The 72,089-nt window shown below is 41.5% G+C and overlaps 1 protein-coding gene across 1 annotated transcript; it reads left to right on the forward strand.

Moving 5' to 3' along the window:
• The first annotated feature begins 7,900 nt into the window (after positions 1-7,900).
• TBX20 (T-box transcription factor 20) lies at positions 7,901-52,625 on the forward strand. The gene is made up of 8 exons (XM_065399363.1): positions 7,901-8,027; positions 11,513-11,747; positions 14,450-14,614; positions 21,432-21,540; positions 28,235-28,393; positions 32,814-32,890; positions 47,280-47,392; positions 52,285-52,625. The coding sequence occupies exons 1-8, from the start codon at positions 7,901-7,903 to the stop codon at positions 52,623-52,625; spliced, it is 1,326 nt and encodes a 441-aa protein (XP_065255435.1).
• The last annotated feature ends 19,464 nt before the right edge of the window (positions 52,626-72,089 follow it).

Genomic DNA, 72,089 nt, shown 5'->3' on the forward strand with positions numbered 1-72,089 from the left:
ATATTTGCTTTATTGCTTTTTGCATATGTGTTTAATGAATTGTGTGTGTGTGTGTGAGAGAGAGAGAGAGAGAGAGAGAGAGAGAGAGAGAGACTATGATGGTTGACTGTCCACTGTCTCTATAGACAAAGACGTCTCCTGTGTAGAAGTGCAGTAGCCTGCAAAGTGTGAATAATTTTCAGTAAGGAGTTACACTAAGTGGGAAAGCTTTTAGCACATTATCCACTGGCAATTGGACTATAATCTAATTGTCAACCCTCGGGTCTTAATAGAGCCTTTCTCTTTCCACCATTGGATTTGCATCTGGGAGATACCTAATGGGTTTAAAACGCCTAGCATTTTGCTCCAATAAGCCACCTTCTCGGTGTAGGTGACATTGAGGTGTTTTTGTTGTGAAATTGGATATAGGTTAGCTGGGTTTTTGACGAGCTTGCGCAGCCCGATGTGTGATCGGTGGACTGGAAATGCTGTATCAATTTCAGAAATAGATTTCAGCCTGGTTTTGTTTCGAAACCAAACAATCTAGTGGGATAATAAATCCGGAAGACAGAGCTGTATATAGAATTATGTACATCGAGGGAAAAAAGATGAGGCTTGAATCGAGAGCTAGCTGACGAGATTAGATTACTCCAGATACAGAAGAATAGAGTTGTAGCGATTTATGATGTTTTCTGGTGACATTTTTATTCTGAAGTGGCAATGCATGTAGAAGACATGAACGTGCTCTATTGTGTCCGTGTCAGTACACATCAAAAGCAAGGTTTCGGTTATAACCCATTAAAGGATACATTATTTTGATCTTGACAAATATGCTTGTCTCCCCTCTCTGCATATAAACACCTCACAAACAAGCAGCAGGCACTGGATACCTTGCAGCTGATAATATAGACTGGATCTGAAAACCGGAAAAGTGTAATTCCAGCTCATGGGAAGATTTTGGGACATGCGATTATGATCGGAAAGTTTAACAGACATTCACAAGACAATGGCACACGAATTTTGCAGCAGTAGTTTTGGCAGGCAGGATATAGTGTATCACATTAATGGGTGATTATTCTGTCTGTAGGCACATGCTAATCGCTTAAAGGCGACTAGAAAACACAAGCAAAGCAGGGCGGGGGCGCGGGGATGGAATCAGACGCAAATCCCAAATTATCTCGGGGGTAGGTTGAGGGAGAATATCATGTTAGCACAACTGTATGATTTCAAGGGAAATAACAGATGTTGCTTGTTTCGATGTATGTCGTGTTGGAAACTCCTTCTGAAACTCATTGCCCGAGTAAGGACAGGTTTGCCGCTGTGTGACTGACAATGAACTGTGAGTGGCAGCATTACTTTTAAAAGTAAGAAGAAGAAAAATATTTTGACTCTGTCTTACAGTTTAAAATAATAAAACAATTGCTTAAATAGCAAGTGTCGCTAGCGTGCAGCTGAGAAGTCATCTACTAAGGGCCCGATCCTGCAAACCCAGACGACTAGTGGTAAGCACTACTCACATCAGCGTTTGTAGGATCGGGCCCTAAATCTAAGAAAAGCAAAACTAACCCTTTTAATAAACATTCTTGTTGTATTGTAGGATTCCAGTTTTCTTCCTAGATTTTATCGTACTGCAGAGCCCATTTAAATGTTCTAACATTCGCAGGTTAGGAGATCATTAATATTTTCCCCACTGGGATTATAACTAGTGTAGCAAATTACTGCGATAAACTAAATAAAGTAAGTATATAAATTATTCAAAGTCAGAGGGTGGAATCCTGGCTTCATTGAAGTCAATGGGAGTTTTGCCACTAACAGCAATGAGACCAGGGTTTCACCCACAGTTTTCCCTGATGAGAGAATTTACCATTGGGAGCAAAGGCTTCTGATTTTAAATCGCACAGGGAAAACTGGTCCCTGAATTAATGCAGGCTAAGCGAACAGGTACATGGAGTATGCACCACATTGCCACTTCGCTTTTGGAATCGCAAAAGACACCTTGGTCTTGTAACTGCAGAGGAGAAATGAAGCTATATTGCAAAGTCAGAGAAAGCGCCGGGACAGCGGCACTGTGCACCGATCTGGCTAAAATGTCAGTCCTAAAACTATCGTTAGTAACAAACGCCTGCATGTGCTTGGATAACCAGGAAAGCTTCGGGAGGCAAATTGTGATCGGGGCTGGGGGAACTTTCCACTCCCAATCCCTCCCCGTCACCCCTCCGCAGATTGCTGGGAAATGCACATTCTGTGTGCCGGGCTCAGGGCAGCAGATGAAGGATTTGATTAAGCGGGGTAATAAAAGGACAAGCTCCTGCGCTCGGCCAGCACGATTCTAACGTGTCCATTAGAGAGAGGGACGTAGGGTTTTCATTCTGCACTAGTCCTAGATTGGCAGCGGGTGGGGGATATTTTATATACGAAATAGCAGAGAAAGCACGAAGGAGCAATGCAGTGCCCAGGGTTTCCAACGAGGTGTCTGCAAAGTGACCAGCTCTGTAGTGATGGCTTGAGGGAGGGGGAGGGGGATTCTTTCTTCTCATGATCCACCCTGGGAGAAGCTTCCACCAAAGAGGTGGCAGAGCCTCTCTGGTTCACACTAGCAATTCAATGAAGCGCACGCACTGAGGTCACGGATAAACTTCCTTGCAAATTCCACTCCGGGGGTACAAACCCATAATGTATGAATACTACGGCCGGGTCAAGTCCTGGAGTCCTTACTCGGGCAAAAGCCCGGCACTGGCTTCAGTGGGCCTTGTGCCTGAGTGAGGACTGCAGGAATTGGCCTGGCGGTAGTTTCCTGGCTCTGGCTCTTTCTTTCGGGGGAGACCGATGTTCGAGGAAATCGGGGTTGGCTTTGAGAGATGAATTCCCCCAAGGGATAGGAGATAAACGATCGGATCGAGACAAGGATAGGGCAACAGTTTAAACACTTTTCTTCAGTACACTGTAGAGTTTACCCCGCCAGTTCAGACGGACAACGGGCCATCCCTGTGAGTTCTGCTGAAGGCTCGGCTGAGAAGGGACCGAAGCCTGATCAAATTCAACTCCGCTCTCTTCCTTTGCTGCCCCCCTTGGCAGTCGGGTTCCCCGAATTCGTGTGTCTCCTGGACCCTGCCTTTGTCTGGGAGCTCGCCGAAGGAAGTCAAAGTGAGAAATTGGCCGCTCAAGCCGAAACTCATTAATTACACAAGGCACAAGACTGGGGGTGGAGTGGGGGGGCAGGAATGCTTGAGGTGTCTAGACAAGACTCATTTCCTTATCGGAGGCGAAGCGAGCTGAAAAACTAAGAAAAATAAAAATTCTGGTGGGATATAACGAAAGCGCAGCTGATTTAATAGAGCAAACAAGCCTCGGTTTATCTCGCATGTGTGCAGCTCTTTCTTTAACTGGGCCCTTGGTTTTCCCCTGCTTCATTTCCAGCCTGATTTAGATGTTGGGTCCCATTTTTATGTCCAGCTCTTTACAAGGCTGGTTGGTGGCTTGCCCATAGTTTCAATAACCTCCAAAGTATCTGTACAACAATTTATGGTGTGAGGGGGCTACTCTAGCCTGCTTTGAAACACAGGCACTAATAGGCACACGAGCTACGTGCCCGGTGGAATAAAGTCACTTTTCTTTTTAAAGTTTAGAAGCTAACACCTAGCGCTGTTGAAGAAGGGAAATGTAATTAACATCTCTTCGTCACCTCCGAAAATGTGCTGCTAGGTTGTATCCGCCAGTAATCCGAACGCTCTGTCTCCATTCAAATCAGAGGGCGCATACAGAACAACCCCGCCAGCCTCCCCCAGTCTAGAGAGAGCTCACAACAGTCCCAGTAATTCCTGATTGGTTTTTTCCCCTGTAAGGAAGAGGACTGAAGTAAAAATTCCCACCTCTATAGAGTTTCATGTTGGGAACCCCTGTTTTACCGGAGTAGCACTAAATCGAAGCAAAACTTTACAATAAAGTAGAAAGCGAGGCAAGGTTTGAGAGATGCAGCAGCGTGCGTTGAAATCTGCTGTTTAAGTGGACTGAGGGAAAGCCGCCGCACGATCCGTATTCTTCGAAAGGACACATTGCCCAAAATAATACCCGCTGTCAGTCGTCCCCGTCCACCCATCCGAGCCGCCTGCAATGAACGTCCCCAAAATCTAGTGCAAGAGTGCTACTCAGATTAAAGGTATATGTCCCGGACTGCCTGGATACCCCGAACGAACACCCATTACAAACTGTAATAGCCACCAAGTCCTGTCCAACGCAGGGAGTATCTGACCCCACCCCAAAGTCCGACCACTTCCTCCCAGTTCCCGAGACTGGCTGGACTCAGAGCGAATCCAGCAACCCCATGCTGAGTGAGGCCGGCCTGTCACCCCACCACAGCCCGCGTGAATTTCAGGCTACCTGGGCAGGTATGTTACCGACCTGCTGGCTGCATGCTAGTTGATGGGAACATGTTAATTTTTAAAAGCGCTTCGACGTTACTTCTACCAGTGGTTTCTGTTCAGAAATAAAAAAAACAAAGAGCAAGACATTTAGGGTGTGAGGCTAATTATTGTTCAGGTTGTCTGTATCCGCCTGTGTCTTTTAAATAGGCCAGATTTTAAATGTCAGAAGATATATGTTTATATGCAAAATTTTACAAGGACTGCAACTCATGTAGTGGTCCACCCTGAAAATGTCTTCGCTGCTCAACAAAGGCCAGGTTCTGTTTCCATTGAAGTCAGGGTGAGTTCAGGCACTGATTTCAGTGGGAAAAAGCTCGTCCCCCTTTAATACTTTAGTTACAGTGTGGTCTAGTAAAGGTAAGAGGCATTTAAACACATATTTATTGCTTTCCTTCTGTCACCGAAGGAAGACATGTAAAGACAAAATGTAGCAAAGAGGGATATGCTAAAGGAAAACCAAAGAGTTGCAAAGCAGGGAGCTCGGACAGGAGTTTTATACAATTTATGCTGTAAGATTTGCTTAGCTCATTTTGTACCTACTGAAAGAAAAATACTAATTAATGGATGGATCCTGCACGCCTGGCTCTGGCTAAACTCCCATTGGACAAGACTGGGTCCCAAATTGTTGATTAACCACACTAAAATCCACAGTAAAGATTACTAAACTTTAGGAGGGGCCTATTCAAATTAATTAATTAAAAGGGCATTTAATCTTAGACAATTGTTATAGGTGCATGTAACTGAAATGATGACAGGAAGAAATAAATGATGACACGAATAGCTCTCGCTCATTGCAAAGCAATAAGGCACTCGTTTTTGATCGTTTTATCGCATTGTAAATGATACTACGATTGTTTCAACAGTGACGAGATGGTGCATAATTGTGGTGGGACCTAAGAAATATTAATGGATAATCCCACCAGCAACATCTCTCTAATTACACTATTGCATAGCCCCTGTGATTCTGTTCACTTTTTATAGAAACTAGCTACATTTACCCATTTAGCTATAACTTCTCTGTGTACGGATACGTATGGGACTAGATCATAGTTAAAAGACTAATTTTTAACAGCTTTAGTTACCTATATTTAAACAATGTCTCCTACAAAAGTCTGTGATTAGGTCATCAAGACGATAATAAAACGCAGCAGATGTTCTCTGCTTGCTTCACCTGATGAACATCAACTTGTTTTAGTGGAGTTAATTATCCCAGGTTAGTTGAAATGAATGTAGGCATGATTCTGCCATTCTCACTGGGGCGATGACTTCAATCGGAGTTTGTCTGAGTCAGAAATACAGCAGGCTGGAACTATGGTCCCTGCTCACTGGGGCTCCTGGAAGTGAGCACCTGATTCTGATATCCTCCAATCAAATAATATTATGGGACTAGTGTAGAAAGACCGGGACCAATAGCACGTCTAAACTGAACTAACCAATCCCATCCGTACATATAAACAATCAACAAAGAGGACAAAATGACAAAGCAGCTGCTCCATGCAGTTAAAATGAGAGTGGACCAACATCCTGCTCGCTTTACTCCCACAAATATTCTGTTCACTGGGGTTTATTGGGGCGTGGGTAATAAAAAGAATAAAGAAATAAGAACATATTCTATATAATGCAACGTACACGAGGGTTTATGGGTGATAACTCGCAGCTGCACCACTCATGAAATACATATCTAAATGGCATATCAAACTCAAGCCATGTGTGTTTTCATATAGCTATAGATATAAAATCAAAGAGCTAAAGGGTGGTGTCAGTTCAGGAAATCCATTGTAAAGATTGCCACTGATTCCATCCCTAGCTGGAGAAAAGACACCACAGAGCTCAGGATGGGTGTCAGGCGTAACACTGATTTTCTCTGCTTTTGTAAATGTATTTAATACATGTAACATTATCTGATCAATGCTTAGAGTATTTAATTTCTTACAAGGACTTCCAGTTTTTAGGAAAAAATAAAGCAAAAGAATGTACTAATTTGTGAAACATGTAGTATTTATGGAAACCACTATTCCAGTCTTTAAATACCCATTTAAAACGCATTACAAGCCAAGACATCCAGGGAACCATTTTTCATGGTATTTAGGAAATGTTTAAAAGTATTATACATGCACACTAAATCAAAAAGGCTCTTTTGAAACTTTTCAATAGGGTAAATAGGTGCGCACACACTACAGTGTATTTGCAGTAGCCCAGCACTCGTTTTTGTTCTCTTATGATCTGCCATGTAAAACATATATTTAATCTTTGTATCACAACACTATATAGAAAATATCTTATAAATAAGAATATTATGAAAAGTAAATGTTGAGTGAGAAGAGCAACCTTTATTTTTATCACCTTTATTTCCAAAATGAAAAAAAAAAAAAGGTATGGATTAGATCCTCTCCAAATGAATGAATTAATTTTCAGGTAGGTGGATTTGTCAGCTGTTGGAAATGGTTGTGTATTGTATCTATCATTTTGAAACAACCAAGCTCCTTGTCTATTTGTATCTGGTACAGAAAAGTGTGTATTGCATTGAAATTGGGCATGACAAGTTTCAGGTTGGAATCAGTAATTAATAAATCCCATCCGGGTATAAGAACGCCTCTTACGTTTTCGGCTGGAGAGTGCAATGTAGCGAAAGTAAAACTAGGCCAGTAAGGCCACTACAACATATGCAGGGGCAGATTCGTGCTTCTGTAACATACAGTCTTCCACACACTAGTGAGCGACCATCCCAGCTGTGGAAAATGCATGTCTGCCCATGGGCAAAGGCTGGGTTGGAACGCGCAGCGGTCCCCTAAAATCCAACCTCTCTGACAGACAGTCCTTCCAAGCAGCGATTGCTCTGAATAGCTCGTGTGTGACCCGCTGCAGTCTATCGGCTCTTCCTGCTCCGCTCCTTCCTTTCCTCTTGGCTAGAGACATAGGAAGGCAGGGAGGGGAGTTTAAAGAGCTCAGGGCTCCCTCCTCCCACGTCCTATCAAGAGGATCAGAAAGCCCTTGACGTGGCCCGGAGCCGATTGGCCAGCAGCCGATAGGATCTCTGCAGCCAGCAAATTAAGGCGGAGGAAAGTGTGCGACTGATCGCAGTGTCCACCCTTCTGCCCTCTGAGCCACTGCGGGCTCCGGCTCCCACCCGCAGAGAGCAGCCGCCACAGCCTGAGCCAACTCGCTTCTCTCACACGCAGGGAGCCATCTAACGCAGCGCCCGGGAGATGATGGTGACAGTTTAACCTAATCCTGTCCGGGGCCTTAGATCCGACCCCGCGGGCATTGTGAAATCCTAGGTATTCTCCATACACACAAAGTGTTGGGCCCCCGCAGTGTCTCCTTGCCTCCCCCGGTTCCCCAAGCTATCCTAAGTTTGGTTCCCGGGCCGAGTAGCTGGCCCTGTGTTCTCTTGGTTGGCTCCGCTGCTTAGTTTTGTAGGATTTTTTTTTTTTTGGCTGGAAGCTGGGGATCAATTTAGGACCTTCTTGCTTGGTTTGTGTAGGATTTACTCTGTGATCATGGAGTACACAGCATCCCCCAAACCTCAGCTCTCCTCTAGAGCCAACGCGTTCTCCATTGCTGCGCTCATGTCAAGTGGAAGCTCGAAAGAAAAGGAAAGTGCAGAGAGCACCATCAAACCTCTGGGTAAGTTGTATTCTTGGGCTGTTCCTTTCTCAGCCGCAGGACTGGATCCTGGGTCGTTCCTGCCCAAATGGATCTCTGATCCATTGCAGGAAGCAGGTAGCTAGAGGGGAATGAAGTCAAATGTCTATTGGGAGGGAGGGGCGTTGCGTGTCACTTAATTCTTTGAAAGTCAGAATACAGTGTCGCGAAGCAAACAGATACGGAGCAAAGAAAGTAAAGGAAATTTTTTTAAATTGTACGCTGCAGATGTGTGAAGAATCCAGGCTGAGTTTGGTCCATGTTCTGGTTTTCCTTGTGTGTTCTTTTTAGTCTGGTTAAAGAAATACTAACGCATTTCAATATTGTCTGTCCATTTTCCTATATTTTAAGTTAGTTCCTTGTGGCATTGATTACTTTTTTAAGGTGAGGCTTTCTCTCAGAAGAACACCAAAACCCAGTGCAGCCAATACGGATATCACTGAAAACTGAGGTTTGGAGGGAGTAATAATAATTGCAAAGCTTGTACATAAAAGGGCAAGTTAACCAATCTGGGATCCAATTTTAGCAAATTATAAAGCTAGATTGCATGATATACACATTCATATTTTCATTTGCATACTTGCATTTAATGTGAGACCATGAGTAATTTTAATAAATAACTAGCACCAGTAAGAGAAATGTATATTTCTGTTTAATTGCGAAATTCTTTAGACTGCTGCACAAATCAAAGAATAACCTTTGTTTCTTCTGTTTTAAGTTCTAATATTTATTTTCCTTACAGAAGCTAAAACCTTATCACAAAGCCATCTTTTTTTTTATTACTGCCGTCATTTTCAGTCGAGGTAGTTTAGAACATTAACCAGTAACCATTTTCTAAATTCCTCCACTTTTAGTTACACTGTTTATTTAACAACCGTTACCATTTATAGAAAACATCAGACTAGAAGGCAGAAGGCAGTTACGTTTCTCTCCACTCACGTGAATGATGCAAGAGACATTACTTTAAATTGTTATGTAAATTACCTGTACTTTAAAAAGTACAACAAATAAAACCCGAAAACAATTATTACACTATAATAATAAAAATTATGTACACAGTTCTGAAAGTTTTTGTTTGTTATCCTTCGATTACTTAGCCTATGCACCTCGTGAGAAACAAAAATCAGATTATATATTTTTAGTACATAATCATTTTGAATAGTAAGTCATTGTGAGTTTCAGTAAATGAGTTCACTTAAAATTATATAAACCCTTTAGTGAATCTGATTCAAGACGACTGAGTTGAACGTCCAGACTTTTTATGGCTATACCCAGAAACTCGCAGGAAAATTTACAAAAAAAAAAAAAAAAGACTTTCTCCAGAATTGTAGGGTCTACATGAATAGTATTAAACCAAAAATTGGACGGATTCAGCATTGCCAGATCGCTTGATATCTGCTACATCTAATAAAATTATACGCTGGCTGATCTACAAATCTTTCGTGTGTTTTAAGTATTCTTTTTGTTTTCTAATTTTTGGTTTATGATGTGATGTAGGCCGGATACGTTATAAAATGTGTGCTTGACACAGAATCCCATATTTAACTTCGTCTTGGATTATTCACTGCTTTTGTCTATGTCTACTGGAAATACTTCTTCAAGTCATATTCGATTTCTATTCGTGTTCCAAAAGAGATTTAAAAAAATCACCTAGTACACCAAATATCCTCATTCAATATTTTTATTTTGAGGATTTGGGGGAGAAATCGCTGCTTTGTGATTTTAATGGCGTATTTGTTCAAGTAAAGTTCGTTTGAGTCTGGAGATTCAAATAGTATGACAAGCACATTGCTGTATTTTTGATCCAAGATCATATAAAATGAAACCAGGACAGTGAAGTTCGTTAAAGTCCTAACATAACATGGAAGAGATTATTATTAGAATTGGTTTCGTTCCAGATGACAATTAAGTTAAACTATTAAATGTACTTTACAAAACGTGTACGTTTTTAGTAAGAAAATAATAGTTTGAATTGTTTGTACATACCTTTATCCTAGACAAAACATTATCCATAATTTACTGATGGGCAAAATATCCCAACGCCAGATATAGATTATTTTTAAAACCTCTTTTGAGGACGCCTGTTTCCAAACAACACATGTGCATCGTTTGTTTAATAATCATGTATTCTGGCAAATTTACTGACTGGTTTCAGAATGTGTTAGCTGTATTTTTCTTCTCTTTCCTTTACTGTAAGCGCAGTCGTTTAAATTATTTAAGGCGAAGTGTTTGGTCAACCTTGTTAGGATACCCGCAAAGCTGTAATTATAACAAAGGGGAAGGGGGGAAAGAACACGAATGAATCTCTGTAAGGACTTCAAAATCCCCTCTTACTATGTTGGCTTCTGTTTTATATTTATATCCATGCCGCCCACAAAACATTTTCTACCCACAAAATATCTCCCGCATCACACTCAAGTAGTTTCTTTTTTAAGGGTTATGATAATGGGAACAATTAGAAAACTCTCCTGCATTCAATCACATTGACTTGCGCAGTCTGCCCTTATCAAAACTGGAGCCGAATGCTCCTGTTTTAATGAGAATTAGTCATCTTGTGGTCAGTGGCAAAGTGACCTTTCCACTGAAATCCCCTATTAGCAGGAGATATTGGACAATCAGCTTTCCTGTGTGTTTGAGGTGCCCTCCGCGCAAAGATCTCTGGTCACACGAGGGTAGAAAGCCAGTGCAAATATACAGTCCAGTCGCTTCGCCTGTTGATTATTTTCTTTTGAAACTTTTAACTTAATCCGGTTCTGCTGATTCCCTCGGAAGCACCAGGCACCAAGACAGGATACTGGGCTAAATGGACCATTGGTCTGAGCCTGTGTGGCCGCTCTTATGTTCTTCTCTGAACACTCAGTTCTGGAAATGCTTTCTGGGCTCGGGAAGGTTCTGGGCTCACTGTATATAAATGATCGACATTCTTGAGATTCAGATGTAGGGAAAGCCGGGGTTTCTCTCCTCCGTTTCTTTGTCCGTTTGAGGGAGAAATTTCTCCCCCTCTTGGGAGCTGTGACTTACTCAGCTTCCTATTTTTGCGAACTCTGTCATTTGGGATGCGGGAATGTCCATGATACTGAACGGGCTGCATTTGTTTCGTCCATTGGAAATACTACACCAGAAACAAGTTCATGTTCAGTGTCTCCAGTAGGTAATATTCCCAGGGACCAAGTTCCCCTCCCCCCCAGCTAGTTTAAGGGATTCAGCGTCCGGGTGACACCTGAAGAGCAGTCCCTTTAAGAGGGACTCTGAGAATCAGGCCCATTTTAAGGCGTCTCAAGTTACACACCCCAAAATCTTTAGTGACTTTGAAAAGACCTGGCCCCATTCCGTCGTTTAGATTTAGACAGGAGCCCATTGCATTACTGGCTCCTGATGAAGTCCTTGTCTACACGGCTCAGAACCTAAATGCCTTATATTTCAAAGCACTGATCGTTTCTCCTCGTTATCATCTCTCTCTCTCTCAGAACAATTTGTTGAAAAATCCTCCTGCGCTCAGCCCCTGAGTGACTTGTCCAGCCTGGATCCCCACGGGGAGTTCAGCGCCAGCCCTTCCGCCCTCTGCACCGAGCCCCTCATCCCCACCACCCCCATCATCCCCAGCGAGGAAATGGCCAAGATCTCCTGCAGCCTGGAGACCAAAGAACTGTGGGACAAGTTCCACGAGCTGGGCACCGAGATGATCATCACCAAGTCTGGCAGGTAAGGCTGGAGAACAGCATGCGGGGAGAGTGGGGGGCTGGTTTACTCGCCCCTGCTGCCGGCCTGTTACACGGGATTTGTAAAGAAACCCCCAGGGAATTATGCGGACAGCTGCTGTAGGGCTGGGAGGGACTCGCCCTACACCCGGAAAGGTGGAGCGGAGGCAGAGTACCCGCGAGCGCTGGCTCATCAGTGAGCGGCAGGTTGGCCGGGCTACCCGGGCGAGGCGGATGAGAGCAGCCCGCAGGCGCTGAAGGGCCCTGGGACTCGCTGGGGCTACCAGGCAGCGTCCGGTGTTAAGCGGAGGGGACTGTGTTTGCAAAGCACAAGCTTATTCTTGTCCCGGTGTGCGTCTGAGCTGGGAAGAGAGGCCCCCAGTCCGCGGGATGGGGCGCTCCCCCGGGCCTCTGAGCAATGCCCACATCCGGGGTCATCCTCCCAATTTGCACTGTCTGCACCCAGTGCTAAACTATTGCATGCATTTCCCCCTCCCAACCCGCTACATTGTCTAAAATACTATTTTACATTTGTTTTTAGAATGACAAGTTTGACCCCGAACTCCCAAACGAAACAAGTATTTTTTTTAAAATCCCAGTTATTTTAAAATTGTTTGCCCTGGGTTTACTATAGAGTCCCTTAGCGCCCCCTGCAGGTTCTATGCCAACACTATCCCTCTCATACTCAGAGAGAGAGAGGGGGCCAGCTGGTTCTTTGTCACGCAGACACCATGGAGCTTCCTGGAGGGGAAAGCGCCTGGTGCAATCCGCTGACCGATCAACAGCCCATTAGGTGCTGGGTCACCAGTTTGTGCTGGGGAATGGGTGCTGCAAGTATCCTACCCAGAGCTCCTGGGAAGCGGGTTAGCTGTTGGGAAGGGTGCATCATTCAGTTTCCTCCCACCCACGGATCCCCTTAGTACTTGTGCAGGAGATTCCCGCCTTTCACTTTGGAGAGGCGTGCTCCCCAAGCCATTAGCATTGAACACTTGTTGGTTCTGATCCTTTGAGTAGAGGTTGCTCCCAAACATTGGCCCAGATAGACAGGCTCAAAAGCACTGAGAGAGGTACAATGAATTAGACCTTAATAGGCTATTTGTAAATGCAGGAAGGAATTTAAGATGTATTTGGATTATTGTGGAGACCTTAAAAACCTGAGCTTCCAATGTCCCGTTTGCAGATTTAAGGAAGATGCTTTCCACTTTGCTTTGTCTCCTTTCCTTTATAGTTTAAGAAGCAACTCCCTCCAGCCCCATCAAAGGCTTCTAGTGATTTCAGTGGGTTTTGGATTTGGGGCCCTACTGATTTAGGGGACATGTCCCTGCTTGGGAAAGTGCCTGTAGACTATGCACATGATAGAGTCTGTTCTGTGGTCGTGCTGATCCTGATCCCATTGAAATTAATTGCATGACTTCCCACTGATTCAGTGGGTAAGTTCAAGCCCTTTGTTGACAGTTGGGCAGGATCTGGTGCAAAAGATGCAGAAATAACAAGAGATAAGCCATAATGGCCATAGACTTCAGTCGAAGCAGAATTGGGCCCTTAATTAGTTGTAATCCAGAGCAACATTAGACAGGTAATCTTTGCGAATGTAGTGTTGTGATGTTATATAGTTTTTAAAAATTGTTACTTAGTGTTATTATTTTGTAGATGCATATTTGTGCACACATAGAGAGAGTCCCGGAGAAATAAATCATAATATAAATTTGACAAAGGTGTCCTTTTTAGGTTCACAAATCATGTGCAACTCCCCCATATTTATTTTAAGTTACTCATAAATTTCTCCAGATAAGATAGGTTGGTTTTTAGGTCAGTCAAAAACAGTTTTGAAAATTCACAATTTGTGTAATGTTTGGTAACTATGTAAGTCACTTGGTAGTGGTTTAATTATCTGATTATATGATTTTTGTAAGTATCAAATAGCAATGCATGTTTTGTGTTGCATCGTCAGGTGTAACATTTGCAATTTGAAGTGTGCGTTTTTATTACTTAAGCAATTTACTATGCCATTTTTGGTAAATATTGGAGCATTTAGTCTTAAAATTCATTTTTCACCAGAGTTCTTGTAAATAAAGATCATTTGCTAGAATACTTCTGGAAAACATTAACAGAGTAAAAGAAAATAAGTTCAACGTTTGCAGAAATACTAATGAAAATAGTTTTTGCAGTATTTTCCCAGCTCCAATATATATATGTATATTTATGAAAAAAATCACTGTGTCTATAGGAATGATACTCTGAAATTAGAATAATTATACTTTAACTCCCAGGCAGAAAATATATATCATATAGAAATTTATATTTCCTCCTATTTCAAAAAATTACTCTAATTTCAGGGTATCAGTTCTATGTGTATTTTATAGGGGTACAGATGATTTAAATGCCCGTCAAACTGAAATATAAATACACCTATACCCTGATATAACGTGACCTGATATAACACGAATTTGGATATAACGCGGTAAAGCAGCGCTCCGGGGGGGTGGGGCTGCGCACTCCAGCGGATCAAAGCAAGTTCGATATAACGCGGTAAGATTTTTTGGCTCCCGAGGACAGCGTTATATCGGAGTAGAGATGTATTTTGAAATTTTTCTTTCTTCCTGGTGATTTGAATGTAATTTTTTTTTTAAATTTGGAGCAACATTTCAAAAGCTCCTTTTTTCTGCTGCCTGTTCACATTTATTTTCTAATTTCCCTCTATTTCAGGAGAATGTTTCCTACTATTAGGGTTTCCTTTTCGGGAGTGGATCCTGAGGCCAGGTACATCGTGCTAATGGATATAGTCCCAGTGGACAATAAGAGATATAGATACGCTTACCACAGATCTTCCTGGTTGGTAGCTGGAAAAGCTGACCCTCCGCTTCCTGCAAGGTTTGTTCATTTCATAGCTGATCTCTTTACAAAAAAATGCTGAAAAAGTACCTTTGAATGATCTTGCAAAGCTGTTTGCAAACAGTGCTCTAAGAGTCTGAGTCTGTGCCCACTGGAGCAGATGGCAGCACTCCATTAATTTCAGTGGTGCACTGTCCGGTCCTGTATCCATACATGAGCCAAATATTTGACTTATGCTAGAGGTTCCAAAGGCAAGCAGGATTTGGCCTGAGGATCAGTTACAGAAAATGGTTCTGACGATCGAAAGAGAAGGAAACTTTTAAAAAGACATTTATTTTCCTCTTGTTATGACTTTTTTCCTTTGGGCCTCCTTTTTAAAGCAATCCAGGTGCCTTTAGCTCTATGCCAGTAGAAATATTAAATTACAGCTTTGATACCACTTAAAGTAGACATGCCAGATTATTTTCTAATCACTGACCAATGTTTTCTAATTAATGAGTTTACTACCATACTATACTCATCTCTGATGTCGCCTAGTGTGCATGTATCCAATATAAACGCGCACACACACACACGGGTCATTTTTTCAGGAAATTTAGGTTTTCTGAAACTTTGGAATAATAAATAAAGTTAAACAAGTTAACCCCTTTTCCACAATGAACAAAACAGACAATTCACTTCTAAAACGATTGCCTCACCGCAAGTGATACAACATGGTTATGAACTCATTGTGGAACATGTATGCAGGCAGGTTGCCACAGCTTCGGTACAGAACTAGCTAGGCTTCAACACTTAGGTCTCAATTTATCAAAACATTTAAGCATGTCCTTAAGTCTGTGCTGAATACGGTTGGAATTAAGGACATACTTAAGCCCCATCGACTTAAATAAGACTTAAGCAGATGCCTTGGTGATTTTCTGAATTGGAGCGTTTTGGGCTGCAACTCAGGCCAGTGAGAGGTTGTGTTATTGCTTGTCCTGTAACCCTGAGTGTCTTAAAATGAGCTGCTGCTGTAGCTTCCTGTCTGGATGTTCTCCCCCAGCATACAAGCATGCACTGAGTATCTGTGTGATAAGCCCTAGTTCAACAACTCTGACTCCAGCAGCCTGCTTGTTACACCACAGCAACACTCTGGTCTCCACCAGTTTTGGTTACCTCTAAGCCAAGTGATCCCAACATATCCCCAGTCCCGAATTTCCCCCAAACCATCTGCCCTGAAATGCCCTGCCCTCTCCTGGACCACTCAGAGACATAATAAGGTTTGTTTGCGCCCTTAAAGAGTCAATACCCAGCAGCTTGCCACATTAACTGGATTAAGCAACTACTTCACTTCAAACACAGTACTTGGTTAGTTTAGATTAAAATAAAACAAGTTTATTAACAACTTGACATAGGTTAAGTGATCCCAAGTAAAAGAAATAAAGGTAGAGATGGCACAAGCAAATAAAAGTGAAAATGCATCTAAACATCTAAAAGTTAATGTAGCAAGGTACAGTCTTTGTTTAAGATGGTTTCTCTCACCAATTATTTGTTGTCATGCATGGTTGACTGTCTCTCTCTGTCAGGACCTTTCTCAGAAATATGAGGTGCTGATTTCTCTTGTCTTTTTAGGTGAAAGATAAAGATGGAGTCTCTCTCTTTCCCTTACATTCCCAAAGAATTGTCTTTGTTCTCAAAGTCAGGAAGGCCTTCTGGGGATTCAGTCTCCTGTGTCTGCCTTGGGGGTAGGAGTCATGTCAGTTCTCTGTCTCTTGAGTTCAGGCTCAAGACAACTCCACTGGTTTAGCTTGATAGCTTTGTTTATGGTTAATATGTAAATTGAGGTAAACCAATGTTCCTTCTTGGACAAACCTGTTTATCACCTTTACTTAGGCTAGATTGTCTTTGTCTTAAACATTCTCTAGTAACATTATACAGAGGGAATACATAACTTCACATGTAAGGTTAACACATGCATTTTACAATGATATTAATGACCAGTGTGTTATTAGTTTTGAAATGATACCTTACAAGGTATATTTTGTACAAACATCATTGCAGCCATGTGTAGAGTCTGAATACAGGGGTGCTTAGGGTCACAGTCCCAAGCCTGCATTGAGAACCATGCGATCAGACTCCTGTGTCCACAAGGAACCTCTTTGAAGTCAACGGGGCTCTGCCTGGGGACTGGGGCCCACCTGCAGAGTTCTAAATGCAGAGCCAGAGCCTTGGACGCTATAAAGACAGGCACATTAGAAATACCTAAGATAAGTAGGAAAAAATGGAAGCATTTTCTTGTGTGCAAATATGGGGCCAAATGCAAGCAGTCCTACAGAACGCATGACGTCTCACAGACTGCTGATCTCTGGTAGGTAGTTCAGGTTTTGTACCAGTGAAAAAACGTCTATGCTCGGATGACAAAGGTACATCAGATTCAGCAAGTTAGCAGTTGTGTTTGCTTTCAGGGAAAACAATAATTTACTTCTTCTTTTTCTTTTTCTTCTTTATTAATTAATTTGTATGTGGTAGCATGTAAGGGCTCCAATTTTGCTAGGTGCAGTACAAACACAGACCAAAAAAGATGGTTCCTGCCCCAAAGAGTTTACCGTCAAAATAACATCAATAATAATAATCCAGGAAAGTACACAAATGGCCGTAGGGTGGGGTTCTTAGTTTCTTATTTGTCTGTAAAGCATCCAGTGCATTTTGGATCTCTTTGGATATGCTAATAATCCATATGTAGGTTTTGTAGCTAGGTAATATAGATCATCTCATTAAAAAAATTCAGATTAATATATTATGTGGACATGAAGAGGCTAATCTCACGCCCATTGAACTTGTACTGACTTTGATGGGACCATGGTCAAGCCCTTTATGATTTTATTATCAATATTGTTTAAAGTTTGTATTGTGGTAGTACTTAGAGGTCCCAATCAGGTACAGGATCTGTATAAGCATATAGTAAATGACAGTCCCTGCTTCATTTTCACCATGTTTAACCAAAACAATATTGATCATAAACCATGGCTATAGATTGTTCTTTTATCTCTTCTGTTAACACTATAATTTGCTGCTTATTCACAGTTTTATTTCATATTGAAAAATATCATCTTTCCTTGTGGGAGAAGGAACATAATATCTGTAAAGGATGGCATGATTTGGGAAGCTCTGGTGTTTTTGTGTTACACTGATCTGTTGCTGGTTTTGGAGTGTCAATGCTAACATTTTATCAAATAAGGTCTGTTTAAATTTATTGCTGCAAGTAAGTAATTGACAATTGTTGTTTTTTAAAGTGGTGTTTACCCATCTATATCTTTTTTTTGATTTCTTGCAGCCTTCTCTTTGCTCTCTTAAATCTCAATAATCTGACTGCAGTGTTGTGAGCTAAAAACTGCTGAATCCCTCGGGTACTTTCTGAGATGCTATGGGGTCTTGTGGGATTTTATGGGGTTTCTAGATTACTCTATACAAACTTTACACAATATTTTGTAGATATGTAGTGGGAATTCCCACAACTTATGTAGGTTTGTCATAAATCTCGGCTGCTGACCACAGAGGTAAACAAATGACCCTTTCTTTTTTATATTTTTGTGCCGGGTGCACATGATATAAAATTATTTTTAAAATCAAGATTTTAATACTGTATTTACACCTAATAAAGTTTTAGGGCCTGATCCTGCTCAAATTGAAATTAAAGGTTAAATTCCTATTGACTTAAATTGGAGTTCAGTTCTGCTCCCAATATCAGGAGTCAGTGGTTATATTTTCACCTAAATGATTTCTAAGATCCTAAGCCAGCAAACACACCTGGGCTTTAACTTTAGTAACATGAGACATATAATTGGGGCTACTCTATGTGCTTAAGTGTTTGCAGGATCAGACAGAACCTATGGCATTAAGATGCTGATCCCTCAAAGATATACATACACACATAACTCTACCAACATGAATAGTCTCAGTGACGTCAATGAGATTATTCACGGGAGTACAGTTATGCACATGTGTAAGTTGCTTCAGGATTAGGGCCTTAAGGCTTTTCTTTATTTTACTATAAAAATAACTTTCAACACTAGAACAACAACTGTACTTGAAATTAATAAGTACTATATGATGCCACTGGGAAGATTATCCCTTCATGGATCTTCACTACAAATAACAATTATATCCTTTTCTTCCTGCTGTCAACATTTAAATCAAGTTATGTGACTTGAATAAAAACACTTTTCAGAAAATCCTTGTAAAGCTTTTAAAGTGCTTCCAGGGATAGAATTTTTTTTCTTTCTGTCTTACAAGCTACAGAGAACGTTTGAAAGAAATACCAGTCCTAAAAATTCCTGCATGTACCTTTACACTGTACCCTCCCTCTTTCCTCTCCCTTTTTTGCATTGAGAAATGTTTTTGCTTCGGTGATGTGGCTAGCCTAACAAACCCATAATGGTCTGGGGATTGAATGTGTAATATTTATGCATTTGTAGCAAACAGTAGCAAAGAAACTTTTTTTATTACATTTTCAAACTAGCAATTTGAGTCCGATTCTGCCAACTTTCTGTCTGTACAAAGTACAAATTAAGTCAGTTAAAAGTCACATGCCTGGAGGGCTTCCAGGATTAGGCCCAATATTAACAAACTGAACAAAAGGAAAATGTAATGAAAGCTAAATACACTATAAGGAACCTAAAGTAGTCAGCTTAAACCTTGACTACTGTTGCAGGCAATATAAAATAACTTCCAATAAATCATAAATTTATATCAAAATGTGGCTCCTAAAATCTTTGTAAATGGAACTGAACAACTTCTCATAACAAAGTGCTCACTAACTTCCGAGGGAGTACTGTGTATTCCAATGGAATGTCTGTGTTTATTTCTCTAATCTATTTGTTCATGTGTATGCATGTTATCATCAGTTCTCTGTGCACCAGCAGGCCACTATATCTAATTTTGAATCATCCTGTGTCTGGTGTACCAGATCTGGTTATGGGAGAAGTCTATAGATCGGTACAGTTCAAACATGTAGGGCCATAAATTTCTGTACAATGCAAGGCACATGCAAATGTGTAAAGAGAAAATTACCAGTGAGTTAAAATACAAAAAAGTGGCTGAGATCTATGGTGCCACAGGCAAAATCAGTGCACATTGATATGTGCAAGCAACCATGGGTAGGATGTGGGGAATGATTTCACTCCGTGACTTTCCCATCAGGGTGACTGTTAGTATTCAACCAATGTATAGCCCCTATAGCTGTGGCAAGAGTTAACTGCGTGCATTTGGTTTAAGGTAACTGTGCCCAGCAGATAAACACAGAATGGTCTCTACTCACTCTCCAAACATACGTCTGAAACAGTTTGGCTCTTTGGTCCTAGTTAGTCATATCTTGGTAAGACTGATTCTCTGTGATAATGGTGTGCAGTATTGCCAAACCCAACCATTCAGAATCATGAGTCAGGCTCCCAAAAATCACGAGACCGGCTTACAAATCATGAGATTAAAAACAATACATTTTGGGTTCTTTTTTATTTACCTTCTGGCTTTTGAGCCAGTAGGGTTCACATTTTTTTAATCTCTTCTCTACAGCTATGAGGACTAAAGACCTTTTTTTAAAATGAAAGCTGAGATTCTCATGAAATAACGTGACTCCAAGAGCTGGGGCTTTAAGATAAACACCATTTATCACAAGTCTCATAATAAAACCATGAGAGTCAACAACACTGAGTATGGTGCACAGTTTTTGCCATCCCACAACCTCTTTCAGATACCAGGGACCTACCACTCAATGGTGTACAGCCAGCACTCTTTTTGGGGCAAAGAAGCATCTAGAGAAGCAATCGTGCATTGAAAGAGATTAGCTGTAATTTCTATCATGGGTCTCAGACCTGGCCCACAGATGTAATGGGAGCATTCTAAGATTGGGCCAAATAAGTCAACTGAAGAGAATGGGCCAGATCCTCAGAAGGTGTTAATCGACATTGACTTAAATGGAATCACTCCAATTTACACCAGCTGAGGATCTGGGACAACTTCCTTTAATTAAAAGTCACAAACAAATAATAGCATTACATCATTTTCAGTTATATATGCTAGCTGCGTTTAAAGAGCCCAGCGCTTGTAATTGTTCTGGTCACAACATAAGCCTCTCACACATCCTCTGTGCTTCCTTTCATCCTGCCAGCTTTCCCAAGTAGCAGCTTGTTAACTACATAGAGGCAATGATTTCTTTTTCCATGTCAAACCACTGTATCTGACTGCAGCCTTTATCTTCTTATTAATTTCATCACAACTAATGTGATCCAGTGCAGGTGAAAATAATTACCAAGCTTAATGTTAATGCTAAGAAAAAATACAACTTATCTGGGTTCCCTGACTAGTTCTCTAATTGCAGTATGTCTTTTTCTTTGAGCTGGAGTCATCATTATTTTAAGCGCTTACTAGTACAGCTGCTGGAAGACATGATCAATTTTTCATTTGGAAAAAAGACATAACAGTGAAATAATGTCTCCATTTTAGATTATTTTTATCCGCTGCTTAGATACAATTAGTTATGCTTATAAAAGAATAATATGCTTAGCGAATGATAAAGTCTTTAAAAAGATGGATTCTTCATTATATTCCAGTGGGTGAAGAACTCAGTTATGTCTTCTATAATTTTTCATTAGTAGTTATGATATTTCATGGATGCAGCTTAAGGGAATCCTATAACTCTTGCTTTGCTGGTAGATCGGTATGGTCCTAAGATTTGAGAAAATACCTCTTGGTGAGGCCATTGGATATTGTGAAGGCATAAGACTTATTTTAATTTTGTGTGGATACATGTTTATAAAGTCAGTACCATTTACACAAATCTGACTGTAATACTTCTGTGTTTATTTGTTTGTTTGTTTAGGTTGTATGTGCACCCTGATTCTCCATTTACAGGGGAACAATTATTAAAGCAGATGGTGTCCTTTGAAAAAGTGAAACTGACGAATAATGAACTGGATCAACATGGGCATGTGAGTAGCCTGCTCTGTGGTAAGGAGTAAAAAAGACAACACAAATTAGCTATGAGTCTGTTACGGTATGACATTAATTGGCACACTTCTTCTGATCCCAATGGCAAAAGTGCAAATGGGCTTTGAGACTGACCCACCCTTCCACCTTTACAGGCGGTCCCTTCATGTCAGTGGCAGAGGCTTGTGGGAAAGTTTGTACTCATTGGTTTGTCCTCTTCTGTAGATAATCAGATGACTTCAGACTCCCTGGCTTGTGAATTCAACACCTTTCATCAGTGTCACATTTACCTTGTGTGGGAAATGTGTGGCATTACCCATTGCAGTCTAAGGCCATAGACAGCTTGTAAAAAAAGAACTATCTTTAGCTTCCATGATTTATCATTTGTATATTAATTTATCAATGTGATGGATGGGGTAATTCCCAGATCATCATAGTGTTCTGATCCCGCTTCCACTGCTATCAACAAAGGGGCAGAATCCAGACTTAAATGAGGGGCAAATGTCCAGTGTCAAAGAGAAGAGAAAAGGGACACACATGGTTTTGCCTAATATGCTTCCATCTGTCTTTTGCTTTGACTTGCCCCACTGGATAGTGCTCTGATCTCTTAGACACTACCCAGTGCCTTGTCATGTATACTTGCAAATCCCGCTCTGCTGAATTTGGTGTCAGTGCCCTAAGCAATCTACATGGGAGGGGTTCAACAGGGGCATGTCTTTTACTTGCTGACCCAAAGTGGACTGGTCTTGGTGTCAGTACTGTAGTCCTGACACATCAGGAAGGGTTAATCCAACACTAAAACAAAGGATGTAACGTTAAAAAGACAAAATTGCTCCAAAGTCAATTGTGTTGGATATAGAAACACTCAACCTTTACATAAATTAAACACAGAGCGTCACAGGATGAATTTGGGACTTTAAGGGGATTAAGTCCCAACTCTGACCTGTGCCAGGTTTTCTTCCTAAGTTAAGAGGCTTGGAAAAGTGAAAGCATGTGGCTGAGAGCAGGTGGTTGGGAGCCTGACCTGGTTGGGGGAGGATCAGCAGTGACTCTCTGCTGGGGAGCCTTTTCATGGGAAGGCTTAAGACCTTGTGAGTTGTCTAACTTGGTGGGAAGAAGTCCTGAGGGAACCCAAGCCTGAAGAGTAGGCTCAGGATGGGAGGGTTTCCTGTACAAGAATTAGACTATGTAAATTAGTGTTAATAAGTGAGACCCCAGGAAGGGAGAGCTGGTTTTGAACATTAAAACATGGAGGGAGGGGACATGTGAGATACGGACTAAGGAAACTGAGGCATGGGGATACCAGACATTGGAGACCCCCTCCTCCTACAGTGGGTTATTTACTGCTTTTGTAGAGTGTTTGATAAAGCAGGTCGTTGTCTGAATTGTCCAGTAGGAATATTTCCAATATGAATGAGAGTTTTAGGGACAGCAGGGTTGAGCCAAAGCATTTTCATGGGCAATACCTCCTGAAAGCAAAAAAAAAAAAGAAAAAAGAAAAGAACGGATGCCAACACACAATTCTTTTCTAAAGAGCTGTAGGTATATTTTTCTTTAAACCGCCCCCCCCCTTTTTTTCTGGCTAACATGTTTTTGTTTTTTGCTCATGTTCCATAAGAGATCTCTAGAAGCAAAGCCGATTTTTTGTTTTTGTTTTGCCATTGACTTCAATGAGCATAGGATCATGCCCTAAGGTCTTGATCCTGCAATGAGATCTGTGTGGCTGAATGTTGTGCATTCATAGAGCACTGACATCAGTGAGGCTCCAGGAGGGTAAAGGGATGCCCTTGTGTGGAATTCACCGTAAGAGTGAGGCATTTATTTTCTTAAATGATCTAAGACATTTATTTATATATATATATATATATATATATATATATATATATATATATATATATATATATATAATCTGACAATCTACGTGCTGTAACAAATATATTTTTTGTAAATGCAAGGCAGTTCATTTAAAAAAAAATCACTTTCCTGAGCTAATGCTGCAAATGATCACGTTATAGTGAAACCCACTTCTGTGAATACCAGACAAGGGGACAATCCTGCACAAAGAGTACACACTGATGTAGCAAATAGTCCGATAGAATAGCTATGAGAGCTGTTAATGTCATCACCTTGTGAAATTATTAAGGGCCAGATTGTGACTTTCAAAGGAACAGCAACATGTTTGGGAGGGGTGTGGATGTGTCCTCAATTTGGCTTTGTCTCCACTAGCACTTTTGTTGTTAAAACTTTTGTCGGTCAGGTGTGTGAGAAAAACCCCACACAACTGACTGACATAAGTTTCACTACTGCTGCTTGTTGAGGGTGGTTTAATTATGCCACCAGGAGAGCTCTCTCCCATTGGCATAGAGCAGCTACACGGGAGACTTTACAGCAGTACAGCTGTGCTGCTGTAAGGTCTGTAGTGTAGACACAGCCTTAGTGGAAGTGGCTGCAGCCACTCTACCTGACGAGAGTGAGGCAATGAGAATGCCTCTGGTGGTGCTGGAGACAGCACCTCTGCCTCCTTTTTGGAGGTACAGTCTGTGCTCTCCCCTTCATTTGGTTAACTAGAGCATGTAACAGGATGGTCCTGTCCACACCCTCACCCATGCATACCCTTTTTGCAGTGTGTAGTAACATGGCCAGTACTATGACTCCCTCAAATCTTGCATCAAGGAATACAACCACTGGGATCATGACTACCCCCTGCACAGGTGGGTAATCAGAGAAACAAGGCAGAGAACTTTCCTCTTTTCTTGCTCATCTGTGCAGGGAACCACTAGAGTCTGATCCTAAATCTGCTAGGCACCAATATACCACAAGATGATGGCATTCTCATAAAGGAAGATCTGACCAAAGACAAAGGACCTGACAATACATCCCTGTTGCATGCAGTACTCCTGTTTACATCCAGTGCCAAACAAGGACTGTAGTACCAGCTCCAAATGTTGTGGGAAGAACATATTGGTCTATGTATTTATTTTAGAACACTCTCCATTTATTTTTTGTGTCCTTTCATATTAGAGTAATTGTCAATATGTAAATACCATCACCAGATACTGTATAGACCAGGGGCGGGCAGCAAACTTTTTGGTCTCAGGGCTGCATCAGGTTTCGTAAATTGTATGGAGGGCTGGTCAGGGGAGGGGGTCGTGGCCTGGCCCCCACCTCCTATCTGCCCCCCCCAGGACCCCTCCCCCATCCGCACACCCCGCTCCCTGTCCGCTGACTGCCCCCAAATCTCCGCCATCCCATCCAACCCCTCCTCTCATTCCTGACGGCCCCCCCGGGACCCCTGCCCCATCTAACCTCCCCTTCTCCCTGTCCCCTGACTGCCCCCGGAACCTCTGCCCCTGACTGCCCCCTGCTGCCCCATCCAACCCCCCCTCCTTCCTGACTGCCCCCGGGACCCCTGCCCCCATTCAACCCCCTGTTTCCTCCCTGCCCTCTGACCACCACCCCGAACTCCCCTGCCCTGTATCCAACCCCCCCTGCTCCCTGCCCCCTTACCGTGGTGCCTGGAGCACCGGTGGCTGGCGGTGCTACAGCCACGCCGCTCGGCTGGAGCTGGGCCACGCTGCCGCCACCGCCACCACCGCGCAGCACAGAGACCGGGTCAGGCTGGGCTCTGCAGCTGCGCTGCCCCAGGAGCTCACAGCCCCGCCGCCCAGAGCATTGCGCTGGTGGCGGAGTGAGCGAGCTGAGGCTGTGGGGGAGGAGAGGCAGCAGGGGAGGGGCTGGGGGCTAGCCTCCCGGGGCAGGAGCTTGGGGGCCGGGCAGGACAGTCCCGCGGGCCGTAGTTTGCCCATCCCTGGTATAGACCTATGAAACAAATTAATTCTATGAAGCCTTTGAAACAGATGGTTCTTTGAATTATGGCAATGATATTTTGGAGTTGAGCAGGTTTGATTTTTAGGCCTTCTGAAATGGTACCTTTGAATTTAAAAAGCTCCTTTTCTCTGACTGGTTCTCTTATTTGGCCTATTAAAATGTTCATTGCATTTGACAAGCCATGTTGGCTCATGAGGGAGTCTTAATGGCCTTAAAATGCCTTAATATTTTAGGTTTTTAGATACAAAAGTTGGAATTACGCTAACTCCCATTTGTTATGGTCACTTGTTCTCTCCATCCTCTGAAAGACACTTTTTGTTGTTAAAGGATGGAGAGTGGTGGGGTGTTCTATTTCTAGAAGGGTTCTTTTTCTGAAACAGAATCCACCTGAAGTGAAGAAATGGACTTTTTTTATTTTAAGCTTAGCATTTGTTTTTCTTCTCTTATTCTGAGACTTCTGGACTTGTATTCTTAGTATGCATAACACAACAGTGATGGCACTATTTATATTCAGTCTATGCCCTGGGCAGTAGTCTTATCATTGCATGCATGACATAAAGTTTGTTGCAAGGAAACACACAGTGAAACTCTGCATTTGTATGTATGTCTCTGGATTACGTCTTAGAGCTAAGTGAGTAATTTACAGAAATAATATGTTGAACACTCTTGCCTTTCTTTCTATTTTTGGAACGTTAGTGAACAATTTTTCTCAAAGTTATTTAAAAAAGTTAGTAAAATGTTGTGTACTTATGCTTCACTGTGATTGGTTACATATTTCACATGGTATTGTTTCTGTTCCCTGATTAGACCAGCTCTGAGTATAACTCTTGCATGGCATTTGTGCTAGAGAAACTTGATTGCATGCGTGTTCACAGAAAATGCACACACAGGGTGTCAACGTGGCTTAACAGTGAAAATCCCAGCTGTAATGATTAAAGCAGCCTATGGGAGTTAGACACTAACTCTCTTCAATGGATAATGGGTGCCTAACTCACTGAAGCTATTTTGAAAATCTCAACCTATAATTGTGAATAAATAGTAGTGGACACTTATTTGCAGTATTCACCCAGATCTAATATCTATGAGCCTTGCCACATTCACTGTTCAACTAGTACATACATGCGTTGACTTGTCTCTGTCTGGCATACACAGAGTAGTATACATGTGCACCTAAGGTATATGCACTTGTGTGGCGGCAGTGGGGAGGAGGGGCATATACAACTACAGACCCAAAGAAGGGGGGGTTCAATTAAATACATTTGAGAAATACTGACTTACACTATCATTTACATCACTTTTGAACTGGGCGCAGAGTACAGTGTTTCTTTATGGCTGATACACTTCATGAACCAGGTTGATTATGAAAGTTTTGTATGCAAGAAGAGAGAGGGGCACTGAAGTGCACTAACTGGAGGGCTAAGAGTGACACACAGTTGGGAGTGGACAAAGAAGACAAAAGAGCAGTGAGGTGAGAAACTTTGGAGCAGCATAGGGGATGGAAAGGGAAGTGGGAGAAGGGCAGAGAAGTAGATGAGGTGATGTATTGTGCAGTGTCTTGAAGGTGAGAGCAAGGAGCTTAAAATCAATGCAGAAATAGAGTGCAAGCCAATGAGGTGAGTCAGGAAGAATACTGAAATGGTAAACGTTTGCATACTACACCGAGCACTAAAACGATGTCTCATTCTCATGATGATTGTAATGCACTAAATTCTGCTCTCCGTTGTACATGTGCAACCCCACTGAAATCAGAGTACAAGTCAGAGCAGTACATGGCCGAATGGGAGAAGAAAAAGGTACAATAGGAATCTACTAATGTAACAAAGCTGATGCAAGAGCACAGCTGTAATACAATATGCAACCTGCATTATTTACTGAGTTATCAAGAAAGACTGCATTTCTCCTGTTGACTTTCAGTTTAATACTTGTCTTTGAATGTAGATTAGCTATTCCAGATGATGTACAGAATATCCTGTGACCTCCTTGCAGCCCTGTGAAACGGAACTACCCAATCCCACTGCCAGTTTAGTCTCAAAACTGTGATTTTTATTTAAAACGAAAAATGGTGCAAATCTAACTCTACATTTCATTTTTATATTCTAGTATTGTGATTAGAGCTGGGCAAATAGAACTTAGTCCGATGCCAACTGAAGTGAATGGGTGTCTTTCCTATGGTTTCAGTGGGCACTGAAGTCAGTTAGTTGGAGGATTAGACAAGAATGGCTTTTTTTCCCACAAGCAAATATTAATGAAGAAAAATGGCAAAATTTGCAACAAATATTGCTTTCGATGTATTACTCCTGGTCCTCCTCTGCTTTTTCATTTCTGTTAGTTTAGCAGTCAGATTTGAGTATATAGGATAAGCTGCTGTAAAAGCCAGGTTTGCACCATAAGGACCTGATTTATTTTTCCAAAGGGGCCACAGGCTGGCATCATTTTGTGCACGCACAACTTTGCAGTTGCCCGCTCCTGTGCGCACACTTTTGAAGCACTCAAACCTGCATAGGCAGTTAATAACTTCAAACACCCTTGCACATAAGTGATAGAATGTGCACGTGTCAGACCTAGCTCCTGAATGAATGAGAGTTAATTCTTGGAGAGAGTGTGCTCAGGAGTTTTGCGCACGCATAAAAGGAGGCCATTTTCTGAAATTTACGCTCTAATGGCCTGGTTATCAGAAGTGAGCACCCATTGAAGTCAAAAGAAGCGGGAGTGCTCAGCACCTCTGCCAATCAGCCCCTACATATCTACATTTCCGCTGCCATGGTGTAGCCCTGTAACTTTAATGTGCACTGGCTTTTTACAGTCATGTTCTGTTCAATTTGTCTTAATCTTAAACTCAGGACAACCTTTTGTAACTCTTTGCTTCAGATCATTTTGAACTCCATGCACAAGTACCAGCCCAGGGTGCACATCATTAAGAAGAAAGACCACACCGCCTCCTTGCTAAATCTGAAATCTGAAGAGTTCAGGACGTTTATCTTTCCAGAGACAGTTTTTACAGCAGTCACTGCCTACCAGAATCAGTTGGTGAGTGTGATGCTAGATCATTTTTAGAACTCTCATTAACTTGTCTAAAGTTCTCTGTGCTAATAAATTCCTCCTTTTAATTTAGCATAGACGACTCTCTGACGTAAGAGAGCTCTCAAGGACTTTTTTCCTCTCTTTGGTCCTGATCCTGCTCGCTTTCCATTCAAGAGTAAGCCGTATATACATGTGTAGTTCTAATAACCATAGGTACTGGAACTCGGGGTGTGGGAGGTGCTGCCGCATCCCCTGGCTTGAAGTGGTTTCCATTATATCCAGGGTTTACAGTTTGGTTCAATGGCTCTCAGCACCTCCACTGTACAAACTGTTCCAGCGCCCCTGCTAATAACATCAATGGATTCATAGAACAACAGCTACTCATAGAACAATAAGGATTATTCATGAGTAAAGGTTATAGAAACAAACCTTTTAGTTATCTTTATTTCTATGTGTATAAAGCTGTGGCCCATTATTCTTTAGCACTTTTCAAATTAACCATTTCAGTTCACCTTGGGGCTGTTCCAACTTCCAATGATCCAATGAACTCAGGTTTATAACTGAATGCAAAAGAAAATTAGTCATGCAGAATCTTGATAATACACCAGTAAGAAATTTATTTAGAAAAGGGCGTTCAGTTGACTTTCTGTAGAAATCAGCCAAATTTTAAAAATCCAATTTAAAACTGGAATTTACTTCTGTACAATAGATTGGTGCTTATCATTGACATTTAGATTATGGCCATTTCTAAACAAAACTTCCCTAAGTACATACAATGAATACTGCAAAATTTCTCAATGGAACATCTCTGGAACCCCTAGAGATTGATACTGTCATTCTATTTATGACTAATGAAAATGGAACATTTTTTCATTTCTGCCATTTCTTTCCTTGCTGTTTTAGGGGGGGTTGATTACATTTCTGCAGGTTATTAGATAAAAGCTAAATACATTACACTTTCAACAAACTATCTCATATTTTAAGATTTAAAGGGCATACATTTGTTTAACAGTCAAACCACTACTACAGAGTTGAATTGTAGGTCAAATTTCATTTTTAAATGCTTTCTAGCAGATGTTCTTCTGATTGTTTGTGAGACAGTCTCTGAGGATAAATGTTATTTTTATATGAGACCAGAAATGGTTGTGAGTCTCATGCGGAATGGGTAGATAGGACAAGTTTCACTCGGGGGATGTCATACCAAGTCATTAGTACTAGAGAAATGACAATTTGATTGCCACAAAAATAGGTTTAAGTAGGTTTCCCTCAAGATTCCTGGAGTCATAGATTCCAAAGCCAGAAGGGACCACTGTGATTATCAATCTGCCCTTCTGTAGAACACAGGCCATAGAACTTCCCCCATATACTTCCTTGAGCAGATCTTTTAGAAAAACATCCAATCTTGATTTACAAATTGTCAGTGATGGAGAATCCACCGTGATCCTGAGGAAGATGTTCCTCTGGTTGACTTGATTTGCCCAAACCTACACCATGTGTCAGTGTCAGAAGTAGTGTTTGGGGAAGGGTCCTGTCTCAAATCGGGATAAAAAAATCTAAATCTAAAAATTTTTCATGAGCCTGGTTTGGGTTAATTAAAACATTTTGTTTTGATTTTGACCTTTAAAAAAAATATAACCTCCAAAAAGTCAAAATGGGGAATTTTGACAAATTTGAACTTTATTGCAAACCTGTTTTGAATTGGGAGATTTGTTGAGATCAACCCTTTTCTATGCACTGTTTTGGTTTTGAAAAATCAGCATTTTCCAAAGGAAAAAAAAAAGTTTAATCGGAACATTCCTAATCAACGCTAGTTATTATCATTTATTTGCATTATGGGAATGCCTAATGGCCCCAACTGAGATTGGGGCCCCATTGTGCTTGAATAACCCATACTAACACACTGTAACTCTTTGTCCTCATAAACACGCATAGTCAGTCCCTGCCCCCAAAAGCTTGAACTCTAAATAGACCAGACAAGGAGTAAGAGAGGAAACAACAGCACAGAGAGGTGAAGTGACTTGCTTAAGGTCACACAGCAGGTCAGTGACAGAAGGTGAAATCCAGACCACACTGATGTCAATGGGAGTTTTGCCATTGCCATCAATGGAGCCAGGATTTCACCCCAGGTCTCCTGACTGCAGTCCGGTGCACTATCTACTAGACTAGGCTGCCTATATATTTGTAGTTCCTAGTTCCCAGACGTGTTGTAGTCAGACCACTAGACCACACCTTGAATTTGTATAATGTAGACAGCAACTTGAAAAAAAAAATCAGTCCTCCTTTGCTTCCCCTAGTTTTCATAAGCCTTCCTTCCCACTCTTCTGACTTCCTGCCCAGAAGAGCGGTCTCTCAGAATGGAGAGTCAGATTTGACTGTAATCTTGTCTGGTTTCAGATGAGTCGCCCAGCACTAAAATATCCTTGCTCTGTGAAAGCATGTGACCATTCAGGGAGTTGGAATTGCTTGTTTTAATTTCTGAACTTTCAAGGCCCATTTTTATAAGCAAAGCGGTGACCAATATACCACAGGCCTTTTATGATGGAGGCCAGGATGAAATTGGTGATGATTCTTCAGTGGTGCTAATCTCTGTTTACATAGGAAATTCTGTGTGCCCTGGACTCTCATTGGCTTCAACTCGAGCTGATGGCACTCACAGCTTTGTGAGAGATGCTCAACATTTCCCAGGATCAGGCTTCAAATCCTTACTTCCAGTAGCTTTTAATTCCACCAGGGCAAAGTATATTTGGCAAATCTGAATTTTGTTGCATCCTTCCAAATTTTAAGCACTGAATCTGCCTATTGAAAGCAAAAATACAGATTTGATCAGTTTTATCACAAAACCAATTGAAACCGTTGATGACAATTTTGGGTAGATGGATACACAAAGAATTCTTTACAATGACTCAGCAGGCAGTACGACAGCGGGGGACAAAATTTACTGGACAGTATAACTCAAATAGTTATACTGGAAGGCAAATACATCCCTGGTGTAAGCCAAAGCAACTTTATTGGTTTCTCAGGATGACTGCAGTTTTTCCTTTTAAGTCTTGAAGAGCTGGGGATACCTTGGCCAAAAGAGCATCTCTCCTTATTCTGTTCCTACCCCTTATGACACTCTTACACCCATATTTTACATGACTATATAAATATACATGGATTTTCATATAGCATTGTTGGCAGAAAATGGCATCTGCATCTGCCTGCATAACATCATTTTGCTATAAGAGCAATACATATTTAAAGAGCTCCTAGACAAGTTTTAATCACATTAAATGGCAACAAACACAAATTCTACCTTTTTTCCCCACAGTTGCTTCTGGAACAAAGCCCCTGCCTATTATGTTCTGTTCTTTGCATTTTCTGGTTTCTCTGTCTTCTCTAATAATGCCTATAAGGCCCATAGGGGGTGTTTATGTTCTATATATATATACAGGGTCTGATCCTGAGAGGTGTGGAAGACATTCAGCAGCTCTGAGGATTAAGCCAGGAAGGTTGGGGTTCTCAAAGGAAGCTTTCTTGCACATTCCTTTTGAAAATGAGAGGCTGTCACTGTTTAAGCCAGTAGCTGAATTTGAAGAAGGGGAGAAAGTTTTGGTTGTAAGACGTCTGATCTCTTAAGACAGTAATTGTTTTAGTAGGGTCACTCTTTTAACTCAACCTTTCCAAATCTGATTTTAACTGTGATGTTTTCCCCCTTCTCTGTACAAAACAGTGCCAGTGTCTCTGTGTGTGGTTTATTAGGGTTGACTTGGACCAGTTGTATTAAAGTCAAAATTGTCGGGGCTGCTTGAGACAATGCTTTAAAAGGTTGTGGGCCCCGCCCCACCAAAGTAGGTTCCAATGCCAATATGGTGTTTACTGCTCATGTATGACCTGCTTTGTCCTGATGGAGATTGTTTTGGAGACAATAGCTTGAGACTCCTTTAGAATCAAAATATTTCCCTCTTTACCATAGCCACATATGGGACACCTCACAGGCTCCCCCTGCTCCTGTTTAAATCTACTATTCCCCTAACTCCCTCCATTAATACACACAACCCTTTTGGACCCATGACTTGGCCCTGCCTTGTCAGCTATCATGACACAGGACTTTCGGACAGATGAAGGAAGCCTGATTTATCCTCTCACTTCCATCAGTTTTACACAAGTTTAATTCCATTGACTTCAGTGGAGCGACTCCTTTTTTATCCTGGTATGAGAGGAGAATCAAACTGTGAATCTTGAGCTTTGACGCTGGTGGTGCCAATTCAGTGGCTTCACAGAAGCCCCCATATTTGCTCGATCCAGCCCAGAGAGTAGTCATAAAAGAAATGGGAATGTGGATACACATAGCTGTGAGGTCATGAGGATGGGTTGGTTAACACTTTGTACACTGCAATACCTTCGTGTCACAGTCATGTTGTGTTGCTCTTTTCTGTGTTTCCAGATAACCAAGCTGAAAATTGACAGCAACCCTTTTGCTAAAGGATTTCGGGACTCTTCCAGACTCACTGATATCGAGAGGTAATGGGGACTTTCTGTTTACTTTCCATGCAGATAAGATAAAGGGAAGAGAGAGTTTGTAGGAAAAAGCATCCTTTCAACTCCTGAGAAGCTGTGCATTTTAATGTTATCTTGTTGCATATAGTAAGTCTCCTCCACCTCCTTTAAAAATACTTATAAACCTTATGATGACTGAGCTGTTTTGAGCCTTGACAGCTGCTCCAGTTGAGCCTGATCTATTCCTCTCTCTGATGCTGCTTCTTGAAGGGGTCACTTTTATGGCTTCCATTTTTCTTAAGCTGCAGAATGCAAAGTGTCCTTCTTATCATGCCATTCAGTCCTATTGAAGGTGATGAGCTGGGCCTCCGGGAACTGTGATCTATGGTACTGTTAAAAAAAGAAAAAAAAAGAAAAGCCCTTGTATTATCCATTGTTCCCCATAAGGAAAAAGAAAATGAGTGCTTCCCAAAATATACTGTTAAAACTGCATTAACATTTCTGCCCCTTTGGCTCCTAGCACTTTGTGTACCTTTCATGTGGCCTGTTTTAGAAGTCCCAGATACGGAAGTCAGCAAGTGCTGCTGTCAATACAAATCCATAACCCCCCTTTGATGGCAGAGATACCACTTTTGTTTAATTGAGATTGTACTGCAAGCTTCATTCGGGGGGAGAATGCGTCTGGAGACTGCTATGACATTTGTGTCTATGAGTTGCCTCTGTAGTCAGTGGATACTTAGCCCTGTCATGTGACGAGGGCATTAACCCAGACCCATGTTGGGTGCGAAGGACTAGGAAATAAAGTTCAGTTTCTTATCAGTGCTCCTTTAGGTCATGCCTTTGTTAGATAGAGCCATATGTAAACTAAAATTTTGGCAGAAATGGATCAAATTAAGCCACCAGACTCCTTCAGTCTGGAAGAGGATCTTACCGAGAACGGAAGGAGGTGGTTACAGCACTTTCAAAATTTCCTAGAAGCAAGTGATACTGGAAAAAGACTGAGAGAATAAAATCCTCTAGTGTCTACACTCCTATGTGTGGCTGTCTCAGAAGCACTGATGATCTACAGCAGTGTTTCTCAATGACCGGTCCATGGACTGGCGTCGGTCCCTAAGATCTCCCTGACACAGTTTAGGAAGGCAGCAAGCTGGTCCCTGGTATCAAAAAGGTAGAGAAACATTGATCTATAGTTCATCCCTGTGTGATCATGAAGGGGATTGCAAACTGCTATATGAAATCATTACAAAATGTCAGGAGTGCTTTGATCCCAGCAAGAATATTACTTGGGGAAAGGCACATTTTTTGTGTAAGAAACTGGCTGTCAGGCAAGACCATTGACTATTAGTTTTATTACATAGGTATGTAATGTAAGTCATGTGACTTTAAACAGTTAGACGGATGAATTAGAGGCTGAATTACGAGTGGTATAATGGATAATTAAAGCAAAGAACAGTTACTGTGATAAATGGTGTTTGCATAACACAGGAAATATTTGCAGGGCTAGTGAAAACTGCTTCCCAAATGAAAGTCTTAGGGCTGGTCCACACTAAGCCCCCAGTTCGAACTAAGATACGCAACTTCAGCTACGTGAATAACGTAGCTGAAGTCGAAGTATCTTAGCTCGAACTTAAAGGTACTTACCGCGGGTCCACACGTGGCAGGCAGGCTCCCCCGTCGACTCCGCCTACTCCTCTCGCGGAGCAGGATTACTGGCGTTGACGGCGAGCACTTCCGGGATCGATTTATCGCGTCTAGACAAGACGCGATAAATCGATCCCAGAAGATCGATTGCTTGCCGCCGAACCAGCGGGTAAGTATAGACGTACCCTTAGTGAGCAGTGAAAAAACTGAAGTGCATCTAATTAAAAAAGCATACCATGTCATAAAAACAGCACACTAGGGTAAACAAATTGCAGTGACTGGATTTGTTTGAAAAATGAAAGTAGGAAGAGAAGAGGACTACCACATGATCCCTTTCCAACACTAAATGCAATCATCTCAAATAAGGAACACAAAAGGACCCAACAAGAGCACGAGAGAGTAATTCTGAATAGGCTGCCAATAGAAAATGCTTGGGCACCTCCAAGCATATAAAGTGATTGGGACTATAGAGATGAAACTGCTGGCTATGAAGGGAGTTTTTACAAAGGACATCCTAAAATAACAGCACATGGCATGAAGTCAGAGAAGTGAAGCATAATCCACAGTGCCATTTTGATTATTGAGAAGTGTGAGAACAGAGCCTGAGACAGCCTATCCTGGTCAGGCATGAATGCTGCCATCAAAGATAAGGTATCCAAGTGTAATACCTTGAATACAAGAAATGGAATGTGAAAACCATGAAGCCACAGCAGATTCCTGATTTTCCTTTAGTCCATGGCTGGCTCACATCTATTTTCAATTAAATGGGAAAGATTCCCTCTTATTAGTGGCCTACTGCATTTTAAAAATTACACTGTTGCACAACACATCAAGTAGCAAGGCAGTAAAAGTGTGACACACAAGAGTGTTGATAAGAGGCTGGTTGAGGATTTTTATTTATTCCCTATCCTTATTCTAATGGATCAGAACTGTAAAAGGTTTTTTCTGTTCATAGACATTAAAATACACAAGCATGTTAAAATAGGAAATGTAATGTCTATAAGTGTTACTTCTGTAAGCTGCACATCTGCAATCATAGTATAGTATGTTTTTATAATAGCCAATGATAGCACCACCCAAGGCATGGGTAGTCTATTTTTTGTCAAGGTCCAACTTTCTTGGTCAAGGTATAGTCAATGTCCAGACTCCAGGGAAAATAATAATAAAAAAAATACTAAGTAAATAAAAAGATTTTGGGGTCTGTTCAAAAGCGCCTGGCGGTCCGGATTTGGCCTGCCTATTGTCTACCCCAGTCCTAAGGTGACAGCTAAATAAGACAGACAGAAAGAAAAAGAATTAGGAAAAATAAGATCTAGTGATCCCATGCAATGGATAATAAGGCAGTATAAATTTTTTCATATTTGACACCCATTAAAAGTCATGCATTACAATATTTTAGGTAATAGATTGAATGATGCAATTTGAGTTTTGTCTGGCTATAATAATAAATAGCTTCAACACGACCACCACTTGAAATAAACAATATTGTTATTCTATATCTATGTCCTGGAGAAGAATATGCAAGGCAAATACACATTCACACATCTCTTTCCAGTTGAAAATTTGACTAGATGTTGCAAGTAGATTTTCTATTCAATGCATGGGCTTCCCAAAGCAGATATGCATGCATGAATAATTTGAAATGTTGCACAGTGATCTTAATGATCTCCAATCTGTGAAGCATCCCATGATGTAAGGGCCAAGAGAGCACTCATTCATCATCAGCTGCAAGTTTTCAGGATGACCTAAGTAGTGTGAAAGTGGACAAAGCTTTGGATTTCATTTCCAGGTATTTAAGTCTGCTTTTTCCTAAACAGCCTGTGGGGAGGGAAACAAATCAGATCAATTGATCTTTAGAGACCTAAAGAAATTAAATTAGTCTGGAGTCAGTTACTGCACTAAACCATCTTGTAATTGGATTGCTCCTTGTTACTGATTGAAAACAGCCCCTATCTGTAACAATATAGAGGGCTTTTCTTTATAGTAGATCTGAGAGAAAAACACATCTTTTTATGACATGATGACAGAAATTGCACTTTTCTAACCTAATTGAATATGATTTTATAAATATGTGACTTTAACGATTTGAAGTTTCCTGTTCCAGATTTACGATCACTATGTAGGAAATCCAAACTGAAAATGCCTTCAGGATTGAATCTGTTTGCATTGTACATATTGAAGTTACAACAATATAAATAAGGACAATGGAGTGTGCAAAATGAAATAGACTTTGGGCACCTCTAACTATTGGAGTCAGTATACTTGCTCTCATTTCTATTCAAATACCTGAGCATAGTCTTCTTCTCCAGATAGCTTTCCATTCATAACTTTTATCTATTAAAAATGTTAGGTGGCTGGGGTATATTTCAAATTTACATTAGGATGTGAGATTCCTTTGTAATCATTAGAAGTGAAAAAAGAGACTCTATTCTCTTTCTACAAATTACTTTTTGTGGTAATCTATCTATGCTTACTCTGGGCAGAATTTATCCAGAGGCACTGTGTCTTAGAAAAGTCACTGACTCACCCACTGATACTGGCCCTTTTTATTTATTTATTTGTCTTCTATACATTTGCTCTGTTGTAGGTTGATTCCTACAGCAGGTGCCTTTAAAAAGTTAAATTTAACAACAATTATCACACTGTGGCATATGACGTACATGGTGTCACACATAATATATCAGACACTGTGGTGTGGTCACTGTTGCTGCATGCCAGGGGTGAAAGTAACTTAACGGACTTACCGGTACGCAGGGTGGCAAGGGTCCTGAGCAAGGTGTGTGGGGGGAGGCTCTGGGTGCCCAGAAGGGGCAGGGCCTCGGGGGGAAGAGGCAGGGCTGGGGCCAGACTCCCCCAGACAGCCCTTCAGCACTGCCTAGCTCACGGTTTCTCAACCAGGGGTTGCCGCTTGTGTAGGGAAAGCCCCTGGGGGGCCGGGCCAGTTTGTTTACCTGCCCCGTCCGCAGGTCCGGCCGATCGCTGCTCCCACTGGCCGCGGATTGTTGTTCCAGGCCAATGGGAGCTGCTGGAAGCGGCGCGGGCCGAGGGACTTACTGGCCGCCACTTCCAGCAGCTCCCATTAGCACGGAGCAGCGATCCGTGGCCAGTGGGAGCCACGATCGGCCGGACCTGCGGACGGGGCAGGTAAACAAACCGGCCCGGCCCGCCAGGGGGTTTCCCTACACAAGCGGCGACCCCTGGTTGAGAAACCCTGGCCTAGCTCGTGCTGCCTGGGGCTCTGGCGGCAATTTAAAGGGCCCTGGGCTCTGTCCGCTGGCGCGGTAGCGGTAGCAGTGGCTGGGAACCTCAGGCCCTTTAAATCACTGTCGGAGCCCCGTGCCCTTTAAATCGCCACTGGAGCCCCGGGGTAGCAGTGGCAGCCAGGAGCCCCGGGGCTCTGGCGGCGATTTAAAGGTCCCAGGGCTCTGGCCTCTGGCGCAGTAGCGGTAGCGGCGTCGGCGTGCGGGAGCCCCGGGGCTCTGGCGGCGATTTAAAGGGCCGGGGGCTTTGGCTGCTGCTGGGAGCTCCAGGCCCATTTAAATCGCCGGGCCCTAGGGCATCTGCCCCTTTTGCTCCCCCCCATCAGTGGCCCTCCCGGTACGGTTGGCTGTGTACTGGCTTTCTTACTGGTATGCCGGACCGGACCAGCTTACTTTCACCTCTGGTGAATGCTGATTTTTTTTTTTAAATAACTATTGTTAAGGAGGCTATAAAATAGCTTGAGAATAAGCAAACATCACTGGCAACATGTATGAAGTGAACCTCTTTATACTTCTGCTGAACAAGAGCCCAAAGTCTATAAGAACTGTCAAATCGCAAGGTCAGTAGGTTCACTTTTTGCTATGCGTCTGAAGGCTTCCTTTGGGCTTGTGGTGAAGAATTAGCCTTGGGAATAATATCATGCACACCAGCCAGCAAGAAATTCAATCAGTTTAAAGTATGGGAGTCAACAGAACCACTGAACCATAAACTAATGTTCAGAGTGCGATCGATGGATCATACTCTTATTCTGAACATTTTTTTGTTTTAGTGCATGTGAGGAAAGCTCAGGAATGGACTGTTGACTGTATTAAAGATAATTGAGGGGGCCTCTTCACTTGCATACCTCCAATAAACACTCTTAATGCAGAAGTGTGGCCTGAACACCAAAAGAATACTTAGCATCAGAGAGAGAGAGAGGAAAGTAGATGTGTGGGGAAGCCCCAACTCAGAATTTCATATTGGTTTTCTTGGTAATCAGGGTCAACATTTTCCTACATCAGGCGGTTCATGCCTAAAATACAGAAATATATTGTATAAAGGCATAAACCGAATGTGAAATGTGCTTGAACACTCAAATATGGGCATAGCCCCATCTACATTGCAGTCAAACCTTGTGCTTAGTTAGGTGATATCAGTGGTAAACTTGACTGGGGTCGGGACCTCTCTTGCGCTTCAACCCAATGCAGGACCCCTTCCTCTTACCTAACATCTATCAAAAGAGACCACTTTCTGTCCCCTTTTAGCCCCCTCCAGAGGCCAGAAAGCATGCATGCCCTCTAAACTGGCAGAGGCATATGCTGCTTGATAGTGCCACTGGCCCCCATAGGTACCAACTCTGTGGGTGCTCTGGGGCTGGAGGACCCATGGGGGAAAAATGGTGGGTGTTGAGCACCCACTGGCAGCCCCCTTATCAGCTCCCCCCCAGTGCCTCCCACTAACCCGCAGGCCCCGCAGATCAGCACCTCCCCCTCCCTCCCCACGCCTCGCGTCCGCTGCGATCAGCTGTTTTGCGGCATGCAGGAGGCTCAGGGGGAAGGTGGGAGGAGCGAGGATGTGGCGCGCTCGGAGGAGGGGGCGGAATTGGGCAGGAAGAGGCGGGGTGGGGGTGGAGCAGGGGCGGGAAGAGGCGGGTGGGGGTGGGGCCTTGGGGGAGGGGTGAAGTGGGAGTAGGGCCTGGGGCAGAGCAGCACCCCCGGCACTTTGGAAAATCGGCACCTGTGCTGGCCCCACCCTCATTTCCAAAGCAATTTACAACTCTGTGCTAATTCTTCTCCAATATGGATCAAAGACCCACCTCCCCTGCTTGTTCCTCCTCTGGAGGAGTTGTCAGGAACCAGCATTGGGAAGAGACAGGTCCTATCAGAAGCACAGGTTGGGGGCTGAACAAGGGTGCTGGGCATAGGGGAGCCCCCAGTCTAGTTTCTTCCAAGCTTTCCTACCCAACCCTGCCTCCTGGTGGCCAGGAGCCAAGCTTTCCTTCTTTCCAGCCCAGCATGGTCAATAGCCCAGCTGAAACCTTGGAATCTGTCCACTTCTCAATATTGTAAATACCTGGAACCCAGATTAGTCTCCTGTTGGGCCTGATTTGCTGTTGCCTGCCCCATGTGTAGTCATTTACACCAGTGCAAAGTGGGTGCAAAACACTAACATTCTGATTTGGTAGCATCTTGCTCACTTTTCCACTCACTGTGCACTGGTGCGAATGACTACACAAGGGGCAGAGTAATATAGAATCAAGCACGTCATTTCCACTGCCAAGGAGAGTCTCCATGTGGATTTCTCTTATCCTGCATGAGAGGGAGCATCAGTCACCTCCAGGACTGACACTGCTCTCATCCCACTTCCCTGTCCTTCAAAAAAAGAGCTCTCTGCATCCCTGGGGTTAAATCTGACCCAGTGGAGTAATACCATGGATGAGCGTGACCTCATATGTCATTAGTTTAAGAAACAAATCATGTAAATACCTCTAGTGAACTTTCATATGAGTTTGCAGTTTGGCAAATCAGGGAAGAGGAATATAAAGGAAACATTTTACTTTTCTGATTTGCTGCATATCGCTCTTTTCCCTTTTTTGGGGGGGGGGGGCGGTGTATACGAGGTGGAAGGGGGAAGGGATATTTAATATCCTCATGCTTTAATTCCATACTTTCTACTATTTTTTCCATATAGTGGTCTAAATCTTGCTACTTTACCTTATGCAAAGTACAAGGCTTTTCACAGCTCTTCCAGAGTTAAAATTAATGGCTGGTATGTGCGTTGTGATGATGCCATCATCTCAGGAAGTGTCATTTCTGAGATAAACCTGCCTGTACCCCACTGTTTTCCAAACCCAGGTTTTTCCAAATACCAGCATATATTTTATTTTGATTTGTCTTCTTTTAAAAGCTGTGACTCTTTGCTTTTTGTGTGTTGTATTTATCCAGTCCTAGCATGTTAGTTTTGATTTTCTGTGCCTAATTTTGGCTCCCTAGCACACCTTGGGCCAGATTCTATTTTCACTTTAACCCATTCAACACCGTTTAATTTGATGGGCCAAAACCTCAGCTGGTGTCGACTGGCCTAGCTCTGCCGAACTATGTCAATTTACACCAGATGAGGATTTGGCTTCATGGGTGTAACTAAGAGCTGGATTATGTTCATAAAGCTAGCATGCAATATCAGGATATCAGCGTAATTTGTCTGAAGTGCTATATATGTTGTTGGTCCTGTGTTGTGTGTATACAGTAAGCATCGTGGCTGGACGATTCCTGAACAGGGTTTCAGATAAGTATTTGTTATTCACTTCACTCTGTTCCCCCTTCAGTAAAAGGGCACTTGTTCCTCCCCCCCCCCACACACTTTTTTTTAAAGGACTCCTTTTCACCACTTGAGTCTTGGACGAATTAGTCATCTTTTCCTTTAAAAAAAAAAAGTTCTACTACAGTGAGACTTCCAGCAAGTTTATTTTTTTTGCCTTCTGAGCTCATTTATTCTGTCTGTCTTCACATCATCTCACTTCTGATGTCTTCTGTTATCTGGGCTCTCTTCCAAATGTACTAACCAGCAGCTACAAAAAAGGGAAACCTTTGAAATCCAGAGCTAAAGAAGTTATTCAAGCTGTAAACTGATAATTCATACACTCTGTATCCTGTTCGGTATTTTTCTTTGTGTTGCACCGAATGGCCAAGCAAAACACAGTTGTCAGCTTTATTATTTTCCTCCTATTAATCTATTGTACATTGTATTTTCTTAAAAAAGGAAAGCATCAAAAGACAGTGGGGCATGGGGAGTGGATTAGGATGGGATCCTTATTGTTTTACTTATCGCCCAGATTGACAGTGAGGGAGCGCCTGTAAAATGGAGAAAACATGGACAGGTTGGTCAGCGTGGCTCATAATGTCTATAGCTATTTTAGGTATTCCTGACTGACAGCATCTCCTCAAGGAACTACAGGTGCAGAGGGCTCTTCTCTGCCACCACCTGGAGCAAAAGGTGGTGACATAGTGGAATTTCTCTCTGCACTTTGACTTCGATAAACATCGGACCAGGCCCATAGTGGAATGGCTGGATGAGTAGTATGTAGGAATCCCTGATTTTTGTATGTGTCTAAGATGGGTGTTAACCTGCATCTAGCACTGCCAGGGTGGTCCAGTAATGTATTAGCTTTGTCTGTTGCCTTGGGCTAAGACAAAAAATGTTGTCTAAAGCCTGCTCCATCCAAAGGGAGAAGGTAGAAATCTTGTCTCCATCCCATGTACACTCGCTCTCTACCACTGATACCAACTGCAGAAAAAGACACAACTTCAAGTATATGCAAGAATAGGGTGGACTTAATGTCCATGGTCCTGATCATATACTGTATTGTGCACAGATAGGCCCCATTGACTTGATGGTGACTCCATGGGAATGGGGTGTGCCCATGCATAATGCATTGCAGCATCAAAGCCCAGGTGATCAGAACACACTATACTGTAAGCTGTAGTGAGAGCACCACAAACAGCAAATGAGAGATTTGATGAAAAGTCATCAAAGGAATGCCTTCTTTTGCCTACAAGGAAGCATAGCCCCTTTCATCTTGATTGAGGATCTGGCCATAGTGATCCTTGCCTTTATCATCTCCAGAGTGAATTTCTATAATTCACTTGGGTTTGATGATGGAAGGAAACAGATGTTCCAGCTTATGCAAGATATTGCCCCGCTCCTCAGTTGCAAAGAACACTTAAGAGTGCTCTGTATTTTTTACTGGCTCCCAGGTCACTGGCAGTGGCAATTTAAGGCCTTGGTCTGAATCTGCTAGTGGATCAGGTCCCAGCTACATCAGAGGCTGTCTGTCAATTCATGGTCCTGTGAGACAGCTCTGCTGTTCCAGGACAGTGCCGCTAACAAGGCCTAAGATTGTGCTTGTGAAAACTGGAGGTAAAGCATTGTCAGTCAAGAGACCTCAGCTTTGGAATGAGTTACCATAGGAGGTAAGACTGAGCCATCCAACCCACAGGTTAATACAACACAAGAATTGGTGGCTTAATGTTGCAACCAAGGTGTGGAAGCTCTGATGATCCTCTGAGAGAAAAAATATTCTCCATGAGCCATAGTGTTACTATCCTTGATATGCAGCATGCAATGGGTGCTGCAGTCACCCATGCATCATTGAAATGCTACGACCTGTCCACATTATTGGATTCATGGTTCAAAACCACTATGGCTTCTTTCTGATGTGGAGAAGAGAGGGACTTTTTATTCAATATAAATGAAGATTTATTGACCAGTCTTGTCTCACCACGTGCTTCTGTCACTCTACAGTTCTTTGAGATCCTCGTAATTTCCTTCTCACATTACCATTTATCCTGTTCATCCTACCTCCTCCACCACTGTCATCAGCATGTCCTCCTGTTCCATGCTGGCCAGCAGCAACTCAGTTTCCTTCTTGCCATCAGTTTCCTTCTGCTACACAGTTACTCCCCTGTTCAGACAGCTTCAGCTCCTATCTTCTATGACCTCTTCCTAGTCTCCAACCCATTCCATACTATTATTGTACGGTTGTATACTTAGCACAATTTGATCATAATATTTTATAGTACTAATGTGTGTACTTCATTCATATTTACAATAGAACTAAGTTTAAAAGGGGAGCTTGAAGGGTGAAAAAATGTTGGGAGAGCATGCAAAAGAAATTGGCAGTAAGATAGCATCTTCACCTCCACTTCTCTTACAGCTCTAAACCTCCCAATATTCAGTTACCTAAATTTACTGGTAAATAGAAGGCGTTGTAGAAATCTAAGTAATTGCATAAAGTAAAAATCAGTTGAGTTCAGCATTAGGCAATAACTATCTGCAAACTGAAGACCAAAAGCTTTTCTTGGATTAAACTGAAATTACTTCATTTTTCACAAGATGGTCACCTGATTATAGATCAACTCTGAACATTTTCAAGGAATGCATCTAAAAACACCAACAATCTGATTTTCAGTCTACAGTTTTCATTTATTAAGTATTTTTATTGAACAATATGGCAAATATTGATTTCTCTTTCAGTGATTTATAAAATTATCTGCATATATCTTTTGAGCAATGTTGTGACATGATCAGCCTAGTTATTAATCCCTTTCATTTGATTAAGACCTTTTGCACACATAAATATAAAACTATACGTTTTAAATAAATGAGTATTGTTCCCATTAAGTTCATTTCTATGTTTGGGGTGGGTTTTTTTTGAGTATTTCTCTCCCCCACCCCCAATCTCCATATACAGATTGTCATGCTATAGGTATCCTAGATAGTGCACTTTTGTCTAATCCAAAATTCCAGGTAATCTGTGTAGGGGGTACTTGGTTGGAGGGCTTACTCTTTTACTCCACCACACAGACACATTGTGTGACTCAAAATCTAGACCTTTAAAATTAAAAATCATTAGTTGTTTTGTAATAAAACCATAAACCAGCAATGCAGTCAGACTAGATTAGCTTATGTAAAATTTTGAATGTTAAACCTCAGCTGCAGAGAACAGGGCCTTGTCTGCACTAGAAAGGGTTTGCCGTTAAAACTCTAACCCAAATCGTCCTAGTGCAGATGCAGCTTACACCAGCAAAAGAGTTCTTTTGTCCGTACAACTCATTCCATTTCCCCAATGAAATACTGTTATACTAGCAAAAAAGTTCTTTTGCTGGTATTGTTTATCTACATTAGGGTTTTTGCTGGTATAAAAAGTCATAAAAAAAAAAAATCACAGCCCTAAGCGACATTACAGTACAGGCAAAAAATTTTGTGTAGACCTGGCCCAAGGTTGTAGCTCAGAACTAACACTTTTGTGTCATGAGCTGCTTTTTCTAATCTCAGTTTCCTCATTCTGAATTTTTTCCTGTTTTTAAAATACTTTTCTTTTCACAATGAATCTGATGATTTGTGGCACAATATCTGCGAAATAATAGTAATAATAATTTTTTAAAAAAATCCTAACATACTGTGCCCCACTTTCAAACTTTTCACATTCAGGGTTCACTTAAAAGTCAGACCTCTTTTCCCTTTGAAAAAAGACAACCACATAAGATAATACAGTTCTCTGTCTAGCAAAGTGACCCATCTGGAAAGAATTTAGTCTGCAATAATTGTGGGTATTTGATTTAGTTTTAAATTCCCATAGGGAAATTCAAAGGTAAATTTATTGGGCCAAATTCATCTGTAATGTACCTCCATTGAACCTCATAAGGTTACAGATGAATTTGGCCCATTGAACTAGAACTGGAGCCTGCATTGTTTCTGCCATTTCACAACATTATTACATACCGTACATCAGAGTATATCATTACAAGCAGACATTTACTACTAATAAAGTCAATACAGACATATCACCTGAAAGTGATTTATTTTTTTCAGAGCTTTTAAGGTTAGTTGCTGTATATCTGGCCTTCAAATGTGAAAGTGCTTACCGCCTGGCATCTACCCCACTTTGCCAAGGCAATCCCAATTCATTATTCTATGCTGGTCTCCTGTTCTCCATGTTTATTTATTTATTTCTTGGTAAGTAACATTTCCCAGTCTGTTTGAAAAAGAAAAGACTAAGAGGCATTAAATACATAACATAAACAATGCCGTCTGTCTTTTTCTTTGTAAAATCTTCTTGGAGATAGGCCTGATATGCCCACTGTTTTCAATCACTTAAAAGGCAATAATTCAATTATATCATCCTCTATGTAGGAACTGCCATTGCTTTCAGTCCACTTCCAATCCTGACACAAGTAAATCACTTAGATAAGATCCCCTTTTTATTTTTTTTCCAGGGGACTAGCATAAGTAATGATACCAGCGATAGACCAAGGACAAAATGACTATAATAGCCTTTTTGTAGGAAAGGAAAACATGTGGCACGGTGATTTATTGTGCTATTTGGAAAATGTTTTTCCTTGGAATTTTTGCAACAGCTGAATTGCCATAATAAAATACATGTAGCAAAATTATTAAATGGTAAGGCTGAAAGAAACCTGTGCCAAACATTTTACCTTTGTGAAGGTATACGGGATACCATGCCTCTGGGGTCAGAGGCCTGCAACTGGCTGGCTAGCTAATTAGCCCTGCCCTCTGCACCTGAGAAAAGAGCTGGACCTTAATGGCTGATCCTATAAAAGAGGGCAACAGGAAATGGAGAGGGGAGACTGCAACACCCATCAGAAAGTTGAGGGGGGTGGTCGGTCAGGGGCTGTGCTCCCAATGAACTACTATTGGAGCTACTGCAGAGAGGAATTGCTCCAGAAATCAAAATGGACAGAAAGGAGATTGTGTGAAGTCCTTTATTTCTGAGGTAAGAGCCAGGAAATTTTGCATTGCTGATGTGAGGGGCAGAATTGGGGAAGGGACTACTTGGCCTGCACAGGCTTTGAGGGAGGAGTCTGTGAAGTTTGGATTTGTTTTTGTTAAGAAGCCTTAAACTAAAAACATCTACCTCAGCTGGAAAGTGCTTGCCTGGATTCTGTGAGAGAGCTCAGCCAGAATTACCCCAGGGAGTGAGCTGGCTCAGCAAGAGCAAAACCTGGTTTGGTAGGAGGAAAGTGCTGTAAGATAGGCCCCAATCCTTTATAGACTGGATTTCCTGGATGAGAACAGGAATATAAAGTCACACTGGAAATGTATTTGATTCATTCTTGGTGTAATGCCACTGATTTAAATGGAAATATACCAGGGATTAATTTGGTCCTCTCCATAAATTGGCTTACTCATCATGTAGCTATGACTTTCTTCTATTTGTGTGAATTCAGTGCTTGTTCAAGGTGTCAGGCTGAGAGGTCTAGGCCTACCAGACCTCTGCTAGTCCACAGAATATGTACCACATGAGAAGGAGCACAGCAGATTTCCCGTACTGTATTGTAAAATGCCTACACCCTGACTGTGAGGACTGTCCTTGCGGGTGAGCTGTGTTCATGCCTATGCCCTGATCTTGCTGACAATCTGTGCAAGAATGGAGGAGTGCCAGCTGTGATGGTAGTATTTGTGAAGTGGACACTTGTTCATTGTGAATTGGATTGTGACCATCACTCCTGACCCAGACCTAGTTTTACTAGCACAAATGTTCACAGAATGTGAATTTTAAGCTTGCATCTTCAAATACTTGCTAAGACTGGTTTTATATTGACTGTCTGTGAAAACATACACGAGAAACTTGGTGGTAAATTTGCTCATTCATTCCACGACCAGACACAATACAATGTAAGATGTGGCCAACAATGAGTAAACAATATTGATTGCATTTGGGATTTTTAACACAAGCCACAGAGTAACTGAAATGCATGAAACATCTTGTTTTAATGATTTTGAGAAAAATATGATCTGTTGGTGCGCACTTCATGAGCAGAGACAATCTGTTCATCATTTTCCCCCCTAATTTAATTATTCATTCAGCTATAGTGTCTGAACTGATGTCATCCATACGCGTCAGACACATCTGGCTTAGTTACAGCATAGAATGGGTTACGGGGTTTATACACTAAACAGAGGAGGTAATGCTTAGGATGCTACTGATGTACAATATTGCTTTCTTCCATAGAGAGAGTGTGGAGAGCCTTATTCAAAAGCATTCCTATGCACGCTCCCCCATCAGAACCTATGGAGGAGAAGATGATGTTCTGGGAGATGAGAGCCAGGCAACACAAAGCAGAGGTAGGAAAATACATTGAAGAGAACACACTAAGGGCTAAATTCTCCACTGCATCTCAACTCTTTGCAGTGCCGGGGAGAAGGGGGCCACAACCAGTGCTGCCCAGCTTTGCAGTGTTGCTTTAACTTATGCCACTGAGATAAGGCCCCAAACTGATCCTACACCAGTGGAGTTTAGCCCCCAGCCCATCTTTGGCATGCTTTGTACACTGGTGGTGAGATAGGAGGTGGTTGGTGCAGGAGAGAGCTATGCTGCTTTCACCAGCTTGATGCCAGGGAACGTTCCTTTACCCAAGAACAACTCTCTGCTGGCCATCTCCAGCCAGAATATGGCTATGCTGCATTGCCTGAGCAGTGCCAAGGAACATGCAGGCTGGAGAATTGGCCTTGAACTTGTAATAACCTGGCTGACTAAAGCCCCAGTCCTTCCTGTCATTTCACTCCCAAATGACTTAGTTTTGCTTGTTTTACCAATTGCAAAACCAATTGCTACCCCGAGTTGCCTTCCAAATGGATGCTTGCTGGACAAGTTACATCTGCAGTCACTATGCTAGTTAAAATAGACTTGTAGTGCTATGGGTATCCCTTACTGTCCTTAATGTGTTATTCCCTGCCTGGTGACTTCATGACCTGGTTCATCTGCAAACTATTTCAGGATCTCCAAGAGTTTATTTTGGGTTTAATTCTTGCAACAGGCAATGGTTTGCAAGGGTCCTCTCCTCACCCCAAATTGGTTTGATCATTTTGTTTAGGCAGTCGGGGGGGGGGAGGAATAGCTCAGTGGTTTGAGCATTGGCCTGCTAAACCCAGGGTTGTGAGTTTAATCCTTGAGGGGGCCATTTGGGGATCTGGGGCAAAAATAAATCTGTCTGGGACAGTTCTTGGTCCTGCTGCAAAGGCAGGGGGCTGGACTGGACTGGGCTGGACTCAATGACCTTTCAAGGTCCCTTCCAGTTCTATGAGATAGGTATATCCCATATAATACAATAATCAAATCTGAAAATGTGATCACAAAGGCCAGTAGTTTCTGAGAATCCCAGAGACGCTGTCACTGTTTCCAGAACACAAAATGTCAAGTTCATGGTAACATGAAGTCTGGTTACCAAAGCTATTAACAAATAGGAGGTATACATATTGGTACACAAAACATAACCCTCTACAGTTAAAAATATACTGTATGTGTACCTATGTGTGCACATATACGTATATGCACGTGTACACAAACTCATACATGACACAGCTCAGGGTTACTAGTAGAGATAGGGCCAAGTGTAAAATTCAGATACTGATCCAGATTTGGATACAAATTCCACACAACTCAGAGATATTCAGATTCAGGGTTTATACAAGATTTTGTTTTGGTCTATTGTAGAGAGAAGCTATCTTTGCAGTTTGGGTCTAGATCCAAACTTCCCCCATGTTCAGGGATGTTTGGATTTGGTTCGGAATTTGGTTCAAGTCCACCTCTGTTATGGATTTGACATATCTTTCATTCTAGAGCAATTCACTTTTACTGGACTGCTTTTCCTGTCTAGTTATGCAGGGGAAGCATTTATCATGAATAATTTATCCAATGAATTTTGCTTTTTTTCTGCTTTTGAGGATTTGTCCGTGATCAGACTGATTTTATTTTATTTTATTTTTTCAAATGTGTGAGTGGTTGTGACCCCCCAGGGTGCAGTCTGGGAGCTGTTGGAACTGCTGTGCCCCCTAACAATTCAGCTGGGCTGGCCTCTCTCACACTGCTTTGCTGGTGACTCAGCCACTCTCTCCAGGCCCTGTTATCACCCAACATGACAGCAAGTGGCGCCACACCCAGCTGAGTTACCTGAATGTTTTACCTAAGCCACTCATGGACAAACAGGAGGCTCCCAGCTCCCCAGCCTTGCATCCCTACTGGAGTATAAACCCAGAATTATACCGTCTTGCACTGCACAGGGATCTGTATGATGCAAGCTCATTAATTAATTCGCTCCCTTTCCTCGGTGTGGGGAAGATATGCAACAGCCTTTGTTTACAGAGCTAGGATTCCCAAAAACTTCACTCAAAAATTCACTGGTTAAGATAAAACATAAAACAAGTTTATTAACTACAGAAAGATAGATTAAGTGATTAGAAGTAATAGTGAACAGATCAAAGCAGATTACCTAGCAAATAAACAAAAACACAAACTGAGCCTAATATAGTAGATAGATTGGATTTGAATTAGCAATATCTCACCCTGACTGATGATACAAGCAGTCCACCAAGTTTCCATATACAGGCTAGAAATCTCTTTAGCCTGGGACCAGCACTTCTCCCCTGTTCAGTATTTTTTCCTCAGGTGTTTCCAGGTATTCTTTTGTGTGTGGAGTGAGGTCCAGTCATGTCACTCCCCCCTTATATCTTCTTCCAACTTGCTGGGAAGCTCTTTTACTGTTACCTGGGTCAAACACTTCCCATTGTGTAGTGCTGTCTCGGAGAGGTTTCGGTTGTACATAGTTCCTGGGGTAAACCTTGTGTTTGTGTGTATTTCCTCAATAAGCCATTAACATTGTTTGGCCTTTTTACTGTTGTACCTGAAAGGCTGCTTGTGGGCATTCTCAACCTCACAACATGTTTCAGTAGCACATACATAGCCAAACTTCATAACTCCACATACAATGATAGCACTTACCATCCAACAGGGTATTAAATGTTTAACAGAACAAGACTTTTAGAATGATACCTCAAAAGGCATACTTTGTACAAAACGTATCATTATATGACAGTGGTGAGTATGGGGTGCAGAGTGTCACAATGTATTTGTTGTTTGAAATTCTTCTGCAAAAAATTGTTTGCCTACATGTTGCTCGTGAGCTGTTTGTTCTGAATAGTCAGTATATCATTCAAACTGTTTTTCTTTGTCATATATGTGTTTTCATATTATTTCTCTTTCATGACTGGCTAAGCATATCTCTTTAAGTCAAATTTCTGAAGCAAATGCCTCTTTGTAAACTTAAAATTCTTTCCCCCATGAATAGTCTGCAATATTGGCTTAAGATTGTGCATTGCCAAACATTTTTGTCAGTGAACTTATTTCCCAGAATGCTGAGTTAAGGTGAAATTCTGGCCTCATTAAAGCCAATGTGAGTCTCACCATTGATTTCAAAAGGACAGGATTTGGACAGAAAAAGCAAACACAAAAAGGACATGAACAAAGAAATAATAATAATAATAAAAATTAATATTTTTGTAGTGTTTTTCACCTCTCTGGGTTTTAGAGCTGCATAATCAGATGTGTATGAATAACCGTGACCGAGTGCACAGTTTGCATCAGACTTTGAGAGTGATTGACTTTCAAAAGTGAAAAACCTCTTCTGTAGTTGTAGTCCTCGTCTACATGACATTGTTATAGAGGCATATCTATGGCTTTGTAGCTATGCTGCTATAGTGTCTGTAGTGTAGACATGACCTTAGTGTAGTTATCAAAGCAAATTATCCACAGGCATGCCAAAAAGATTGCTGTCAAGTGGGCTAATTAAAACATTTTTTTTCATATGTAATTTAACAGTCTTACTTTTTTTCTAATTCTGAAATCCTCAAAGGAGAGGAATAGCAAAGAAATGCTATAGGGTGTGAGGTTTCAGAAAACAGCAATTTTTGGAAGTTAACAAATAAACCCTTATTAGGTTAGAAAATTCTTCCTTAGAGCACATGTTTAATAGAACTGCATCCAATATTCCAATATATTTTGAGAGATTTCAGTAGCCAGGCAAGTCTGTCGATCCTACCACTTATGGTTACTATCTGACCACTAGAGCTCGCTGAAAACTGATTAAAAAAATAGGATCTTTTTGCAAATGTTTTATTTTCTTCCCTGACCCCACCCCCCCCAAATTTTGACAAAATTTCACTGGGAAAAAATCCTTTTTAAAATCAATTTTTGATGAAATTTTTATCAAACTCAAATTTTGGAAAATTTTAACCAGCCCTGGTGACCAGCTGATATAAAATGTCAGGAGCATGTTTCTTAACACAGTGCTGCACTGAAATGAGACTTTACCTCTGCTAGCCAGATGTTTCAGTTTTTGGCACCAGTATTAACAGTGGATGGCATTTTTATATCCTTCTACAGACTGACAAACTGCAGAATAAAATTCTATTTTAAAGTGGTGTATTCCTTGAGGTGCTATGTAAAATAAATGAGCAATGCTGATTTTGCTCTCCAAACAACTTCAACCAGTTTCTTAAAATGAAACTTCATCTAAGGTGTAGGTATAAAAGGGAGCAATCCTGGAATAATAACCTAAAAAGTTAGGGAATTCTTTTAGAGTATTTAATTTCCAATGGCATCCCCTCTTAACATAAGAATGGCCATACTGAGTTAGATCAGTGGTCCATCCACTCTAATATCCTGTCTTCGGACAGCAGCCAATTCCAGGTGCTTCAGAGTGAATGAACAGAACAGGGCAATTATCAAGTGATCCATCCCCTGTTGTCCAGTCTTAACATCTGGCAGTCAGAGCCTGAGGGACACCCAGAGCATTGGGCTGCATCCCTGACCATTTTGGCTTATAGCCATTGATGGACCTATCCTCCATAAGTGCCGGAAGTAGAGATGCTGGGGGTGCTACCGCACCCTCTGGCTTGAAGTGGTCTCCATCATATGCAGGGTTTACAGTTTGGTTCAATGGCTCTCAGCACCCCCACTATAAAAATTGTTCCAGCACGCCTGCTATCCTCCATGAACTTATCTAATTCTTTTTTTAACCCAATTATAGTTTTGGCCTTCACGACATCCCCTGGCACAATGAAGTGCACAGTCAATCTGTGGAATGTCTTCCATATCAACTTTGCTGTGAAAGATTCCCTTTCCTTTTATATCTTTTTGCTATTTTAGCTACCTTAGGCTTCAGCCTTTTATTTTCTTTCAGGATCAGCTTTTACAACATCCGATAACTTATCCCTCAGCTCCTGGGTATCCTCTTCAACCAGTTTTCCTGGATTTCAGCACCCACAGTCCTTGACTGCCCTTGGTACCAGCACTGCATCCATAGCTACACCCATCCCTCATCCAATCCAAGGATCTCTGCCTCCATACAGCCGCCTGGGAATGCCTCTTACACCTTCTGCCATAGCCAGCTCAATGCAAGGTAGTGGCCCAACATTCCCATCATTCCACATGCCCAGATACCACCATTACTTTCAGCAGGGGCCTTATGCAGCTATTCAAGGACTGCGTCATTCCTCTGCAGTGATGACACCATTTGTATGACTGACATAAGACAAGGGAAATCAAGATTTTTAAATGTGCAAATTTGGTATGAAAATACAGGGGACCTTCCCAAAAGACCTATGGAGAAAGAGCTGAACTCATAACAGACCAGCTAACATAATGCATTGTGGATACAGATTCCTCCATCAAGGGGTCACAGCAACAGAGAGTGAAGCTTGGAGTTGCAAAAGGATCTGTGTGCTACAGCCAAAAGTTCACAGGACTTTTAGCCAAGTGCAGGTTGATCCGAAGGTGCATTATGCCTAGCGGAGTAAGAAGGTGCGTTTACGCAGCAATGTACAAATTAATTGTGTGTAGTTTTTTCCACATGCTAAAAGAATCCTGAAAGAGGCAATACTCTTACTTGACTCCATCCTTCCTTCTGAATAATGAGAGCCAATATGGGAAGATTTATTGCTATAGCTTTGAGCATGTTTAGGCTATCTCAGCATTAGTTTACTGGGAGAAAAGGAGGGGGAAAGATTGTCCTTCTGGCTTATCTTCAATAAGAACCGTTTCTTAGTTCCAAAGGGGAAATACCAAGAAAATATGATCACAAAACAAGTCTTGAATTCTTTATTTTCTTTGAGTTCACAAAGTTATCAGTTCAGAAAAAAAAGACTGTTTGAGAACTATATAAAAATGTTATATTCTGTGCTTTGTCTAAAAATGAGCTCCTCACATATCCCAGAAGGGCGCAATTTAAGCATCTGTCAGGAGTGATGGAAGGAAAAATTTATTCTGAAGGATCTGTTACTTTTAATCTGAAAATGAAAGATCTCAAATCTTCACCCTGAATCGTTTATCTGCCACTGATACTAAAGGACCCCTCTCTCCAGATGTGCACTTGTATGAGATAAAGGAACAGAGCCAAATTCTTTTACTATAAAGGTCTGCCCATCCAACTTGCAAATGTCAGTGGATCCTGGTGCATGACCAGCACATAAGAATTTACTAGCTTCTCCTCTGATTTTCATGGTGATGAGTAATGTTGCCAGCTATGCTGTCCTGCCAGGCAGACCAGAGCCAAATTCTGTGCTTATATATGTCCCAGTTTGATCAGTGGAATGGCCTGGGGTATAAATCAGCATGTAATTTGGCCCACAATATTTTACTCATATCTATCTTTTAATGGGTTTCTAATTAATTAAACATGGTTGTGTAAATAATAGGTCTGATTCTGGCTGCAATCCAGACTTTCTAGTTATTTTTTTGTCTGTAATATAATAATGTAATTAGAATAATGGGTCAGATTTGCTCCTGTGCAGAGATCCAACTTGAGGCCTGTGCACCACTGAAGTCTTAAGAGGTGTTGATGCCTTGTGCTGGTTCTCTGTACAGGGTGAATTTCAACATCTGTGAAGAATAAACAACTTTCAGATGAAAGAGCAGGGTCCAATCAGCTCAGCCAATGTATAGTTTCTGTATATAGGTAAGAAATACCATATGCTTATTGACCCCAGTTCTTATACCCTAGTCATGAGTTCTATAAAGAGAACTTACAAGGGGCTGTAGGGGCTGATCAGAAGTAAGGCTTAGAGTGGAAGGCCAGTCTTCATCGCATTATTCTGTTCTATACCTGACCAATGTGTGTTACAACACTATATGCAATAGAGATTGCGGCATTTTATGCTATATGCCATACATCTGGGTGAATGGAAAGGCATGTCACATGACAGTCTTTTGGCTGTCGCCCACTGACTTGCCTTTTGCTGTCCTGCCACAAAATGCTGTAACACCATCTCACACTTTGCCTAATTCTTACGCTATGTTCCGTTGCAGCTGAGTAAAACAAAGGATGATATTTGTCTCACAGATGAGACCTGTACTGATAAATCAAGAACAGCTGGTTGCCTTTAAAATCTTGCCAATTTTTCCCTTGAACAAATAGGTACCATTACCTCAGTAATTGAAGTTTTATTTTGCCTTCACCCAACTTTGCATAGGGAATGCTGCAAAGACTGGTGTAAAATTATCTGAGGCAACTGAGTTTGTTTTGTGTTTTTTTTTGTTTTTGTTTGTTTTTATTTTTATTTTTTTTGGAATGGGTGAACATGATAATCCATTCATGATTTCTGGACTCGGAGGTCCTCTGGGAAATGTCACAAATCAATATACTGGGCCAAGCCTTCTGTCTGCTTGCTTGGGCTGTAAATAGATGTTGAATTTGGCCAGCTGTACCTACATACTGGAGTTTGCACTTGGCTGCAAGGTATTTGTACTGAAGACCCACTTTTGGCTAATCATGCCCTGTTTTGATATGAAGAACCCTACTTTTGGGGAAATCTGAGAATATTGGTGGAACAGATACATATGCTGCAAAAGTTAGTTAACTCCTCAAATATATAGATAATGCCACATTTTAAAAATGTTCAGTGCAGATTTGGTGAGACAATTGACAGTTTTCCCTCCCCTTTCAATTGTTTGGCTTACATAGCATAAATGTGTCATTCCTTTTTAACTAGTTGCTAATCCTATGCTAGCTAATGGCAAAATCTGAGGAAAATTGTGACCTCGTATACATCCTGTGCAACTTCAGTAACTTATCTGGTGTTGCATGTAGTGTTACTGTGTGAAGAATTCAGCCCAGTTGCTTTAAAACTCTTTTGTGTGTGCACGTACCAGAAAATGCTCAAGCAAGTACAGTGGCTCTCTGTTTCAGTTGACTCAAGAAGTAAATTTGAAACAGGTAGGCTGATGGAGCCTTTATAATTTGAGACCAATCTTCTCACGTTGACCTGCTGTTCCTCTATAAAGCGAAGTCTAAGCAATAAATTCTTTGACCTCTTTAGCCATTTTTATGAGTCCGTCCTAATAGCGCCAATATTCTCCATGTGAAATTTCTGCTATGATGCTAACAGAGTTTGAAAAAGTTTCAAAGAAAGTTCTGTTTCTGCCTAGGGTACAAGTATAGTAACAGACGAATGCTAAAATATCCAATGAAAGGCAAATGCTTCTTCACTAGGAATAAAATGTGAAAGGTCTATGGAAAAATATGGCACTAGCCCTCTCCTCATGTAGAGAACATGCATGGGAGTGGGACGTTCTCTCCAAAACTCATGGACTATTCCCCACGGCAGGGAGGGGTTTGCCATCCTATCAGTCAGGAAGGGGATAAGGCTTTTGAACCTCAGTGACTGAGGAGCCACAGGCTGATTCCAAAGCCCTTAGGGTCTCTGAGTAGTCAACCCCTCTTTTGTGCTGTCTGACTAGTTCCTCCCCACAGCAACATAATCCCTTTTAAACCACTGCACCCATTGGATTCCCCATCAATGCAGGCGAAGAAAATACATGATTCAAATGCAGTGTGTCCATGGAGCTCCCAGCAGCATTAATCCAGGGGTCTCCAGTCTCCTGGATCTTGTAGAAGGGTTTCAGTTGGTGGTAGAGGAGAGCAATGTTACTGAATGGGAGCACCCATGCCAGTATTGACATAGGTATGGGGAATTTCTGCCCTATATTATTGTGATTTGCTCTCCTTGCTTTCCAGCAGAAGGCAGCATCTGAGTGTAAATTTTGACTGTTCTTAGGGGGTGAAATCCTTGCCCCACTAAAGTCGGTAGCAAAGCTGTAACTGACTTTAATGGGAACAAGATTTCACCAAGCTTTTCCAATCTCACTAATGGCATCCCGCTAGCTGGACAGTGACATTAGTGACAATGCCAGTGTAGGAACTCGTCAGAGGAGACTAGTAACCAGTTTTCAGACTGCTTTACATTGATTTGAATAAGTAGATAAAAAATTTAGAAATGTAATCCAGATTTTAACTGCTTAAACATTGAAAAAAATTTTATGATTGTTTTAAAAAAAAGAATCCCTGTTCTGCTTTGATGCTGGCTCAGTAATCTCTTCCAGTAATCTCTTCCTGAATTGCCAATATCCCAATGATAGCACTTTGAGGAAAAATGTCTGCCACTGGTAGATGGCTTAGCAATGCCAAATATAATTTAAACTGTTCTATTTCTATGTATTTCACATTTTATGCCTGATATAGAACACTCCTCATTTTTCCGAGCTTTCTTGGCTAAGCAAAATGGGTGATCTTCTCTTTTAAGGAGGGCTGGATGAACATGCCCGGATTTGCTTTTCAAACAGAATGGTAAGATTATCTTCAGTCCATTGTTTTATTGCCTGGTTCCGTGTTATGAATAGATTTGGATGTTTTTTTTTAATTACTCTGTTACCCAGAAATATTCACATATTGTATCAATCAAAGGAATCCCAGACTAAGGCAAATGACTTAGATGCCTTTATCCAATTTCCTTTTTATTTCTGGAACACTGAAAGAAGTAAGACATAAAACACATCTTAAATTTAGCTGTTCAGTTTTCAGAAGTGCCCTAGTTGGTCTGTTGCCTACTCTGCAGGACAGTCCTGGGTACAAATTCAGAGCCACTGATTGTAGTGAGATACAGAACACATGAATTGACTTAAGCAGTATAGACGAAATGGGTTAAATTCCAAAACTAAGGAGCGATTTCTTTCTTTTCAGATAAAAATGGGCCCTTGCTAGGTCCAAGGAAAACGTTAAGTCTTCTCTACTCTGGGAAATGCTGTAGCCATTTTTCAGCTCAGGTGCAGTCCCACCTATGGGTAAGGTCTAGTGGAGAGAGACTGCAGGTTGTCACTGGCGTCATGGCCTGTGCATAGTCTGCACTAGCTCGTACATCTTTGGTGGCACCAGTGGAACAGCACCAGTGCTGAAAAATCGACAACATTTCCTAGCAAACACACCCCCTTAAGGCCTTGAGAGCAACAGTAGGTGCCAAGTGCTTCTAAAAGTCTTGCCATTGGGCACTAACTTTCCCTGTACTGCAATGGACCATGGGGGGACAACATCTCAAGATTCAGCAAATATTTGACTTTTAAAAACCAACTTGTTTTTAAAAACAAAAAGGTGATTTGATGACTTGTTTAGATCCCACGAGATCTTTGTGTGTATTGTGGGAGATCAGAAGTATTAATGAAAAATGTTTTTAAAATCTTTTGGGAAGTGTCCTAAACTGAAAGCTTATACCAATTGGGTGAAATTCACCCCTGTGTAGAGAGTCAGCATTCAGGCCTAAGCACCACATTTCTCATTATTTGAAGAGGCTCTGTGGCAAGAGCCATTCTGTTGGTTCTCTGCACAGAGTGACTTTTACTCATTGAAATGAATGTTCATTTGGTGAGGCCTAATTCTTACCACTCCTTACTGTCCCTTTCTGCAGCAGAAAATGTGGTTTCACTACTTACAACTTCTGTCCTACAGTGAGGTGGCATTTTGGACTCTCTGGTAAACTGTCATTGAATGTGGTTTCTGGTCTGTAAAATGAGAGAGACAATCTTTCGAGCTTACACAGAACTCTTCTTCAAGTCTGGGAAACATATTCAGAGTGTCACAGCTAAATACAAGGTGAAACAGACGGTTTAGTATAAATAGTTAACACATTTCAAGGGACCATTCAAGGTGAAGTGGCCTATTATCTACTTTTGCTAAACAATCTGTTCTGCCTTGTATTTAGCTGTGACACTCTGAATATATTTCCCAGACCTGAAGAAGAGCTCTGTGTAAAGCTTGTCTCTCTCACCAACAGAAGTTGGTCCAGTCAAAGATATTACCTCACCCACCTTGTCAGTCCCAGGATATTAGAGACATGGCTACAACAACACTGCATACAAGTTTTTATTGTGTTATTTTCCCTTTTGAAATAAATTGAGCAGTGATCTAAATAAACACTCTGTGAAGTAACTTATCATAGTATATGGACAAGAAATACAGTTTGCTGTATTTTACCTCTGGCACATTTTAAATAGTCTCTTATTTTCTTATTGTACCTTCAGAAATGGGTAAAGATTTCTTTTTAAAAACAGGGAAGGTAAAAACTGGATGTGTAGCCTCTTTAACAGAATGTACCACAGTCCTGCTGTTTGCTGTGTTTAATTTGTTGTTTATAATGCCTTGAGTGAGCACATTCACCATGTAATGAAAGTGTGTGTTTGGGGAGGAGGGTGGGGAGGGGGTGATGGAGGGGAAATCTTTTTATGGAAAAAAGTTATGAACATAAACTATGAAGCAACATCTAATGAAAAGTTTCTTTTAAAGTGCAATATATTTATTTCTGCTAGAAATATAATATCAACATTATGTAATATTTGAAGCATTAAATGTTATTTGTAAACAGCTTAAAATTATATATATATCACAAAATTGTACATAAGTGCAAATGTGTGGATATCCATTTTCTTTCATTAAAATATTGGGTGTTTTGATATAATCCTTATTATACAAAGCTTCCTCCTTCTGGTGTTCTCCAGTTAATCACTGATGCACTTCTGTGATGGCATGCAAAATTCAGGCATGACTGCTGATGTGTGAAAGGTAGCCTAACTTCATATTGAAGCCACAGTCGTCATAGGAGAGTGGTAACTCTGCTATAGTTAAGTGTAGTTGAGACTTGACTACTGTTTAATAGAAAAGTCGTTATAGTGTCTGAAATCCACCTGCTTGCCTAGACTGTCTCGAAAATTGCTGTGCCTCATAAGGGCCCAGGATAGGGCTGGTTAGCTGATATTTGGGATTGTTTGAGCAAGGGGTTCCCTAGCTTAAAAACCCCTTTGAAAGCCTTGTGACAATCCTCTAATCCTTCTAATGTCTTTGTGCACACACCTGTGGCTCAGACACTGGTTCTGATCCTCCCCAAACTGATATCAGCCCCTTGGGATTTCTCAGCTAGTGCACAGCACCCGCTGGCCCTTGGGGGAAGCAACACTGGAAAAGTTATTGAGGATAAAGCTGACTATTCCAGGTTGGCAAAGAACTGCCATGTTGGGTCAGACCAGTACTCTATCTAGCCTAGTATCCTGTCTCTGACAGTGGCTAATACCAGAGCTTCAGGAGGAGTGTACAGAACAGGGCAGTTAGTGATCCACTCCTGTCTTCCCCATCTGGCAGTCAGAGGTTTAAGGTTGCCCCAAACATTGGGTTGCAACCCTGACCATCTTTGCTAATAGGTCCAGCAATGGCTATCTGCCATGAACTTACCTAGTTCATTTTTGAACCTGGTTGCACTTTTGGCCATCATAACATCACATAGCAATGAGTGCCACAGTTTAATTGCGTGTTGTATGAAAAAAATATTTCCTCTTGTATTAAATCTGCTGCCTACTAATTTAATTGGGTGACCCCTTGTTTTTGTATTGTGGGAAAGGGTAAATAACACTTTCCCCCACACCATTCATGATTTTATAGACCTTTATCATATCCCCCTTAGTCATCTGTTTTAAATGGAACAATCCTAATCTTTTTAGTCTCTCCTCATATGGAAGCTATTCCATATCCTTGATCATCTTTGATGCCGTTCTCTCAAACTTTTCCAGTTCCACTTTATCCTTTTTGAGATAGGGCAACAAGAACTGCATGCAGTATTCAAGGTGTGGACACACCATGGATTTATATTATAATATGATATTTTCTATCCTTTTCCTAATAGTTCCTAACCTTCTGTTTGCCTTTTTGACTGCTGCTATGCATTGAACTGAAGTTTTCAGAGAACTATCCACAGTGATTCAAATCTTTCTTGAGTGGTAACAGCTAATTAAGAATCCATCATTATATGTGTAGCTGGGATTATTTTTTCCAATATGCATCACTTTGCACTATCAAAGTTGATTTTCATCTGCCATTTTGTTCCCCAGTCTCCCAGTTTGGTGAGATGCCCCTGTAACTCTCTGCAGTAAGCTTTAGATTTACAAAAACATTCAAGATAGTTATTGTAGACCATTCCTGGTGTGGGTCACAGTTGAGAGTGCCAAATTCAGGACAAGCTGATAAAAAAAAAAAGCAGTGTCGGTATACCCCAGAATTGGTGAATTCACCAAGCCAGTAACAAAAGTGAGCTCCTGTATCACTACACTGATGAAAAAGAAGCTAAAAATACAGTCTCCTTAAGCAATCCATCCCCTATCACCACCCAGACATCTGGTCTTTATGATGAGAAGTTACTGAAAACCAGATTAATCATACATAAGGTTCTTCTAATCCCAAAGGATCAGCCACTCCCCCAGGTCAATATGTATACTTTAGATCTTACCAAATATCTCACTGTTGCCAATTCCTTTAGTAACTAAAAACAAAAGGTTTATTAATATAAAAAGAAGAGTTATTAAATGGTTAAGAGTCATATACATTACACTTTATTTCAGAGTTTGCAGGTCAGGATAATAGCAGTGATGTTAAATCTCCTAGCTTGTAATAAATCACCCAAGCAGATTGGGGGTCATTCAGTCCTTTGTTCAAAGCTTCCTTAGACAATCACTGTCCAGAGATGAAAAAGCAGGAATGAAGACAAAGCAGTGATGTCAAGGCTTGTAATTTATAGCTCAGCCCAAGTGCAATGGAAAGTTACTGGCCAATATGGGATCCAAGGTCACATGAGAATGGAAAGTCACTGGTAAAAGATGGAGTCTTAGATCATATTTCCTTATCACATGTCTCGTTGAGCCATGAGGCATTCATTGAGTACATGCTTCTTGAGGAGTTTTCAGGAGGCTCCCTAGAATACTTGATTGTCCTTAATGGGCCATCATGCAGGCTGGCTAGGGTCGATGCAGATCTGTGTGTGTGTGTGTCACGGAGGAACACAACACATGTTTTAGATATGAATATTTGCTATGTATTTGTAACTTGAGATACAAAAATGGTACATGCATATAAACAGGATGATGATACTTAACAGTCTAACTTTTCCATTGATACCTGACATGACATACTTTGTAAAAGATTTTTTGCAACTTTGTGACAGTGGTGACGTATCAGTGCAACTAGTTAACTGTGATACTGTACAAAAAGGAAGATATCTGCAAACTTTGCCACTTCACTGTTCACTCCCTTTATCCAGATCATTTATGAATATGTTGAACAGCACAGGTCCCAGTACAGATCCTTGGAGGGAGCCTGCTGTTTACCACTCTCCACTGTGAAAGACCACTTATTCCTACCCTTTATTTCCTATTTTTTAACCAGGTCCTAATCCACAAAAGAACCTTCCCTCTTATCCCATGATTTAAAAGCCTTTGAGGGATCTTGTCAAAGGATTTCTGAAAATCCAAGTACACTATCTCAAGTGGATCACCCTTATCCACATGCTTGTTCACTTCCTCAAAGATTTCTAATAGATTGGTGAGGCATGACTTCCCTTGGCAAAAGCTGTGTTGACTCTTCTGCAACAAATCATGTTCATCTATGTGTTGGATAATTCTATTCTTTACTATAGTTTCAACTAATGCTCCCAGTGCTGAAGTTAGGCTCACTTGCCTGTAATTGCCAGGATCGCCTCTGGAGCTGTTTTTAAAAATCAACATTACAGGTTGGTGCAGAGGCTTGTTTCAGCAATAGGTTACATATTACTGTTAGTAGTTCTGCAATTTCATATTGAAGTTCCTTCAGAACGCTTGGATGAATACCATCTGGTCCTGGTGACTTATTACTGTTTAGTTTTCACTTTGTTCTAAAACCTCTTCTATTGACACATCAGTGTGGGACAGTATTTCAGATTTGTCACCCAAAAAGAATAGCTCTGATGTGGGTATCTCCCCCACATCTTCTGCACTGAAGACCAATGCAAAGAATTCATTTAGCTTCTTTGCAATGGCCTTCTCTGGCTTGAGTGCTCCTTTAACACTTTGGTTGTCTATTGGCCCAGTTTCCTGTTTGGCAGGTTTCCTGCTTCTGGTATTCTTACAAACGCTAACAGTAAGTTTTTTGTTTGTTTGTTTTTTAGCAAGTTGCTTCTAAAATTATTTCTTGGCCTGCCTTATACTTAACCTTCCTGAGTTTGTGCACCTTTCTATTATCCTCACTAGGATTTAACTTCCAAATTTTAAAACATACCTTTTTTTTTTTTTTTTTTTTTTTTTTTTTTGCTTCTAATGGTCTCTGTTACTCTACTGTTTAGTCATGGTGGCATTCTTTTGGTCCTCTTACTGTCTCTTCTGATTTGAGGTATACATTTAGTCTGAGCCTTTATTATGGTATTTTGAAATAGACCCCATGCTCATAACAAGCACATTCATTCTCATGTAGTTCCCCTTTTTAAAGTTAAATGTTACCATGGTGGGGTTTGGGCATTATCCCCTCTACAAGGATGTTATGGTTGCTATTACTGAGCAATTCAGCTATATTCACCTCTTGGACCAGATCCTGTGCTCCACTTAGAGCTAGATCAAGAATTGCCTTTCCCCTTTTGGGTTCCAGGACAAGGTGCTCTAAGAAGCAGTCATTTATGGTGTCTAGAAATTTCCTCTCTGCATCACACCCTGAGATGACATTTACCCAGTCAATATGAGGATAGTTGAAATCACCCATTATAATTGTGCTTTCTGCTTTTGTAGCCTCTCTAATCTCCCTGACCCGTCACCATCCTGGTCAGGAGGTTGATAGTATATTCCTACTGCTATACTCTTTATTCAAGCATGGAATTTCATAAAGATTCAACGGTAGCTTGTTTCATGTAAGATTTTTACCGTATTTGACTCTGCTTTCTTCAACATATAATGCCACTTCTCCACCAGCACAACCTATGTTGTCATTCCTACATGTTTTAAACCCTGGTATTACCATGCCCCATTGATTATCTTAATTCGACCAAGTTTCCATGATGCATATTATACCAATATCCTCATTTAATGCCAGGCACTCTAGTTTGCCCATCTTCGTAGTGAAACGTTTGGCATTTGTAACATAAGCACTTGTTACTTGTACATTTTGACAATATTCAGTTGCTTACCTTTATGGGTTATATTTAAATAGGACTCTGTTTTAACTGTTTCTCACTAGCTCCTACCTGTATTTTACCAACTTTTTTCCTATCCTCTTTATTAGGGTGTAGCATTCCCCCTTTAATAAATAAATTCATCCCTAAGGGGCATCTCCATCTGAACCGTGTGCTCCTCTGCATCTGTTGTCTTTCCCCCAGGCGTTAGATTAAAAATGAGCTAAACTGATGCACCAAAGAGTCAATTATGGTTGGTTGGGATGGGGAAAAGCATGTAGAAGCATATTTAATGTCAGTCATAGAGTAGGTAAGGGCAACATGCTGTAGTCACTGAATCACAGCCCCCTTCATTGTCTGTGAATTCAATTCCTTCCATGAGCAAATAGCTCAGAGTCACTACCAGCCATGGTACTCGCCACCTACAGGAAAGGGGTTTTAAATTTTTTTAGGGGAAGAACTTTGGCTCGAGTAGCACAGATCCTTAGGAAGGGTCTCTAATTACTTTTATTGCACAGTTCTTTTCTCAAGGTTCCAATATGTATCACTGTTCATAAGTCCATATTTATGGACAAAAAATCCTTAGAGTTCAGATTACCAAATCATGCCTCATGTCTTTCTAGAACATTGAGTTTAGCTACACTCCTCTCTAAAAACCAGGAAATGAAGAGTTATAGTAACACAAACGTAAACTTCTGAAAACCAGGCAATATAAAGTTAAGGACACCCCCACAACACAACCTTACCTCTGCCCCCTGGAGCTGACAATAGTCCTGGGAATGGTTCACTAAGAGGGATGGCATAAGTACACAAACAGCAGCTAAGAGAACATGCCATTGTTTGTGTTGTACTCCACAGATTTGGATCCCAGCACTTACCTGCGTGTACTCCAGCTGCGTTCTCTGTTTGGTTTAACTGTATTGAATGGTGGCAGGATTAGTTGGAGCAGCCTGCCAGAACTATTACTGTGATAGGAGGAGGGGTGTGTGCGTGCGCATGTGCCATGAGGGATCCAGTCTGACTCATTTTAGCATTAAGTTATATAGGTTTTGACCATAGCTGTGCACAGGGGTCTTCTTACCATGGGGATTGTCAGGACTCTCATGGCATACATGGCAGTAATCAGGGCTTAGTAAGGGATCAGTGAAGACAATGGCTCAGCAGGAATTCTCAGGGCAAAGGTGAAGGTAACATTTAGCAAGTCTGGGGTGGTTTGTGTAGAGTCAGTGTTTGAGTGTAGGCCAGGTGTAGGTAGGTAGCTGCTGTTTGCTACACCTCACTTACACCAGTTTTGCCTTTCGAAAGAGAAGGTGTTAGTTGTACAGTTCCCCAAGTGTTCTGGAGCAGCTGTAAAGACAGAGTGCTGATATGTGTCATGTTGGAATGGTGGGGCATCATGTAAGAGGGCAGTGTTAAGGTTGCAGCGAGGGACGGTGTGTACCTAAACTCTTCAATTTCTAGTTTTCAGAGGCTTAAGTGTAGCCGAACTCAGCATTCTGGAAGGATGTGAGGAACTACCAGGCAACCTGAACTCTACATTAACAAAGGTTTTTGTCCATGAATTTAAATGAGAAGAACAGCGTGAAATCCACTGCACCATTTGCATGAAGTAATTCAAATACACTTTTGGTTGCTTTTCAGAAGACAAGATGGCTTAGAGAGCTGGAAATGGCATGCAGCATCTTTCACATCTGTTGCATTTTTTTAATCCTGCATGTATCATTAGTAATAAAACATCTAATTAACAGCTATCAGATATTCAGTGGCATCCAATTCTTAGGCCCCACTTTCAGTAAAGCCTGTGAGCACATTCTTAACTTTAATCATGTGCTTAAGGGTTTTCCTGAATATAGATAGACTTAAGCATGTGCTTCAGTGATTTGCTAAATCAGGGTCAGTGCCATTGCTAAGCACACTGTCCCTGAGCCAATGAAAAACGTGGTCAACTTTAAGCATGAGTAGCCATACTGAAGTCAGTGGTGCTGTTTACCTGTTTAAAATTAAGCACATGCTTAAGTGCTCAGTATCTTGTAGCATCAGGTCCTTAGTAAGCAGATGTCCATACAATACACTATTGCAGTTGGTACCTTTGTTTTCAGTCTCAGTAGAGAAGCCAAGAATTAAATAAAATATCGATCCTGAACTACCATCTTCAATGAGAGTGGGCATACTTCTGAACAGAGATGAGTCAGAAACAATGAGAATAGGATCACTCTAATTTATATCGGGTACGTAGGTCAGCGTGTAAATATTCCACTGGAAGCATACAGTTATGGAGGAGATAAATGCTCTGGGTAGTGGCATACTGAGTTTCTAAACAAATGTGTATACAGTGAACACTTTTTAATACTATATGTTAAGCATGCTGAGCAATACAAAAATGGAATGCTGAAATATCAATAAAAGACCGTATCTCATATGTATTGAAATATTAGATTCTACAGTATTAGTTCAATAATTTTATTAGAATGTTGTCATTGTTTATTATCTAAAAATAAGAAATTAATTTATCAATGGCTTTTACTGTCTAATGTCCTGATCCTACCCCTACTGAAGTCAATCATTAAGTGATGGTCAGTGTTGCTCAAAGAGGCTCTAGAGGTCCTTGGGGAACTGTAGGCTATAATATGCAAGCTGGTCTATGTCAATGCAGTGAGGGTACACTGAGTCTGTAACAGGATGGAGGAGTTTGCAAGTGCTGCTTTTCAGGAGAGTCGGATAACATCTCTCAATGAAGCAGTTATTAGATACTGGCTCGCTAAGCTATCTCTTGACATTGGTAATATTATTACCTAGTCTCTATCATTGCTTCTAGAGGAAGGTTATAGAGAAGCTTGTTTCAATGCAACTCTGGCAATACCTGAGGCCCCTAGGCTTCTTTATGTTGGAAAATCCATTTGTAGAATGGAGACTGTGCTGGATTTGTTAGTTAATCTCCTCCTTCTAGTTAAGAGAGAAAACAGAGAAGGGCTACTAGGATGATCCGAGAAATGGAAAACCTGTCTTCTGAAAGGAGACTGAAAGAGCTTGGCTTGTTCAGCCTAACCAAAAGAAGGCTGAGGGGAGATATGATTGCTCTTTATAAATATATCAGAGGGATAAATATAAGGGAGGGAGAGGAATTATTTAAGCTTAGTACCAATGTGGACACAAGAACAAATGGATATAAACTGGACACTAGGAAGTTTAGACTTGAAATTAGACAAAGGTTTCTAACCATTAGAGGAGTGAAGTTCTGGAACAGCCTTCCAAGTGGAGTAGTGGGGGCAAAAGACATATCTAGCTTCAAGACTAAGCTTGATAAATTTATGGAGGGGATTGTATGATGGGATAGCCTAATTTTGGCAATTAATTGATCTTTGATTATTAGCAGGTAAATAGGCCCAATGGTCTGTGATGGGATGTTAGATGGGGTGGGATCTGAGTTGTTACAGAGAATTCTTTCCTGGGTGCTGGCTGGTGAGTTTTGCCTACATGCTCAGGGTTTAACTGATCGCCATATTTGGGGTCAGGAAGGAATTTTCCTCCAGGGAAGATTGGCAGAGGCCCTGGAGGTTTTTCGCCTTCCTCTGCAGCGTGGGGCACGGGTCACTTGCTGGAGGATTCTCTGCACCTTGAGGTCTTTAAACCACGATTTGAGGACTTCAATAACTCAGACATAGGTTAGGGGTTTGTTACAGGAGTGGGTGCGTGAGATTCTGTGGCCTGCGTTGTGCAGGAGGTCTGACTAGATGACCATAATAGTCCCTTCTGACCTTAAGTCTAAGTCTATGAAAAAACCAAGTATCCATGCTGATTCTTTTAGCTCTATTAGTTGGCTTTGAGATGAGCTGTTTCTTTTCTGAAAATCTCGCAACAGCTCGATGATGCCTTTCTAGAGGCCTTTAAGAACTTACACATCAGAAGCCCTGTGGGGGGTGGGGGGGTAAATCTATCATGAATCAGCTGTTTTTGCTCATGCCTGAGACACATCTCAAGAGGAAAATTCCAGATAAGAACAAACTGGAAGAATGAATCAGCTGGGACCACCAAATGGTAGGGGTCACAGCATAGGTGCTGGAACTAGGTGTGCTGGGGGAGCTGCCACACCCCCTGGCGAGAAGTGGTTTCCATCATATACAGGGTTTACAATTTGGTTCAATGACTCTCAGCACTCCCACTATACAAATTGGTCCAGCACCCCACGTCACAGCATCCATTTTTCATAGACAGCTGTAAAAGGGTGTGATAAATAGGTGATTAATAAAAGTTGTTTAAATTTGTCAATGTGAATATGGCCCCTCCATACTTGTGTTAGTAAAAGACATTACAACTACAGTCTTGTCTACACAGATGGCTCTGTTAAAGAAAATATATTACACCCCTGGGAAGTTGGGAGCTTCAGAGGAGCAAACCCTCTTTTTCAAGAAGCCAAAAAGCATAGTAAAACTTTGAATAGAAGACTGGCAACAGCTTGGCTTTCCAACCAGGATGCTTACACTTGACACAAACCAGTTCAAATACTTTTTAAAAGAAACAAGACTGTTGTTTCAGATACAGCTGCAGAATGGCAGGCAGATTTGGTAGATATGCACCAGTTCTGCAAGCACGACCGTGGTTTTAAGTATATCTATACAGCGATAGACATTCTATCTAAATATGCATGGGCCTTAGGCCTAAAATACCAAGACAGGCGATGAAGTATCCAATGCCCCAAAGCTATTTTCAGTGAAAGTCACGTGCCTCAAAAATTACAAACCAATTGGGGGGAAAAGAATTTTTAAACAAATCTTTAAGCAGATTGTTAAGGCAGCATGCTGTCACCATTTTGTTACTAATAATGAAGTTAAAGCAGGAGTTGTGGAGCAATTTAACAGAACTTTAAAATCTAGGATGTGGAGATATTTTACGTCCCACAACACCTTTCGCTACATCGACGTCTTACCTGAAGTACAACCAGAGTTTTCACAGAACTATACGTACCAGCCCCGCTGATGTTAACCCTTCAGATTCTCTGAATGTATGGAAAATGGTTAATGGAGAGTTTTAAAATAAACACGGTTGTTGCCCCTTTTCGAAAAGGTGACCATGCAAGACTATGTAAAACCAAAGGAGCTTTTGAAAAAGGTTATGTACAAATGTTTACAGATGAGATATTCCTAGTAGATGAAACCTTAACCGAGGGCCAGAGACCAGTATACCAATTAAAAGATTACAGGGGTGAGACAGTTACTGCATCTTTTTACCCTGAAGAATTACAGAAGGTTAACCCCAAGCAAGACAGTATTTACAGGGTTGAAAAAGTTCTAGCCGAGAAAGGAAAAGGGAGAAAAAAGTGACTACTGGTGAAATGATTGGCATGGTCTGGTAAGCTGAACAGCTGGAACAGTGGTTCCCAAACTTGTTCCGCCGCTTGTGCAGGGAAATGGGAGCTGCTGGAAGTGGCGGCTCGGCCTCTGCATCCAAAATTTGAGGCCAGGAACTGCGTGAAAGAGTACCTGAGTCTCTGGTACAGATGGCTGGTAAACACATGAAAGATTGTTCTCTGTTAATCAACTGGGAGGACTTGCACAGGGTTACATCTTGTTGGCCTTTGACCTATCTCCTGACCAGGAATGCATAGATCACTGTTCTCTGATTACAACTGGGAACCTGAGAGCAGAAATACGTTTTGCGAAGGTTTTGGCACTCACCGTCAATATGATTATGTATGGGGGTTTTGACAACATCAAAGATAAATCAAAGAAAAAACATTGTTTCCACACATGTGAATATGGACATTGCACAGCTATTGCATGTCTTATCAGTGGGCCCTTACACAAAAGAGAATTTCTTAGATATGTTCCCTTGCGATTGGCTCCCAGGAGGCAGACTGCCTCAGAGATCCCTCGGTTTGGTGGTCAACAAGTATCCACACAACCAACCGGGTGAACACAAGTAGGCGGAGTGCAACTTCAGAGAGTTTTTTGACTCATATGGACACCCCTCAAACAGCGTTTTCTTTCCTAGAAGGATTATGAAACTTAAACAAAAATGCCACCAACACTGCATTTCACACTAGACAATTACAAGACCCCCGTTCTGTTGCCTGTGGCTATCACTGCGTGTTTTTCTTACATCAGTGTAGCAAAGGTTTATCTTTTGACCAGATTTTAAAATTGTATTGTAATGATTGTGACGCTGTATGGAATCTGGGGGATACTTGAGGATATTATGAATATCAATATTATAAAATTGCAATGAGTTATGCCAGATATGCCCTGTAAGGTATCTGCAAAAATGTTATAATTTGCCAGCTATGATAATCTCATTCATGTGTTTGTATCACCTTTGTATTATGAGTTATAGATACAGTAGTTATCTCTGAAGCACAGCGGAGTAAAGTTTAGCCTTTTCATATTCAGCTAAATCAGTGTCCAGTGAGTTGCAGTCATTCTGATGTTTTCCTCTGTTGGAGGGGGGGCCCTTAACTGCTCCAACCTGCTGGATGCCAGGTACATTTTTAATGCATGCCTCATTATTAATTAGTTAAAAGTCCCATTATCAGAGGGATAGCAAACCTTAACAGTGGCCCGATAAACCCCCTAGACTGCTTCATCAGATGCTTCTTTCTTTTATGTGAGACCCTTTTATTACACAGAGTTCTTATAAATTTCCATATTTTTCAGCACACGCACTTGATTCTGTGTCAAAAGTATGTTTCCTTTTAAGGTATTGAGTGCTATTTCTGAGATGGCTGCTACTAAATCGTTAGAGGCCGAACACAGTATAGCCTTCCTTTGCTGTGGGGGTGATTTGCTAAGTAATTTTAAAAGGACCAGATTTCTCTTCACACAGCTAGACATATTTTTGGTCAGCAAACCTGGATATTAAAAAGGAGCTGCTGATAATTCATCTCTTTTTATATTCAGCTGTTGTTTATACTTTGAAAAGAACTGCCGGCCAGTCTGTAGGAAAAAGACCAGTTCTTAATCTATAAGCCTCTGGTGTAGAAGCATATAAATCCACTACCATGTACCTATAAGATATTTTGGGAGCATCCTCAAAAGCTTCCAGGAAGAATTATGCCTTGCTTGAGTACATTTGCTGAGCAAGCGTAGCGATTTGTAATTTATCCCTGGGGTTTGTGAACAGAACCAGGTACTTTGTGTTTCTGTTAACTGTATGACTTTTTTCCCTGACAAAATAACTTCTGAACTATGTACATAATTTTCAGGTTCCTGTGATGCCAGGGGCGGCTCTGTGTATTTTGCCGCCCCAAGCACGGCAGTCAGGCAGCCTTCGGCGGCATGTCTGTGGGAGGTCTGCTGGTAACGCGGATTCGGCGTACCCGCTGCCGAATTCCTGCTGAAGACTGGTGGACCTCCTGCAGGCATGCCGCCGAAGGCAGCCTGACTGACGCCCTCACGGTGGCTGGCAGGCCGTCCCCCGCAGCTTGCTGCCCCAGGCACGCACTTGGTGCCGCCCCTGTGTGATGCACATACTTGATTCTCCTCTTCATCACTTTCACAAGCAGAGTTCGTCAAATCGTCTACAATAATCATATTTACTTTATTGGTAGGAAACAAAGCATCAGGCAACCTGCCCACAAAACTGATAAAGGGGTATTTACAAAGCAATTCTTTATACAAAGGTTGCCAGCAACTGCAACACCACACACTATTCTTAGGCATAACAGGAAACGTTCACTCAGCATTATCCAACACATTTTTTATAAAGTAACTTTTCCCGCAGTTTCTAGGCCCTGCAAGAATTACCGAAAAAGTGGTGTTTCCACCATGTATCCATTTTCAAAAGCCATAGGGTAGGATTTTAAAGCCTTCTCTGGTGACCCTCTTGTTGTAAACTACTTTCTGCGTTTTCTTAAGGGTCTTTGTCTCTATTTGTCACTTATTTTTGTTCCTTACAATAGAGAGCTGCTGCACCTCTAACTTTTTTTTTTTAGTTCTTTCCCGGGTCTACATTATAGTCCAGGACTAGATCTTTCAAACTGTCAAAGTTGATCTTTTCACAGTTTGCTATGTTCAGGGTAATCCCTTTGACTTTCATGCAGGACTTTCATGCAGGACTTTCCTCCTGACAGTTTGTACCCGTATGTTTTCAGACCGGCTGATACAAACTCTAATGTCAAGTATCAGAGGGGTAGCCGTGTTAGTCTGAATCTGTAAAAAGCAACAGAGGGTCCTGTGGCACCTTTAAGACTAACAGAAGTATTGGGAGCATAAGCTTTCGTGGGTAAGAACCTCACTTCTTCAGATGCAAGTAAACTCTAATGTGTTGATCTGGTGGGATCTTGCTTGTGAGGTCCCCTAAATAATCCCACAAAGGGGGGGGGGGTTCCAGTCACTCTCCCTTTTCACATATAGCACCTAGTCTGTGTCATGATAGAGGGGTTTATATTTCTTTTTTTTTTTTCAAGAATGTTCTAAAGAATGGTAGGAGGGAAAACAGCACAATAAAGAAAATGGATTTCAAGAAGGCAGACTTTAGCAACTCAGGGAGATGGTAGCTAAAATCCCTTGGTAAGCAAGTCTAAGGAGAAAACAGTTCAAGAGAGTTAGCAGTTTTTCAAAGAGACACTATTAAGGGCACAAGAGCAAACTATCCCACTGCATAGGAAAGCTAGGAAGTATGGCAAGAGATCACGCTGGCTTAACCAGAAGATCTTCAATATCTGAAACTCAAAAAAGAGTCCTACAAAAAGTGGAAACTAGGTCAAATTACAAAGGATGAA

The sequence above is a fragment of the Emys orbicularis genome, chromosome 2 (assembly GCF_028017835.1).
Source record: "Emys orbicularis isolate rEmyOrb1 chromosome 2, rEmyOrb1.hap1, whole genome shotgun sequence".
Taxonomy (NCBI): Eukaryota; Metazoa; Chordata; order Testudines; family Emydidae; genus Emys; species Emys orbicularis.

Coding starts and splice junctions, on each gene's coding strand:
- TBX20 (XM_065399363.1), top strand. CDS start 7,901: ATGGAGTACACAGCATCCCCCAAACCTCAGCTCTCCTCTAGAGCCAAC. Junction 28,394..32,813: donor CTGCCTACCAGAATCAGTTG/GTGAGTGTGATG, acceptor CTGTGTTTCCAG/ATAACCAAGCTGAAAATTGA. Junction 32,891..47,279: donor AGACTCACTGATATCGAGAG/GTAATGGGGACT, acceptor TTTCTTCCATAG/AGAGAGTGTGGAGAGCCTTA.